Source organism: Bufo bufo, chromosome 4 (genome assembly GCF_905171765.1).
Source record: "Bufo bufo chromosome 4, aBufBuf1.1, whole genome shotgun sequence".
In the NCBI taxonomy this organism is placed as follows: domain Eukaryota; kingdom Metazoa; phylum Chordata; class Amphibia; order Anura; family Bufonidae; genus Bufo; species Bufo bufo.
This window is the reverse complement of record NC_053392.1, coordinates 140,837,904-140,909,992: the sequence shown is the minus strand read 5'-3', so window position 1 is coordinate 140,909,992 and position 72,089 is coordinate 140,837,904.

Genomic DNA, 72,089 nt, shown 5'->3' with positions numbered 1-72,089 from the left:
TTAGAACCTTCAATGCGGCTCTTTGGTGCGGGCTGGTGGGTGGGCGGCCGCACAGCCATATCGCGCCGCTCAAGCTGCTTGCAAAATGTCCGTCATGCGCCTCCTGCCCCGTCTGTCTGCTCCTTCCACTTTATGAATGAAGCAGGCAGGCGCTGCAGGAGGCGCATGACGGAGGGTGAGATGTCACGCTGCGCACAGCAGCAGAAGGGCGGGCAGCGGCGCTGTAGTTCGGCTGCCCACTGCCGGCCATGTGAGGAGTGGTGGAGTGGTGAAGAGGCCGCCGCGCAGAAATGTCCTGCAGCAGAAAGGTAGGAGCTGCCCCCAGCGTGTGCACAGCACCGGGCACTGCACCGGCCCCGCCGCAAGTGTCTCTGCCTCCTCCCTTCCCTCACTAATACATTACTTTACTTACTAGAAGGCACTTATGGGGGATATCTGTGGAGGTCACTTATGGGGGATATCTATGGAGGGCACTTATGGGGGATACCTGTGGAGGGCACTTATGGGGGATGCTATATATGGGGGATCTTATGCTATATATGTGTCATCCACAGATATCCCCCATAAGTGCCCTCCACAGATATCCCCCATAAGTGCGTCATCCACAGATATCCCCCAAAAGTGCCCTCCACAGATATCCCCCATAAGTGCGTCATCCACAGATATCCCCCATAAGTGCGTCATCCACAGATATCCCCCATAAGTGCGTCATCCACATTACATCCACATCTGCAGACAAGTTTAATAAAAGTAAAAAATGATAAAGATAAAATGAAATAATAATCAAGATCCAAATAAAAGAAAGTACATATAAAAGTATGTAAAAACACACTCTGGGCTCATGCCCACAAATGTAAGGGTGCCGTGCCTGTGCTGCGGACCGCAATGCATGGACACAGACCATGGGGCTGCTGGATGAGGATCGCGGACCCATTCACTTGAATGGGGTTCGCGATCAGCATCCGACTGCCCGCACCGCAAAAAAGTAGCGCATGCTGAAGTGAATGGGTCCAGGATCCGGGATATGAGTGCTACAGTGTGCCTCTGTGGTGCTTCTGGCTGTGCCTCCGCACCGCAAAAAAGTAGTGCATGCGCTACTTTTTTGCGGTGCGGAGGCACAGCCAGAGGCACCATGGAAGCACTCTGTAGCACTCATATCCCGGATCCTGGACCCATTGAAGTGAATGGGTCCTTGATGCGGGCTGCACACGGCCAGTGCCCGTGTATTGTGGACCCGCCGTATGCGGCCTGCAATATGGCAACGGCGGGCACACGGTCGTTTGCATGAGCCCTAATAGTCCTCACTGGTACTGTTGACGCAATATTTTAGGTTTTAAAAATGCGTCTCTCGAAAGAAATTTCAATCGTGGTTTTGGCGATATTTGGCTCAGTTAACAAAAAAGTATGCCCACCACTGCCTTAGGCAGTTAACTGCACTTTTTTTGGTTTTTTGATTTAACAAACTGCCATATATCTTGGACACCAATTTCTTTCCTGTTTTTAATTTAAAGATATCGACTAGGGGAGGTGGGAGGGTATCGATTTGTGTACCCCCTGCCTAAAGACACTCGTAGGGCTTGTTTCAGTTGTAAATAGAAAAAATTCAGATCCTTATTTCCAAATCCACCTTCATTTTTAAGATCTAACTATATTTCCCTCCCGCCATACCTGCCCCAGTTTAAAAATTCCATGATTCCACCAAATTTTCTGTTCAATTGATATCAGTTCTGTGAGAAGTATATTATCCCATAATAAGGTGTCTGTATGTAACCTAGTCTGAGCCCACAATTGTCTTGCCTCTTTATAAATTTTAGTCCATAGCCCAAAAAGCAATATTTTACTGGTTTGCTGCTGTGACAGAATATCAGCTTCCACTATTTGAAAAATACTGCATTTATCCAGTTTTTTATTAATACCTGCCACCATGTTTTTATATCTTTGTGAGTTGCTCCATATTATCATGTTTCTAATGTGGCCAGAGAGAAAATATAGTTCCATATCCGGAGCTGATAGTCCTCCCTCCTTCTCTCGGGTCTGCAATATTTGTGCTCTTATTCGCGGTTTTTTGCCACGCCATATTAAGTCCGCCAGAAGGGAAGCTATTTTAAAAAAAATCTTTTTTGGGATTATTATCGGCGCATTCCATAATATATAGTTCATAGAGGGTAAAATGCACATTTTCACCAGTGAAATTCGGCCTGCCATTGAAACATGCAATTTTTTCCATACTTCTATTTTCTTCCTAATTTCTTGTATTTTAGGTATTACATTTATCCGAACATAATCTTTGGAGTTAGGCGTTATTTGGATCCCTACATATTTTACTGGTTCATTTACTCTCTTAATTTCCAGTTGACCCGGTACTAACCCATTCAAGGGATCAATCGGAATACACGCCGACTTAGCCCAATTTATATTAAGTCCAGCATATTCGCTGTACTCTTCAAAGATCTCGAAAATCCTGGTAAGTGATCCATGGGAGCCCACAAACAGCATAATATCATCTGCGTACAGAGCAATTTTTTCTTCGTAAGATCCATACCTGAAGCCTTCGATATCTTTATCTTGCCTAATCAAATCTGCCAAAGGTTCCTTAGCTATAGCGAATAGCAGGGGGGAAAGGGGACAACCCTGTCTAACCCCCCTGCTAATGGATATGCCTTCGGAGTGTACTCCATTCAAAATCACCCTCAATGTTATATCAGTGTATAAAAGTTTTATCCAAAAAACAAATATTTCACCAAATCTATTTTCTTCAGGGTTGCCATTAAAAATGGCCACTCTATGGTGTCGAATGCTTTTGAGGCATCTATAGTTAAAATCATTCTCTCCCCCCTGTTTGTGGGCTCCATTTGGATATTCATGAAATACCTCATAATATTTTCAGTTGTGGTTCTACCCAGCATGAATCCGACTACATCAGTTTAACGGCCGATGTGGACGCTCTGAGAAGCGAGGAACCCCTGGACTACTGGGTGTGCAGGCTTGACCTGTGCAGGCCAATGACCCTCTAATATACCTCCAGCCACATAATCACTTGTTCTTTTCTGTCAGTTGAATGCCTAATTTTTGGGGCCTGTACTGGCCTACAGTAAAATTGTTATCCAGTGACCGTCTAATGTACCTCCACCCACACAATCACTTGTTCTTTTCTGTCAGGTGAATGGTGGGTCTGTACTCCACTGGCCTAAAATAAAAATTTTCAAAGGATCCAGCAGGGCACATTTTTGAGAGTTTCCCTGATTAAAATACATAATTTTTGTGGGAATTTTTTCCATTGATCCCCCTCTGGTATGTCACTGTCCATGCTGTGGAACTATTTGTGCACTTCTAGTAAGTATTTGGTGACTGAAAATATGACCTGAAGGTTTCTCAGGTTCGCCTGCCATTAAAGTCAATGGGGTCCGCCATGAATATTTGATCGCGAACGCGCGTTCGCAAATCGTCCCGGCCGATGTTCGTCCATCACTAGTGATGAGTCGTCAGCAGTTGTTCTGATAGAAGAGATCATATGCTAATGTCTCCTTTAGCAACAGTGATTCAGCAACTTCATTGACCCCTGTTATGCTTTTTTGGCATAAATCTTTTTTATTAGGTACAAAATAAGTATACAAGACAATGCAAAAATCCATAATAAAAACAAGATATGATAGATCCATGGTAGATTTGGGAAGGGGAGGAGGGAGAAGAATGCAGTAGATGGCGATCTTCCTATGGTTTGTTATTATGAATTACAGTAGCACAAATACTCATAGGTTGACAAAGTTGTAAATAAACACATAATGCATTGTATATTACATTTTTTATTGTTGCCATGTTGATTATTACCAACATTTCATAAATTTAGTGTGGAATATCAACTCCCAACCTATCATCTCCTTTAAAGTAAGTATTTTATCTACTTTGACAAAAGTCAAAGCTCTATGGCAGGGCTGGCCAACCTGCGGCTCTCCAGCTGTTGTAAAACTACAATTCCCACCATGCCATGCTGTAGACTGATAGCTGTAGGCTGTCTGGGCATGCTGGGAGTTGTAGTTTTGCAACAGCTGGAGAGCCGCAGGTTGGCCAGCCCTGCTCTATGGGCATGAGAGGGAGGGGAATTCCGTGTTGAGTCACTTCAAGGGTGTATGTTTTACTTGAGGTACAGTTAGATTGCTGAAGCCATAAAAGTACTGATTCAGACAATAGGTTAATGAAAGTGCAGCAGAGGGAATTCATTTTGTCCTCCACTTACTGCCAGAACTTTGAATTGGGGTAAGAAGATGTAACTCACTGTGCCAACTTCTGACCCGCAGAACCAGCATAAGTCAATAGATCCTAGACCCATGAGCTTCAAAATGGGGTTGTCCTGTAACACTTGGTCATACTTTTGTATGTGTTTTCTTTAGTATTGCTATATTTAGAGAAGCCTTGTGATTTTGAGTGAATAGCCATTATTTCTGGTTCCAAAAACTCTAAGTCAGTTTTCTAAAAATGGAAGTATGCCTGTGTGCTTTTATATTAATGTTATACTGGTTCAGTATATCTTCTGTCCATTGTTTAACCGCCTCAGCTCCCCGTTAAACACCCTTAATGACCAGACCACTTTTTACAATTCTGCACTACACTACTTTCATGGTTTATTGCTCGGTCATACAACTTACCACCCAAATGAATTTTACCTTCTTTTCTTCTCACTAATAGAGCTTTCATTTGGTGGTATTTCATCGCTGCTGACATTTTTACTTTTTTTATTAATGGAAATCTACCGAAATTTTTGCAAAAAAATGAAATTTTTCCCTTTCAGTTGTAAATTAAAAAAAAAAAAAAAAACATTTCTATATATAAATTTTTCTCAAAATTTATTGTTCTACATGTCTTTGATAAACAAAATATGCAATAAGTGTATATTTATTGGTTTGGGTAAAAGTTATAGCGTTTACAAACTATGGTACAAAAATGTGAATTTCTGCATTTTGAAGCAGCTTTGACTTTCTGAGCACCTGTCATGTTTCCTGAGGTTCTATAATGCCCAGACAGTAGAAACATCCCACAAATGACCCCATTTCGGAAAGTAGACACCCTAAGGTATTCACTGATGGGCATAGTAAGTTCATAGAACTTTTTATTTTTTGTCACAAGTTAGTGGAAAATGATGATTTATTTATTTTTTCTTACAAAGTCTCATATTCCACTAACTTGTGACAAAAAATAAAAACTTCCATGAACTCACTATGACCATCACGAAATACCTTGGGGTGTCTTCTTTCCAAAATGGGGTCACTTGTGGGGTAGTTATACTGCCCTGGCATTTTAGGGGCCCTAATGCATAAGAAGTAGTTTGAAATTCAAATGTGTAAAAAATGTCCTGTGAAATCCTAAAGGTGCTCTTTAGAATTTGGGCCCCTTTGCCCACCTAGGCTGCAAAAAAGTGTCACACATTTTAGGGGCCCTAAAGCGCGAGAAGAAGTCTGGAATATAAATGTCTAAAATTTTTTACTCATTTGGATTCCGTGAGGGGTATGGTGAGTTCATGTGAGATTTTATTTTTTGTCACAAGTTAGTGGAATATGAGACTTTGTAAGAAAAAACAAAAAAAAAAAAAAAACAATTTCTGCTAACTTGTGACAAAAAAATTAAAATCTTCTATGAACTCGCCATACCCCTCAAAAGTGATCTTTTTATAGCGCCGCAGCGATTTTAGTGTTTTTGCAGTGATCAGAAAAATATATATTTCTGTCACTGCGGTGGGGCGGACTGAACGCAAGTGTGCGCGCAAGATCAGGCCTGATCGGGCGAACACTGCATTTTATGTAGAGCCTATAGAACATGTCCTATTCTTGTCCGCAATTGCGGACAAGAAAAGGCATTTTCTATATAGTTCTGGCAATGTGCGGATCCACAAAATGCGGAAAGCACATTGCCGGTGTCCGAGTTTTGCAAAACACATACGGACGTCTGAATAGAGCCTTACAGAGGGGTGATCAATGACAGGGGGGTGATCAGGGAGTCTATATGGGGTGATCACCCCCCTGTAAGGCTGCATTCAGACGTCCGTATGTGTTTTGCGGATCCGTGGATCCGTGGATCCGCGGATCCGCAAAACACATACTGACGTCTGAATGGAGCCGTACAGGGGGGTGATCAATGACAGGGGGGTGATCAGGGAGTCTATATGGGGTGATCACCCCCCTGTAAGGCTCCATTCAGACGTCCATATGTGTTTTGCGGATCCGCGGATCCGTGGATCCGTGGGTCCGCGGATCTGCAAAACACGTACTGACGTCTGAATGGAGCCTTACAGAGGGGTGATCAATGACAGGGGGGTGATCAGGGAGTCTATATGGGGTGATCACCCCCCTGTCACGAGGGTGTCTAGAACCACGCCTGACTCCGTTATACCCGGGGTCAGGAAGTCGCAGCGGTTGGCTGCGCGCTCTATGTAAGATAGGGCTGTTTCCTTATGGTAGCTTTCTGGGTTTGCTTTGCAAACCCTTTTGGCTCACTCAGGGATCTGTAGCTTCTTCTCCTCAGCTGTTCCTTGTCCAGCACTCCCAACCTCCTTATATTCCCCTCTCACACTTCTCTGGTTGCCAGATATAGAGCTTCCTGCCTGGTCATCTATTCTGACCCTCTGGAGCTGTGTTGCTGCGTTCTCTGGTTGTTGGTCCAGAACGCTACCCTCCGGATCCCTGTTGGACATTTTTGGTCTGCTGTGGTCGCCCACCTGTGTATATGTGTTTGTCTGTATTGTCTGTCCTCTCCCTGGTGTTTCCCTCTTAGTGTCAGTGGTGCGGACTAGCGATCCCACCGGCCTGTTCACTATCTAGGGCTCATTTTAGGGAAAGCCAGGGTTTAGGCACGTGATCGCCGCACGGGTGAGGAACCGGTCTAGGGACGTCAGGGCAGTCAGGTGCCAGCCGCAAGGTGAATCAGGGGTCACCACCTTTCCCTCTCCCTTGGGCAGGGCTTTCCCTTTTCCCTCCCTGTGCGTGTCGCCGGTCATTACATTATATCTGGCCCTTATTTTGTGTAGGTAAAAAATTTTTTTTTTTGCCTACTTAGAATCCAGTATGGATCAAGTTGCTGCTCTGTCCAAACAATTTCATGTCCTGTCTTTGGAGGTGGCAGGATTGAAGGCGTCGGTCCTCCAGCAACAGCAGCAATTACAACTGACCGCAAGCCCAGCGGTTGCTACTGGTAACCGGGTTGTTGTGGAACCCAAGGTCCCTCTCCCTGACAGATTTTCTGGGGGAAGGGACAAGTTTTTGACATTCCGTGAGGCCTGTAAATTATATTTTAAACTGCGCCCTTACTCCTCTGGTAATGAAGAACAGCGGGTGGGGGTTGTTATTTCTCTGCTGCAGGGGGACCCGCAGTCCTGGGCGTTCTCTTTACCTACTGATTCCCAGGCTCTTCGGTCAGTGGATGAGTTTTTCGGGGTCTTGGGTCTCATATATGACGACCCTGACCGAGTCGCACTGGCTGAATCAAGATTACGAAGACTCCTACAAGGAGAGCGGCCGATAGAGGAGTATTGCTCTGACTTCCGTAGGTGGGCTACGGATACCCAATGGAACGACCCGGCTCTCAGGAGTCAGTTCTGCTCTGGGTTATCCGAAAGGGTTAAGGATGCGCTTGCATTATATGAGACCCCCTTTTCCCTTGATGCGGTTATGTCCCTTTCTATCCGAATAGATAGACGCCTTAGGGACAGGTTGAAAAAACCGGAGCCATTGGTAACCCCTCCCAAGCAGCAGTTAGTCTGTACGGACTTAGACGAGCCTATGCAGCTAGGAGGAACTACTCGTCAGGTCCGTCCTCCTGAGGCTTGCCGTAGGCGTGGGGTTTTTTTTTTTTTGTGGGCAGAGGGTTCATTTCATTAATGTCTGTCCTTCTTTCCTCAGAAACAAAAGACCGTCGGAAAACTACTAACCTCAGGCTGTGTGGAGGATGTCAGCCGGGAGTATACGTTTCCTCCATACGTACATCGCAATTTGTGTTACCAGCGGTTATTGTTTTTGGTGATAAGACGGAGACTATTTCTTTCTTTCTAGACAGTGGAGCAGGGGTAAATTTGATAGATGCCCATTTTGCCCGCACTATGGGTTTGTCTCTCTGTACGCTACAGAGACCTATTCCCATATTCGCTATTGATTCTGCTCCTCTGTCTCAGAGAAACCTCACCCACATTGTTCATAATTTACACCTTCGGGTAGGGGACCACCATAACGAGATGCTTTCATGTTATGTTCTGGAGGGGCTTCCCACTCCGGTAGTGCTGGGTCTTCCCTAGTTGGTAGCGCACAATCCAGTGGTGGATTGGCAGGCCAGGGAGATATTGGAGTGGAGTGAGCAGTGCAGAGAAAATTGCTTAAATAGCAATTGCTTAGTCGCCTCCATAACTACCCTACCTACATTTATTTCGAGGATGTTTTTTCTGAAAAGGGTTGTCAGAAGTTACCACCTCATCGTCCTTATGATTGCCCGGTTAACCTTATTCCTGGCGCAAAATTACCCAAGACCAGTGTCACGGCCACGGTTATGGCCGTGACTCCTTGGGATCCGCATACTGTTGCCCGCGGTTTTGGGTGTCAGCCCGACACTGCCACCACATGTACATAATACCAGCAAACGTTGCCACGGACAGCCACAGTGATGGGAACATGTCAGTGCACACCAAACATAAACAAAGTGCACACAGACATACAAAAGTGCTACAAACACGCACACAACTCCAAGACAACCGCACACATAGCTGTTGTCCGCGGCAACCGTACCTGAGGCTAACTACATTATGCCTCAAGCTGCGGTTGACACTACAACCCAAAACCGCGGGCAACAGTATGCGGCTCCCAAGGAGTCACGGCCATAACCGTGGCCGTGACAACCAGGTTATATAATCTTTCAGGTCAAGAGAGACAAGCCATGAAAGATTATATCTCCGAGAGCTTGGCTAAGGGACACATCAGACCCTCTTCTTCACCCGTGGCTGCAGGGTTTTTCTTCGTTAAAAAGAAAGATGGGGGCCTGCGTCCTTGCCTATATTTTCGCGAATTAAATCGGATAACCATCCGAGACCCATACCCTCTTCCTCTCATTCCTGACCTGTTTAACCAGATTGCGGGTGCTAGGTGGTTCTCCAAACTTGATCTTAGGGGGGCCTACAATCTGATTCGTATTAAAGAGGGGGATGAGTGGAAGACAGCTTTTAACACCCCTGAGGGGCATTATGAAAATCTTGTTATGCCTTTCGGTCTGACCAATGCTCCTGCCGTCTTTCAACATTTCATTAATGACATTTTTATTCATCTAATCGGCAGGTTTGTGGTAATATACCTAGATGATATTTTAATTTATTCGTCTGATCTGAGAACACATGAGGTGCATGTCAGACAAGTACTGCAGGTCCTACGGACGAATAAAGTATATGCTAAAATTGAAAAATGTGTCTTTGCCGTTCAGGAGATACAATTCCTAGGTTATTTTTTATCTGTTTCAGGTTTCCGTATGGATCCTAGGAAGGTCCAGGCAATTTTAGATTGGGATCTTCCTGAGAACCTCAAAGCACTGCAACGGTTCTTGGGCTTCGCGAATTTCTATAGGAAATTCATAAAAAATTATTCACTTATTGTAAAACCCCTTACTGACATGACTAAGAAGGGGACTGATTTTTCTAAATAGTCTGACGCCGCTAAAGTTGCTTTTTCCTCTCTAAAAGAGAGGTTTACCTCGGCACCTGTAATAATCCAACCTGATATCTCCCAGCCTTTTATTGTTGAAGTCGATGCGTCAGAGGTGGGAGTGGGGGCGGTGCTGTCTCAGGGTCCGTCTCCTGGCAAATGGCGTCCTTGTGCTTTCTTTTCTAAAAAACTATCTGCATCAGAAAAGAACTACGATATTGGCAATAGGGAACTATTAGCTATTAAACTAGCGTTTGAAGAATGGCGTCACTTTTTAGAGGGGGCAGTCCACCCCGTCACTGTGATTACGGACCACAAAAATCTTCTGTACCTCGAATCAGCTAAGCGTCTCACCCCTAGACAAGCTAGGTGGTCGCTATTTTTTACCAGGTTTAATTTTGTGATTACCTATCGTCCTGGGGCAAAGAATACCAAGGCTGATGCACTATCTCGTTGTTTCCCTGGAGGGGGTAATGTGAGTGATCCGGTGCCCATTCTTCAAAGAGGAGTGGTTGTTTCTGCGGTAAACTCTGTTCTGGAGGGGAAGGTGTTAGAGGCCCAGGGGGACGCCCCGGTCTCTTGCCCCTCAGAGAAATTGTTTGTACCGTTGAACCTGCGTTTCGAATTATTAAAGGAACATCATAATTCGGCACTTGCTGGGCACCCGGGTAGTAAAGCAACCTTGGAGCTATTGTCTCGTCGTTTTTGGTGGCCAAGGTTGCGTCAGGATGTATTGGATTTTGTGTCTTCTTGTTCTACCTATGCGCGCGCAAAAGTTTCACATACACGTTCTGCAGGGTCTCTATTACCACTCGTCATTCCCAATAGACCATGGTAACACTGACTTACCTTTGTCTGCGGGTAAAACAGTTATTTTGGTAGTAGTGGACAGGTTTAGCAAAATGGTACACTTCATTGCGTTACCCGCACTACCTAATGCTAAGACTCTTGCTCAGGTATTCGTCAGTGAAATCGTGAAGCTTCACGGGGTCCCCTCTGATGTTGTTTCGGATCGGGGTACCCAGTTTATTTCTAAATTTTGGAAAGCTTTTTGTTCCCGTTTGGGGGTACACTTGTCCTTTTCCTCAGCTTTCCATCCTCAGTCGAATGGACAGACTGAGCGTACCAACCAAAACCTTGAGACATATCTAAGATGTTTTGTGTCTGAAAACCAAGAGTTGGGGTCATCATATTTACCGTTAGCTGAGTTTGCCATAAATAATCGTCGTCAGGAATCCACTGGCAAGTCACAATTTCTTGGTGCATATGGTTTTCATCCCCAATTCTGTACTTTCAAAGAAGGGGGGTCTTCTGGGGTTCCCGAAGAAGAACGGTTTTCGTCATCTCTTTCATCGGTATGGCAGAAGGTGCAAGCTAACTAAAAATATGGGAGGTAAATACAAATGCATGGATGATAAGAGACGGTCGCCAGGTCCGGACCTAGGAGTGAATGACTATGTGTGGTTGTCTACTAGGAATATTAAATTGAAGGTTCCCTCTTGGAAACTGGGTCCTAGGTTTATTGGTCCTTCCAAAATTGTAGCCATCGTCAACCCCGTGGCTTTTTGCCTGGAGTTACCTCAGACTTTTAAAATCCATAATGTCTTTCATAAGTCGTTACTCAAGAAATATGTTCCATCTCTAGAACCGTCACCGCTGCCACCCCCTCCTGTTGTTGTGGATGGTAATCTAGAATTTCAGATATCCAAAATTGTTAATTCTCGTTGGGTCCGCCGCTCTCTTCAATATCTGGTGCATTGGAGAGGTTACGGTCCCGAGGAAAGAATGTGGGTTCCTGCGTCTGATGTAAACGCTGACAGGCTAGTTCGGGTTTTTCATGCCTCTCATCCTGAGAGACCTGGTCCTGAGTGTCCGGAGGCCCCTCGTAGAGAGGGGGGTACTGTCATGAGGGTGTCTAGAACCACGCCTGACTCCGTTATACCCGGGGTCAGGAAGTCGCAGCGGTTGGCTGCGCGCTCTATGTAAGATAGGGCTGTTTCCTTATGGTAGCTTTCTGGGTTTGCTTTGCAAACCCTTTTGGCTCACTCAGGGATCTGTAGCTTCTTCTCCTCAGCTGTTCCTTGTCCAGCACTCCCAACCTCCTTATATTCCCCTCTCACACTTCTCTGGTTGCCAGATATAGAGCTTCCTGCCTGGACATCTATTCTGACCCTCTGGAGCTGTGTTGCTGCGTTCTCTGGTTGTTAGTCCAGAACGCTACCCTCCGGATCCCTGTTGGACATTTTTGGTCTGCTGTGGTCGCCCACCTGGGTGTATGTGTTTGTCTGTATTGTCTGTCCTCTCCCTGGTGTTTCCCTCTTAGTGTCAGTGGTGCGGACTAGCGATCCCACTGGCCCGTTCACTATCTAGGGCTCATTTTAGTGAAAGCCAGGGTTTAGGCACATGATCGCCGCACGGATGAGGAACCCGTCTAGGGACGTCAGGGCAGTCAGGTGCCAGCCGCAAGGTGAGTCAGGGGTCACCACCTTTCCCTCTCCCTTGGGCAGGGCTTTCCCTTTTCCCTCCCTATGCGTGTCGCCGGTCATTACACCCCCTGTAAGGCTCCATTCAGACGTCCGTATGTGTTTTGCGGATCCGTGGGCCCGCGGATCCGCAAAACACATACTGACGTCTGAATGGAGCCTTACAGGGGGGTGATCAATGACAGGGGGGTGATCAGGGAGTCTATATGGGGTGATCACACCCCTTTAAGGCTTCATTAAGACGTCCGCATGTGTTTTGCGGATCCGCGGATCCGTGGGTCCGCAAAACACATACTGACATCTGAATGGAGCCTTACAGGGGGGTGATCAATGACAGGGGGGTGATCAGGGAGTCTAATATGGGGTGATAACCCCCCTGTCATTGATCACCCCCCTGTAAGACTCCATTCAGACGTCCGTATGTGTTTTGCGGATCCATGGATCCGCGGATCCGTGGATCCACGGATCTGCAAAACACATACTGACGTCTGAATGGAGCCTTACAGGGGGGTGATCAATGACAGGGGGGTGATCAGGGAGTCTATATGGGGTGATCACCCCCCTTTAAGGCTTCATTAAGACGTCCGCATGTGTTTTGCGGATCCGTGGGTCCGCAAAACACATACTGACATCTGAATGGAGCCTTACAGGGGGGTGATCAATGACAGGGGGGTGATCAGGGAGTCTAATATGGGGTGATCACCCCCCTGTCATTGATCACCCCCCTGTAAGACTCCATTCAGACGTCCGTATGTGTTTTGCGGATCCATGGATCCGCGGATCCGCAAAACACATACTGACGTCTGAATGGAGCCTTACAGGGGGGTGATCAATGACAGGGGGTTGATCAGGGAGTCTATATGCGGTGCTCAGGGGTTAATAAGGGGTTAATAAGTGACAGGGGGGGTGTAGTGTAGTGTAGTGTGGTGCTTGGTTCTACTTACAGAGCTGCCTGTGTCCTCTGGTGGTCGATCCAAGCAAAAGGGACCACCAGAGGACCAGGTAGCAGGTATATTAGACGCTGTTACCAAAACAGCGTCTAATATACCTTTAAGGGGTTAAAAAAAATTGCATCTACAGCCTGCCAGCGAACGATCGCCGCTGGCAGGCTGCAGATCCACTCGTTTACCTTCGGTTCCTGTGAACACGTGCTCCTGTGTGCGCGCGTTCACAGGAAATCTGGCCTCTCGCGAGATGACGCGCCGGCGCGTCCAGGAGGAATGAATCGACCGCCTCCGGAACGCAATCCTGCGTTAGGCGGTCCAGAGGCGGTTAAGAGATCCCAACCTGGCTTCCGCTCATAGGAATCAATTTTGTATACATCTAGATGGTCTTCTTTTCCCTGGTTTAGGAATGTACAGTATGTTTAATTTTAACCTCTTCAGGACACATGACGTACCGGTACGGCATGTTGTCCTTGTACTTCAGGACACATGACGTACCGGTACGTCATGTATAGTTCCGATCACCGTTGCCCGGCGGGCGGTGATCGGAACCCGGTGCCTGCTAAAATTCAGACCTGCGGTTTGCTGCGTTTCCGGGTTATTCGAGTCTCTGGGGACCCGATAACCTGGAACAGGATGGTGATCGGTGGTGTGATAATACACCACCAATCACCATCCTTAGATCCTGAGAGATGATGGTGACATCACCTCTCAGGATCAGTTCTGATTGGTGGGTGGGCGGCGGGAGTTTCAAATCCTAGCAGCGCTCCTCTCCTCCTCCTTTTCTGTCCGGGAGCCGAGGAGAGAGGAGCGCTACCGCTGCATGTGTCGGATCTCAGCCAGCACCCCCCCATCTATCCAGGCATCACCCCATCTGTGCCCAGCACCCGATCTGTGCCCCAGCACCCCCCATCTGTTCAATCAGGTACATAGGGAAAGGCTAGGGAAAGGTTGGATTAGGCAGGGATAATAAAGGGAAAGTTAGTGGAAGTAAAAAAAAAAAAAAGTTTGTGAAAATCGAGTGTCTGGGGTCCACAGCACAGCTGTGTGACCCTAGACCCCCCAGTGGTGCTGCAGTCTGCCCCCCTCCCCCCCTCAACTTTTTTTTGGGCGCAAGCAGGTTTTTTTTGTGTGCGTACCCTGACTGTGGCCGGCATTCTTAGCGTCCGGCCACTGTTAGCGCATTGCACACCCCACCGCTGATCAACTTCGGAGAGTTGATCAGCGATTTAGAATTTTTTATTTTATTTTTTCAAATTTTTTCCCCTTCTTTTAGGCTACTTTCACACCTGCGTTCAGGTGTCTGCTCGTGAGCTCCGTTTGAAGGGGCTCACAAGCGGCACCGAACGCAGCCGTCCAGCCCTGATGCATTCTCAGTGGAGGCGGATCCGCTGAAAATGCATCAGTCTGCCAGCGTTCAGCCTCCGCTCCGCTCAGTGAGTGGACACCTGAACTCTGCTTGCGGATCCATCCAGACTTATAATGGAAGTCAATGGGGACGGATCTGCTTGAAGATGACACCATATGGCTCAATCTTCAAGCGGATCCATCCCCCATTGACTTTCAATGTAAAGTCTGGACGGATCCGCTCAGGCTACTTTCACACTTAGAAATTTTTCTAAGTTATAATGCAGACGTATCCGTTCTGAACGGATGCGAACGTCTGCATTATAGGAGCGGATCCGTCTGATGAAACATCAGACGGATCCGCTCTGAACGCTAGTGTGAAAGTAGCCTTTTTTTTTCTGTTAGTTTTAGGGATAAGTACGCAAACAACCGTGCCCCCACACACACGCACGCACACACACACACGCACACACACACGCAGACACACACTCCCCTATGGCCCGTTGGATGTTCTCGGCCGAGGAGGCATACGCCCAGCTTGCCTCCGAGGACAAGGATGACCCCACTTTCCTTTTGTCATCTGCATCCTTCTCATCATCTAGCGATGATGATGAGCCCCCAAGGCGGCGGAGAAAGTGGACCGCTATGTTAGGGACCCTGTGGCCCACCCTAGTACGAGCAGCTCTGGGGCTCGTACTAGTTTTCCGGCCCACCAGTTAAATCCACCGGAGCCCCCTGCCGGTGATTTTGTCTGGTATACTCCAGAGCGATTTGAGCCCGTGATTCCTGATTTTGTAGGCCAACCAGGAATCCAGAATTCCACAGTGGGCTTCACTGAATATGACTTTTTTTGTCATCTTTTCAGTGACCAACTGGTAAATCTAATGGTGGAGCAGATGAACCTGTATGCCCAACACCCGGTCTACTTTTTGGCTAGGCTCGGTGGCTGGACGTTGGTCAGTGCAGCCGAAATTAGGACATTTTGGGGCCTTGTGCTGCATATGGGCCTAGTCAAGAAAACTAGTGTCAGGCATTACTGGAGTGGGAACGTCCTCTACCAGACCCCACTTTACAGTATGGCCATGACATGCTCCTTGTTTGAGACCATCTGGAAATGCCTGCATTATTCAGGTGATTCTGCCTATGACCGCCTGTACAAAATCAGGCCGGTCATCGATCACTTTGGGGCCAAATTTGTACAGGCCTATGTACCTGGAAGGGAGGTCGCTGATGAGTCTCTCATTGCGTTCAAGGGGAGACTCATTTTCCGCCAGTATGTTCCCTTTAAGCGGGCGAGGTATGGCGTGAAGCTGTACAAACTTCAGGGTACACTTACAAGTTTCGTGTGTACGAGGGGCGAGATTCCCGTATTCAACCCCCAGAATGTCCCCCCACTCTGGGTGTTAGCGGTAAACTTGTGTGGGACCTTATGCACCCACTGCTAGATTTGGGTTACCACCTGTACGTGGATAACTTTTATACTAGTATCCCCTTGTTCCAGTCCCTCGCCGCCAGATCCACGTCCGCTTGTGGGACCGTGCAGAAAAATCAACATGGCCTCCCTGCCCACCCCCTCCAGGTACCTATCCCAGGGGTAAGACCCGTGCCCTTACCACTGGAAACCTGTTGCTGGTCAGATATAAGGACAAAAGGGATGTCCTTGTACTATCCACAATTCATGGTAACGGCATCACCCCTGTCCCTGTGCGAGGTACCGCGGCAACGGTCTTTAAGCCCGATTATATCGTCGACTACAATGGGAGGAGTTGATCTCTCTGATCAAGTCCTCAAGCCATATAACGCCATGCGCAAAACTCGGGCATGGTACAAAAAAGTTGCGGTCTACTTGGTGCAGGTTGCCTTGTACAACTCTTTTGTGCTGTCCCCGAGCGCTGGCAACGCAGGGACATTCCTTCAGTTCTATGAGGCAGTCCTCAAGGCCCTGATCTTTTCGGACCGGGAAAGAGCAGGCCGGAGTACCTCGGGAACTGGAGGTGCCCGGATCGTCCCTGGCCAACATTTTCCAGGTGTGGTCCCCCATACTGGAAAGAAGGGACAGATCCAAAAAAGGTGCAGAGTGTGTCACAGGAGGGGGATACGGAAGGACACCACTACTCAATGTGACACATGCCCCGATCATCCTGGCCTCTGCATTATTGGTTGCTTCAGAGAGTACCACACTTCCATGGAGTACTAAATTTATATCCCAATTTAGTCACTGACAATCAGAAAAAAAACTGGTTCTCAGACTTGAGACACTAAAACTAAAAAAAAAGTTTTTCAAAAATATTATTCAGTAAAACTAAAATAAATAAAAAAAGTAGACTTATTAGGTATCTCCGCGTCCATAAGAATCTGCTCTATAAAAATACCCCCCTAACCCCTCAGATGAACACGGTAAAAAAAAGAAAAAGAAAAACGGTGCAAAAAAGAAAAATTTTACATCACAAAAATTGTAATAGCAAGCTATCAAAAAGTCATATGCCCCCCAAAATAGTGCCAATAAAACCGTCCTCTCATCCTGCAAAAAATGAGCCCCTACATAAGATAATCGGCAAAAAAAATGACTCAGACTATGGAGATACTAAAATGTTTTTTTTTTTCTTTATAAAAAGATAATATAGTGTAAAACATTAATAAATAAATAAAAAGTAGACATATTAGGTATCGCCGCGTCCGTATGAATCTGCTCTATAAAAATACCCCCCAACCCCTCAGATGAACACGGTAAAAAATAAAAAATAAAAACGGTGCCAAAAAAGCAATTTTTGGGCAAATATTCCATGTTAATCCATTTTTTTACAATAACAAAGCAAGGGTTAACAGCCAAACAAAACTTTATATTTATTACCCTCATACTGCAGTTTACAGAAACACCCCATATGTGGTCGTAAACTGCTGTATGACCAAACGGCAGGGCGCAGAAGGAAAGGAACGCCGTATGGTTTCTGGAAGGCAGATTTTGATGGCCTTTTTTTTTTGGCACCATGTCCCATTTGAAGCATCCCTTATGGACCCCTAGAGTAAAAACTCCATAAAAGCGACCCCCATCTGAGAAACTACACCCCTCAAGGTATTCAAATCTGATTTTACAAACGTCGTTGGCAAATGGAGATTCAATTTCAGAATTTCTATTTCTAGTAACCTTGCCTCACAAAAATGTAATATAGATAAACCAAAAATCATATGTACCCTAAAAATAGTCCCAACAAAACTGCCACCTTATCCCGTAGTTTCTAAAATGGGGTCACTTTTATGGAGTTTCTACTCTAGGGGTGCATCAGGGGGGCTTCAAATGGGACATGGTGTAAATAATCCAGTCCAGCAAAATCTGCCTTCCAAAAACCATACGGCGCACCTTTCCCTCTACGCCCTACTGTATGCCCGTACAGTAGTTTACAGCCACATATGGGGTGTTTCTGTAAAGTACAGATTCAGGGCAATAAATACAGCATTTTGTTTGGCTGTTAACCCTTGCTTTGTTACTGTAAAAAATGGATTAAAATGAAATTTAAGAATTAAAATTTTTTGGCAAATTTTGCATCTCCATTTGCCAATAACTCTTGTGCAATACCTAAAGGGTTAACAAAGTTTGTAAAATCAGTTTTGAATACCTTAAGGGGTGTTGTTTCTTAGATGGGGTCAATTTTATGAGGTTTCTACTCTAGGGGTGCATCAGGGGGGCTTCAAATGGGACATGGTGTAAATTAACCAGTCCAGCAAAATCTGCCTTCCAAAAACCATATGGCGTGTCTTTCCCTCTACGCCCTACTGTGTGCCCGTACAGTAGTTTACGGCCACATATGGGGTGTTTCTGCAAACTACAGAATTGGGGCAATAAATCTAGCATTTTGTTTGGCTGTTAACCCTTGCTTTGTTACTAGAAAAAATGTATTAAAATTGAAAATTTGCCCAAAAATTTAAATTCGCAAATTTCATCCCCATTTGCCAATAACTCTTGTGCAACACCTAAAGGGTTAACAAAGTTCGTAGAATCAGTTTTGAATACCTTGAGGGGTGTAGTTTCTTAGATGGGGTAATTTTTTTGGAGTTTCTACTCTAGGGGTGCATCAGGGGGATTCAAATGGGAATTGGTGTAAATAAACCAGTCCAGCAAAATCTGCCTTCCAAAAACCACACGTCGCACCTTTCCCTCTATGCCCTACTCTGTGCCCGTACAGTAGTTTACGGCCATATAAGGGGTGTTTCTACAAACTACAGAATCGGGGCAATAAATATTGAGTTTTGTTTGGCTGTCAACCCTTGCTTTGTTACTGGAAAAAAATGATTAAAATTGAAAATTTGCCCAAAAATCTAAATTCTGAAATTTTATCTCCATTTGCCATTAACGCTTGCGAAACACCTAAAGGGTTAGCGATGTTTGTAAAATCAGTTTTTGAATAGCTTGAGGGGTGTAGTTTCTAGAATTGGATGGTTTCTTTTATGTAAGCCTCACAAAGTGACTTCAGACCTGAACTGGTCCCAAAAAACTGGGTTTTTGAAAATTTCTGAAAAATTTAAGGATTTGCTTCTAAACTTCTAAGCCTTGTAACATCCCCAAAATATAAGATATCATTCCAAAAATGATCCAAACATGAAGTAGACATATGGGGAATGTAAAGTAATAACTATCTTTGGAGGTATTACTATTCATTATACAGGGTGGGCCATTTATATGATGACCCCAAAGATAAAAGTCTAAGGGGGTCAGATCGGGAGACCTTGGGGGCCATTCAACTGGCCCACGACGTCCAATCCACTTTCCAGGAAACTGTACATCTAGGAATGCTCGGACCTGACACCCATAATGTGGTGGTGCACCATCTTGCTGGAAAAACTCAGGGAACGTGCCAGCTTCAGCGCATAAAGAGGGAAACACATCATCATGTAGCAATTTCGCATATCCAGTGACCCCCTTAGACTTTTATCTTTGGGGTCATCTGAAGGCAATTGTCTATGCTGTGAAGATACGAGATGTGCAGCACCTGAAACTACGGATACTGGAAGCCTGTGCTAGCATTTCTCCTGCGGTGTTGCTATCAGTGTGTGAAGAGTGGGAGAAGAGGGTTGCATTGACAATTTTCAATTTTTTACTATTTTTTGGTAAATTTGGTATTTTTTTTATAAATATTTTTTTTTTTTTTTACCAGTGTCATGAAGTGCAATATGTGACGAAAAAACTATCTCAGAATGGCCTGGATAAGTCAAAGCATTTTAAAGTTATCACTACTTAAAGTGACACTGGTCAGATTAGCAAAAAATGTCCTAAAGGGGTTAATTGCACTACCTATCTACTTGGCATGCAAGTTACTCATCATTTTAGCAGACTTATACTTTCTTTCATGCCCCACAAGAAAAAAAAATTGCTATTCATAAGACATAGCTTGTAAACTTGTTATGCTTCATATGGATGTCCCACAATAGATATTTTTTAAATGCAGTGGTATATAGATGAGTCTACATCACTAGCCTATTGATTCAAGTCATTCTTTTGCTGGGGGAGCCAATGATAGGTATAGATGTACCATAAAAATCAAGCCACCTCTTTATTTTCTGATTTTAGTTACCGTAACTAACCTTTGCTATAGCCTATACATTTTCTGCTTGGACTAGAAGAGAAGTTTTGGAATATATTAGGACAAAATTATTAGTTGTGTCTGAATTAATCATTACCATTTTATCCTCATCTTACATCGACCATCGTGCTTGATCAATTCACTCCTATGATGTTTAACTGTACATTTCATTTCATTATAGTTGATGTGACATCTACCTTTAATAAATATTAAATGTGTACCTTTAATATATCACATCCCATTAATTTACTTGAATTTCAAATTGTAACCTTGTGCTATTAACATCTTGAATTTTGGACAAGCTGTAAAAACAGGCTAAATCTTGTCCTCGGTTTTTAGTATGCACGACTGGTTTCCTTTACTGTATCTCAGACAACTATATGAAAACACTGGCGTGCAAGATACGAGGACCCATACATCACAGCTGTAGTTTGCAGTGGGAAGAAATTTAAGCAGAAAATGCCAATTTATATTTGTAAAAAAAAACTTTGTCAATGTGGCTCTTTGTGGTCCAACTGTCTCCATGACAAAAGGTTTAGTTCCACTGCTCCAATGGGACCTAGAGGGACCTTAGCCTGCTTTTTTGAGACAGACTGTTCTGTATTCCAAGAAACTGCTTCCATAAATTTATGGTGGCATAGGGCAACATAAAGAGCTCCAAGAAAATGTCTTCTTCTCAAAGGCGCTAATGAATGAAGATAAGTGAGCTTGACTGAATAGGTAGTAAATCTTTTCTGTCAGGATTGAAACATTTTAATTAGGGCTTCCAAAATCTAAAAAATTAGTGCAAATCTGGGTGACCTTTTCCAGCTTTCTTTGTGCTAGAATTACATTATGTGAGGCATTTAACAAAGTGGAAAGATTTAGAGCGATCGGGTTCTATGAGGAAGGAACCACAAGCTTAATATCTATATGAGTCAGTATATGGTTTTATGGTTTAATACTGATTTGGCCAAACTGTACGTCAGCTTTCTGTTTCTTTCTTTGTACATCAGCTTTATGTTTTCGGCTACTTCTTTGTGAATTAAGCTGTTGCAATTTCAGTTCTTTCCATCTGTAAAATCTTTATTCCATTTAAACTAATCCCTTTAAAATTGTTGAAATCAGTGTAATAGAAAAATTGGGTCTTTGTATATAGCTAGTCCAGGTAGTCTTGATCCATACTGCATATGAAAAGGAAGAAAGTCTATTAAACATAAGACCTGGTGAAATGAATCTTACCCTTGTGTTAACTGACAGTGATATACCTTACCATACCATACTACATACCATACCATATTACAATTTTCTATTTATTCTATGAGCTCCCTTATGTCTTTAGTTTTTGGAGATACTTCATGCAAGGGATCCAACAGCGACATGTGACTCCTAAAGTATTACATCATAATGTACTGTCATGGATTTGGGGGGGTACTATCTCTCCTTGTAGTGAGTGCCTTAATTGGCGTGAGGAAGCTTATAGGACATACATGCCCCCCTGGAATTCTGGGGAGAAAGGGATGCTAATGAGCTGTTAACAAGCCCTGCCTCTAATGCCACCAGATGTAAGGCAGCTATTCTATAAGGGTCCATTTACACGTCCGTTGTTTCTTTCCTGATCTGTTCCGTTTTTTGCGGAACAGATCTGGACCAGATCTGGACCCATTCATTTTCAATGGGTCCTGAAAAAAATCGGACAGCTCAATGTCATATTTTTTTTCAGGACCCATTGAAAATGAATGGGTCCAGATCTGGTCCAGATCTGTTCCGCAAAAAACTGAACAGATCAGGAAAGAAACAACGGACGTGTGAATGGACCCTTAGTCAGTGTTCAACCCTTTAAATAGGCCTTGAGACATGACTCTAATATTAAATAAGCCAGCACCTCATCTGCAGACAGCTGTTTCAGGGTGATTGTCCCCAGTGCAAAGCAGAGAGTACTGGCTTACCTGGGTAAGGGGCCTAAATCAGGATTTGGGGGATGCTATCTCTCTTTGGGGAGAGTGTCTTAGTCGGCATGAGGAGACTTATAGGCCTCACATACTCCTCTGGAATTCTGGGAAAAAAAGGCATGCAAATGAGCTCTAATGCCACCAAATGTTAGGAAAACAGTACTCACATGGAGCCACTATTTTTGGGAGACCTTTTGTTTTGTGCATATTCTTTATTAAATGAAAGGCATCTGCGGACTAATCGGCCACTTGGTTCTTCACCGCAGCATTGCCGTAACCCGCCCGCAGCACGGCCACTCTGTGTGGCCATACCCTAAGGCAGAGTGGCCTGGGTATACCAGATTTATAGTGATTCGTTATAATAGTTATTGTGATAAATTAATTTGGAACAAATCTAATTTCTTGGCGAACTTCGGCAAAGTTTCCGAATAAAATTTTTCAAAACCTTGCTGATCTCTAGTAATTTGGTTCAGGTCCACAATCTGTATATTTTCTTGTTAAATAGGGGTTGACTATGAATAATGCAGCTTGTGTGCATTTCGTTGTAGAAATAGTTACTGTATCTTGTTGACTTAATTAGTTTCTTATTACATGGGACATTTTTGGACAATAAGTATTATTATGTTAAGATTAGCAAATTCTGCTACTGAGATAAAACAAATCCATAGCCAGAATTGTGCTCTGATACAAATTATAGCAATGCTGGTCACATCTGTGTGCTTCATTCCCTTGCAATTTGTATTTTCTATATTTCTAGTGGAGAGGTCAGACTGAAGTCAATATCTGTATTTCATTTTGTAATCTTTTTATGTGTAGGAATAAAAATTCACTGGAGGAATGTATAATTTTTGCCTGTTTGTAAATCCAGTCTAAGACTGAGCTTTGAGTATCCATTACCGTGTTGGGCACCAGTTCACATAAAAAGTACTGCACAACTGGAAAGAGTTTAGAGAAGGGCAGTAACATTAATTAAGGTATTGGACGGTTTTAGTTATAAGGATAATCTCCGAAATTTGTGCTTCTTTTCAAATTCATTGTCAGTTCAAAGAACTCCTGGCAACCTTTGACTGTATAAAAGTCAGAATATCCTTTGGAGAATATGCTTAGTTTTTACTAGTAAAGGTGGATTTTAAAGTAATAGAAAAATTGTGATCACATTTGCGTAGAAATATTGACAATAAAAATAGCATAAATCTAATTTAGCTAGCAGAACAAAAGTAGAAGACAGTGATGGCAGCAATATTCTGTGAGATACCGGTAGACCAGAGTATCAGGACAAGTAGATCTCCTCATAGGTTCATGTGTCAGCGCACATGTCACTAAACTTTCTTAGTGAAATTTTCATAGTTGACTCATACAGGGATATGGTACAAAAACCCCAGTGGCCTATATACGCTTTAATAAAAGGCAGAGGAGGAGATCAGAGGTTAAAGAGGTTGTCTCAGGTAATTAAAAATTTGGGATAACCCCTACAAACATAATGTACATCATATACTCACCCTTTACTCCTGCTCCATTCCCTGCGGCACTGTCTGGCATTCCCACTACTGCAGCGGTGATGTACCTGGATAAGGCACGTGACTACTGCAGCCATTCACTGTCCTTAGCCTGTGTGTTCATTATGCCTTTCTGCGTTCTTGAGACAGGTCCCCTACCATAGCTGAGGGGAGGAGTGGTTTGATGGGTTCAACTCTGAATATGATCACAGGAGTTGGTTGAACTCTGTGGGAAATTACTGCCTCATGAGAGTGTTCATCGTACCTTTAAAGGCTATGTACACTTTCAGGGGCAATTTTTTTTTATGATTGCATTTACCCATATGATTTTTTTCAATTGGTCTTTATTAAAAATATTTAACCGTTCTGTCATAAAGGGGTAACTGTTTTTCTAGCTGTGTGAATCGTACTTTTTACTTTCACTTTTTGCCAGTCATCTAATAACCCTTATTTCTAAATTACTAAAAAGTCATAAACACTTATTTAAAGGGGTTGCATCCTTTGCTGGCTTGACTCATTTTTCCATCACATTATACACTGCTCGTATCCAGGGGTTACGACCACCGCTGCAGCACAGATACAAGGTATACGGCAAGGCCTGGGCCCCAGATGTTTTATCCCAGGCCCCAAATGAAAAAAAGAAGAATGACTACTGACCAGGATGCACTGCAAGAGCTGAAGGACCTGTGATGACATCACATTCAGGTGATCAGTTTGGGAGGGGGCGGAGCTCAGCTATGAAGAGGAGAACTAGTTGAGAAGACCCAGATTGTAATGACTTCTATGACACGGGGCGAGGTATGTGAAGGGAGAGATTCAGTGTGAGCCAGGGGAATGTTGGAACTTGTAGTTCTCCTCTCTTACACCACCCCCCTGCTTGGTTGAGGGATTGATGTTATCTACATGGGACTGTATGTTAGGGCTGTAAGGAGTGAAGTTATTTACATGGGACTGTATGTTGGAGGGGCTGAAGGGAGGGGGTGATGTTACTTACATGGGACTGTATATTGGAGGGGCTGAAGTGAGGGGAGTGATATTATTTACATTGGACTGTATGTTAGGGCTAAAGGGAGGATAGTGATGTTATTTACATGGGACTGTATATTGGAGGGCCTGAAGGGAGGGGGTGATGTTATTTAGGCTACACGCACACAAACGTGAAAAGATAGCCGTGTTACAGCAGTTTAAGTAGCGTCCATCCCACTGCCATTTTTATAACCAATTGTAGTTTATGTGGCTGTTCACATGGCTGTTTTTTGTTTTATTTTTTTTTACCCACCAGTGAATAGCGGCGGTCACAACACAGGACGTGTACTATATTTGGCGTTGAAATCAATGGGAACATTTTTAACAGCGGTTTAGACAGGAGTTCGCCTGTGTAACGGCCGATAAAAACAGGTATAGTGGTGAGAAATGACGTTTCAGGAGTTAAAATATTTATAAAAATACTCGCCTCATCCAATGGGTGGGGATACTGACTCCTCATTGGATGCAGCAGGACCTGCGCTCCCTGCCTGATGACATCACATGATCACGTCAGGTCCTGCTGCATCCAGTGAGGAGATAGTGTCTCCACACCTGAAAGTGGATGAGGTATGAAAAGATGCAGGGAGCCACATTATTAATGCTGGGGGCCACTATGGAGGGCATTATTAATGCTGGGGACCACTATGAGGGACATTATTAATGATGGGGGACACTATGAGTAATATTGTTAATGCTGGGGGCCACTAAGGGGGACATTATTAATGCTGGGGTCCACTATGGGGGGCATTATTAATGCTGGGGTCCACTATGGAGGACATTATTAATGCTGGGGGCCACTATGGGGAACATTATTACTGCTCGGGGCCATTATTTATGCTGGGGGCCACTATGGAGAACATTATTATTGCTGGGGGCAATTATGGAGGCCAATATTGGGGCATTATTTACAATTGGGGCCATAATAGGGGTTTGGGATAAGCCAATGAAATTCATCTGTTTTTAATAGTCAGATGGTGAGAAAATGGTGATTATAAACTACCTATTTTATTTTATTTTTTACTTTTGTGTGCATGTAACCCTACATGGGACTTATGATGGAGGCGGTTTGGCAGAGAGTGATGTTTCTTACATGGGACTGTATGTTGGAGGAGGAAGAAGAGATGTTGTGATGTTATTTACATGGGACTGTACGGTGGAGGAAGGGAAATTATGTTATATACATGGGCCTGTATGTTGGAATGGCTGGGCCTGTATGATTTCTGAGGGCACTACAGGGAGGATTATAACTATAGGGGGCACTGCAGGGGCATAATAAATACAGGGGACATTATAGGGGTCCTGATTGTTACAGGGGGCTGTATAGGAGTGCTTATACATCGGCCTTATTACTACTGAGGGGTCTGTAGAGAGCTTTATTATCACTGGGGGAACAATAGGGGGTCTTATTTCTACTGGGGGGTCTGTAGAGAGCTTTATTACCACTGGTGGAACAATAGGGGGTCTTAATTCTACTGGGGGTCTGTAGAGAGCTTTATTACCACTGGGGGAACAATAGGGGGTCTTATTTCTACTAGGGGGGTCTGTAGAGAGCTTTATTACCACTGGAGGAAAAATAGGGGGTCTTATTTTTACTGGGGGTCTGTTGAGAGCTTTATCACCACTAGGGGCACAATAGGGGGGACTTATTTCTACTGGGGGCTCTGTGAGGCCATTATTAACACTGAGGGCTCTTCTACTAATGGAGACACTCTTGTGGAGCATTATCACTGTTGAGGGCACTGTGGGGGGCAGTATTATTAATGAGGGCATTCTATTACTATTGGTGGGACTTTGAGGAGCACTATTACTATGGGGGGCACTAATATTTAATCAGGATAGTATTTGGGGTATGTGGGGCACAGCGAGTAGCAGGATAACACTGTGGGACTCTAGGTTGGGGGATGATAAAAAAGTGAGGAAGCTAAGATGTCTGTGTGTCACCCTCTGCAGAGATGAGGCATGGGTGAGAGAAATGTCTGGACCGAATGGAGAAGATGATGAGAAGATCTACTTTAAAGGAGACGTCACCTGGAGGCACTGGATGTGAGAATTATGTGCTGTTGGATAGTCCTGTATGTTTGATAGTGTCTATGCAGCAAGTAAATCAAGTAAAAAGTCTTTAGTGCTAGTGGGGGTGGGGTGGGGGGGGCATTTACTGGGGACACATGCATTGGGGCTTGGGCCCCGAATCTTTTGAGACCCTAGCAATGCCCCTGGTGGATGGGATGAAAGCTGCTGCACATGTGTGCCTATGTGTGTTCCCATGGTCCTGGCCACCAGAGAGGCTGGTGCTTTTTCCAATAGTGTATAAGCACCACTGGATTGCAGGGTGGTTGTAACCATAGAAACGAGCAGTGTATAATGTGATGGAAAAATGAGTGAAGCCAGCAAAGAGGCAATATGGACAATCACAATACATTAGTACTGTAAATGCCTTGAATTCACGTTCTCTACAAGATAAATGCCATTTGCTGAAGTGAGGCAACCCCTTTAAGCAATATTCTTACCAGTAAGATAAGAATTGAGCTATAATGAGTATTTACAAGGTCAGAGATAAGGAGCTGTCAGCTGAGCTGCCTGACAGAAGAGATCCTGCTACTAGAGAAACTCAAGGCTGCACAAAGACAATGGTTCAACATTTTAATAAAGACCCGTTGAAAAAAAAAGATTTTTAACTCAAAATAAGTACAATGCAATAATTAAATAATGCCCCCAAAGGAATTCATAGCCTTTAAATATGTGCTATGTCTGTTCATAATTATATACAGTGGGGGAAATAATTATTTGACCCCTCACTGATTTTGTAAGTTTGTCCAATGACAAAGAAATGAAAAGTCTCAGAACAGTATCATTTCAATGGTAGGTTTATTGTAACAGTGGCAGATAGCACATCAAAAGGAAAATCGAAAAAATAACTTTAAATAAAAGATAGCAACTGATTTGCATTTCATTGAGTGAAATAAGTATTTGAACCCTCTAACAAAAAAAGATTTAATACTTGGTGGAAAAACCCTTGTTTGCAAGCACAGAGGTCAAACGTTTCTTGTAATTGATGACCAAGTTTGCGCACATTTTAGGAGGAATGTTGGTCCACTCCTCTTTGCAGATCATCTCTAAATCCCTAAGGTTTCGAGGCTGTCTCTGTGCAACTCTGAGCTTGAGCTCCCTCCATAGGTTTTCGATTGGATTAAGGTCCGGAGACTGACTAGGCCACTCCATGACCTTAATGTGCTTCTTCTTGAGCCACTCCTTTGTTGCCTTTGCTGTATGTTTTGGGTCATTGTCGTGCTGGAACACCCATCCACGACCCATTTTCAGTTTCCTGGCAGAGGGAAGGAGGTTGTCGCTCAGGATTTCACGATACATGGCTCCGTCCATTTTCCCGTTTATGCGAATAAGTTGTCCTGTGCCCTTAGCAGAAAAACACCCCCAAAGCAAAATGTTTCCACCCCCATGCTTGACGGTGGGGACGGTGTTTTGGGGGTCATAGGCAGCATTTTTCTTCCTCCAAACACAGCGAGTTGAGTTAATGCCAAAGAGCTCTATTTTGGTCTCATCAGACCACAGCACCTTCTCCCAGTCACTCTCTGAATCATTCAGGTGTTCATTGGCAAACTTCAGACGGGCCTGCACATGTGCCTTCCTGAGCAGGGGGACCTTGCGAGCCCTGCAGGATTTTAATCCATTGCGGTGTAATGTGTTTCCAATGGTTTTCTTGGTGACTGTGGTCCCTGCTAATTTGAGGTCATTAACTAACTCCTCCCGTGTAGTTCTAGGATGCTTTTTCACCTTTCTCAGAACCATTGACACCCCACGAGGTGAGATCTTGCGTGGAGCCCCAGAGCGAGGTCGATTGATGGTCATTTTGTGCTCCTTCCATTTTCGAACAATCGCACCAACAGTTGTCACCTTCTCTCCCAGCTTCTTGCTAATGGTTTTGTAGCCCATTCCAGCCTTGTGCAGGTCTACAATTTTGTCTCTGACATCCTTGGACAGCTCTTTGGTCTTTCCCATGTTGGAGAGTTTGGAGTCTGCTTGATTGATTGATTCTGTGGACAGGTGTCTTTTATACAGGTGACTAGTTAAGACAGGTGTCCTTAATGAGGGTGACTAATTGAGTAGAAGTGTCTAACCACTCTGTGGGAGCCAGAACTCTTAATGGTTGGTAGGGGTTCAAATACTTATTTCACTCAATGAAATGCAAATCAGTTGCTATCTTTTATTTAAAGTTATTTTTTCGATTTTCCTTTTGATGTGCTATCTGCCACTGTTACAATAAACCTACCATTGAAATGATACTGTTCTGAGACTTTTCATTTCTTTGTCATTGGACAAACTTACAAAATCAGTGAGGGGTCAAATAATTATTTCCCCCACTGTATATAATATACCTGGTCACAAGATTTATACATGTGTAATATAGCTAAACTTACCTGTATACTGTGTATGTGTTAAAGCCTGGTTCTACATTTTATATGTGTACTATACCAAGTCCTAACTTTATATGCTTATAATATTATCATACAACTTTATTTTTGAAAATATACCTGCTTATACTCTTATACTGTATATGTGTAATATATCTGGATTTACCTTTATATGTGGGTAAAAGTACTACTCATGCTCTTATGTATGTGTACAGTAGTAGGCTTGGTTGTGTCTTTATACAGTATATGTGAAATATACCTGGTCGTACCCTGTTTATGGTTCTACATTTTACATATGTTATTTAACTAGTTTTATATTTATATATTTCTAATATACTTGATTATACCTTTACATATATGTAATATAACTGTTCATTGTGTATTATGTATTTATTAAATTTTTAATTTATTTTTAGTATTAATGTACTGTATATATTTTTTTAGATGTTTGCATGCATAGTATGGCTTCTTGCAGCTTTATATATGTGTAACATGCCTGGCCGTACTTTTATGTACAGTTGCAAGAAAAAGTATGTGAACCCTTTGGAATGATATGGATTTCTGCACAAATTGGTCATAAAATGTGATCTGATCTTCATCTAAGTCACAACAATAGACAATCAGAGTCTGCTTAAACTAATAACACACAAAGAATTAAATGTTACCATGTTTTTATTGAACACACCACGTAAACATTCACAGTGCAGGTGGAAAAAGTATGTGAACCCTTGGATTTAATAACTGGTTGAACTTCCTTTGGCAGCAATAACTTCAACCAAACGTTTCCTGTAGTTGCAGATCAGACGTGCACAACGGAAGACGTGCATCCATCTTGGATGGATTTTTTGCGACTGTCATGTCGCAGTCGCAGCATGTTGCATGTCGCAGTGCGACACCATAGCCTATCATTATAAAAATTGTTGAGACAAAATGTCGCGCAAAACATGTCGTCGTGTAGCCCTAGCATTAAAGGGGCAGGGTGCTGTGAAGGTCACTGTTAAAGGGGCGGGCACTGTTGAGGTCACTGTTAAAGAGGCGGGCTCTGTGGAGGTCACTGTTAAAGGAGCGGGCGCAGAGGAGGTCACTATTAAAGGGGCAGGGAGCTGTGGAAGTCATTGTTAAATGGGCGGGCACTTTGGGGGTCACTGTTAAAGGGGCGGGCGCTGTGGAGATCACTGTTAAAGAGGTGGGCACTGCAGAGGTCACTGTTAAAGGCGCAGAGCGCTGGGTTGATTACTGTTAAAAGGGTGGGCACTGTGGAGGTCCCTGTTAAAGGGATGGGCACAGTGGAGGTAACTGTTAAAGGGGCAGGCACTGTGGAAGTCACTGTTAAAGAGGCGTTCACTGTGGATGTTACTGTTAAGGGGGAAGGCCGCTGTGGAGGTCACTGTTAACGGGGCAGGGGCCACTATTAAAAGGGCAACTGCTGTGAAGGTCACTGTTAAGGCAGCGCGGTACTGTGAGGTCACTGTTAAGGCAGCGGGGTACTGTGGAGGTCACTGTTAAGGGGGCGGGCCACTGAGGAGGTCACTGTCAAGGGAGTAGGGTGCTGTGAAATTCACTGTTAAAGGGGCCAGCTGCTGTGAAGGTCAAAGTTAAGGGGATGGGCTGCTGTGGATGTCCAATTTTAGTGTATACCTCCACATACTGTATGTGTAACATACAGTACCTGGTTATAGATTTAAGTATTTTTATGCCTAGCAGTACCTGTATGTGCACAAATGTGCAAAAGTTTTAGGCAAGTATGGAATAAATGCTGCAAAATAAGTGTTAATAGTATTATTTTTTTTTTAGCAATTAAATAAATGTAAAGTGAATGAAGAAAAGAGAAATTTAAATCAAATAAATCTGACCGCCCTTTGACTTTGACAGCACTGGTTCTTCTAGGTACACTTGCACACAGTTTTTGAAGGCACTCAGCAGTGAGATTGTTCCAAACATCTTGGAGAGCTAACCACAGATCTTCAGTGGATGTAGGCTTGCTTGAATCCTTATGTATTTTCATGTAATTCCAGACAGACTTGATTATGTTGGGATCAGGGCTCTGTGGGAGCTATATCATCAGTTCCAGGACTCCTTGTTCTTCTATACATTGAAGATATTTCTTAATTACATTGGTTACATGTTTGTGGTCGTTGTCCTTATTTATAGAAAAAAATTGACCCTTATTGGCCCAGAATTTATTTTGGATATGAACACACATCAATGGCTAATAGCTATACCAATTCTGTTTCAGGCCCAAATTATTTCTATTTCCTTTAAAATAAAAAATAACCTTTATTATATATTTTTAAAATAAACAAAGAGTGAATTTATGTCTCTCGTATGGCGTATTTTATATTCATCTGTGTTATTTTGGTTATATTAAAAGCCCAAGAAAACTATTAGTGTTTTGTTTTTCTCAAATCTTTTCCATATAATGGTGGTACTGATAGATGCGACTGCTGCGACCCCTATAGTTACGCCAGTGGTATGATGGATAAGTATCTGCCTGTATTTATCAGCATCGAGGACACCATTTATCCTGACCAGGTTAAGGACTGTAGACAGAGTAGTCGGCTGAGGAAACTTAGTTTTAGCAGATGAAAAACATACTGTATCATGCTTACTTCACTTCAAAATCAGAAAATGTCTAGCAGTGCCATCAGCTCAAGACTGACAGAAACCAGTGGGGCCCAGGTACACCCTACTGTAGTATAAATATGGACAGAAATGGACTTCATAGACAAACTGTGACCAAAAAAACATACCTTCCATATGGAAAAAGGGACAGTTGACTCAACTATGCTCAAAAACATAGGAGTGGGACTATGCATTTGGATCAAAACATATAAGTGCCTAATGTACAGTTTACAAATGATGCTGAGAACCAATAGATCTATGCATGACATGCAAATGTGTAATCCATATATTTTTCTCCACAAACTGTTACATTTTACATATATGCAGCTTCCATTGAAATCCTGCTTGAGGAAATATGATTGAGGAATTAAAAGGACATATTACAAGTTTCCTGTAACTTCCTCGCTTCACAGTATATATCTTACACATATCCAGCATACATAGGGGCCTATAGGTATCTAGAGTTTCTACACTTTTCTTAATATGCTTGAAAAGGGTGCCGACATGGCAGTAAGGGGTAGGGTCTATCATGAAAGGGGTGGGGCCTATTATGCACCATTAAGCACCAAAATTGAGCCAACTCATAGTCTGAGAAAAGTTTTTATCCCTGCACCAGATTAACCATTCATCCTGAACAACTAATATATCTGGTGAAGGTCTACACAGCCTGTGTAAGCTTACACCATCTTTAGGATTAGTTAATTTAAGTCACTGTCTTTAACCCACAGTATTGCACTTATTACTCAGTACCATGCTGGTTTCTCATAGTGACTTAAGTTTTCGGACTGTCTACAGTTCCATGCATGGGGGAGCAATAACATCATTGCATTATGTCAGCCTTCTTGAAAAGACAGAAGCTGGTTTTTCAAATCCTGTTTGGGTAGGTGATGGAGACTTATAATATCTTCATGAGATTTGAGAACCGGGGACATGCATTCCCTATGATCTGGTCCTAAATAATACATTTTTTGGAATCTGTGTGATAGTGATCCTAAATAGTTCTATCCTACATATTTGCCCTGGTTAGAAAAACTCTTGGTTTTGGTTATAAATGCATGCAAAACATTACACTAAACCTTTACGGTGTGAACAAGGCAAAGAGTCAACACACAACCTCATAAACATCCCATGGATCTACAGTACAGACCAAAAGTTTGGACACACCTTCTCATTCAAAGAATTTTCTTTATTTTCATGACTATGAAAATTGTAGATTCACACTGAAGGCATAAAACTATGGCATCCACACATGTGGAATTATATACATAACAAACAAGTGTGAAACAACTGAAAATATGTCATATTCTAGGTTCTTCAAAGTAGCCACCTTTTGCTTTGATTACTGCTTTGCACACTCTTGGCATTCTCTTGATGAGCTTCAAGAGGTAGTCCCCTGAAATGGTTTTCACTTCACAGGTGTGCCCTGTCAGGTTTAATAAGTGGGATTTCTTGCCTTATAAATGGGGTTGGGACCATCAGTTGCGTTGAGGAGAAGTCAGGTGGATACACAGCTGATAGTCCTACTGAATAGACTGTTAGAATTTGTATTATGGCAAGAAAAAAGCAGCTAAGTAAAGAAAAACGAGTGGCCATCATTACTTTAAGAAATGAAGGTCAGTCAGTCAGCCAAAAAATTGGGAAAACGTTGAAAGTAAGGGCTATTTGACCATGAAGGAGAGTGATGGGATGCTGCGCCAGATGACCTGGCCTCCACAGTCACCGGACCTGAACCCAATCGAGATGGTGTGGGGTGAGCTGGACCGCAGAGTGAAGGCAAAAGGGCCAACAAGTGCTAAGCATCTCTGGGAACTCCTTCAAGACTGTTGGAAGACCATTTTAGGGGACTACCTCTTGAAGCTCATGAAGAGAATGCCAAGAGTGTGCAAAGCAGTGTGCAAAGCAGTAATCAAAGCAAAAGGTGGCTACTTTGAAGAACCTAGAATATGACATATTTTCAGTTGTTTCACACTTGTTTGTTATGTATATAATTCCACATGTGTTAATTCATAGTTTTGATGCCTTCATAGTCATGAAAATAAAGAAAACTCTTTGAATGAGAAGGTGTGTCCAAACTTTTGGTCTGTACTGTATATTCAGGGTACTTTTTTGCTCTCTGTAATATGAAACAGAACATGGACATTGTATACAGGGATTTAAAAAGTAAACACCTTTGCACTTTAGATTTTTCTTCACTGCTCTGATAAACCTCAATTAGGTGGTTTTATGAAATATGCAAGCTGGTCACCAACAATCTACGGTAAAAATCATCACACAAGGTGAAAGTTTACTTTAATAAATGACTGGATTAAAATGTGGAAGATTCATAAAGAAATGTCAGAGGTGTGGCTGTATAATAAAATAAAGCAAACCTGAATGTGATACTCTGAATAGCAGCTGAACATATTGTAAACAGCCTTTCTATGAAGTGACAAAGGTGTTAGGATTTTGGGGCCGAGAAGGGAAATTGTATTCTGGTAGCAAATCAGAAGTTAATCTCCAGCTGGGGTAGTCATCTGTTGCCAATTTTAGACCACCAGGGATGCACAGGTCCCTGGTCTCTGCTTTTTTTTTTTACCATTCATACATTTTATTTCCTGTTTTAGTTTTCATGGGTGCTCAATGGCCTTGATGCACAATGCATTGTATGTCAGATATAGATTGTATGAAAGCCTGTTTGTGATCTTATATTGCTTAAAATATGTTTTCTGGGAAATAAGGAATTGTATTTAAATAAAGAGAGTAAATACTTAAAGGTTTTAATTCTCAAAGGGAATTTTAAGAATGATAGACAAGAAAACTTGGGAATTTAAAATGATGACTACATTCCAGTCATTAAATGATGGACTAAATCTCACCCCTGGTTTTATGACCCACCATTTAGACAAAATTCACACCTCCTTTAGTTCGATCTACATTCTATCCACTGACCATGTCCATTTGTTGCTCGGCATTATCTTAATTATCATATACTGTATATATATATATATATATATATATATAAATTTCTGAATATATCTTTATAGTGGTGTGAGCTCCATTTTTCTAATACAGCCTGAACAGCTAGAGAGTTAAATGAAGCACTCTTTACTACCTTTGGCTGCCAGTAGAGGGAGCTTAGGAGCTTACTGAATACTGTTGTATAAACAGCATGCAGTAATTTCCCTGTAGTAGAGGTTGCAGACAGCCAGTAGTTAAATGGGATCTGTCAGCTCTCCTGACATGTGTTTTAGTAAATACTAGTGTTGAGCAAAATTAAGCATTCGAAGTGGAATTCGGTCTGAAGTTTAGGAAAACGTTGATTCTAAATAAAAATTTCCTCGCAATTTGTGGTAATGAATCAGTTTAACTAAAATGGCAGCTGCACATGTTAGAAAGTGAACATTGGTGTAAATAGAACTGCATGGGCCCTACAGCAAATTTTTGAATGGGCCCCCCCAGCGACCTTGACTCCCATCCAACCGACACTCCTGTGGCTAGTCAACATCAAGTTTTCAGACGAGGCTGCTCTGTCCATTTCCTACAGTGTCACTGTATATAATGTCATTGTATAATACTGTTGAGGAGGCCCTGACAATAAAATCTTATAGTCCTTCTCCTGGGTGGGCCCCTTCTGAGTTTTGGGCTCCAAAGCAGCCGCTTCTTCTGCTTCCCCTATAGCTACAGCCCTAAAAGTGAAATTAAGTGTAGTGGATACAAGCCCGGGAACGCCGTAATGCCGCACAACCAGCCAATCCGCAGGTAGCCATCCCCTGTGATGTCACAGCCCTATAAAACCCTCATCCTGCTTAGTCTCTGCCATTGTCTTGTGAGCTGAGGATAGGGAGAGATGTGGCAAGCGCTAATTCACTAGGGACAGTGTTGCTGCAAACAGTTTTAAAGAACAATATTGGAGAGTGCAAGGAGAGTGTATCGCTGTATGCATCACTGTGTAGTGCACCGACATTCATAGTTAATCCGTTCTGTTAGCGATACAGTTACTGTGCCTGAGTATTAAAGGCAGGTGTAAAATATTGCCGTTTGCATCACTGTCAAGTACACTGACATTCATAGTTAATCCTGCTCCTCAACCAACATTTCGGTGTACTTTTATGCCAGAAAACTGCCATAGAATATGATTAATGTGGTGGGGCCTTAGGAGAAACAGGGTTGAAACATTTGCAATCACGCAGTTTGCAACTTTTTCACAACACAAACGTGGAGTATCCTAATTATAAATCTGCCTCTATGTCTATAAATTGGTTTTAGAGCTCTGTATCAGAAAATAATGAGGATACACAGAGAACTAAATTAGCACACAATTGTGTACTTTAAAAAAGTGTGTTAAAATGTGAGTATTCACTGGGGGGGGGGGACAGTTTCACATGTATCATTAAATACAATGTGTTTTAAAACATTTGACTGTAAAACCAACAAAATATCATGACGAAATCAGCATGTGTTATTTCAGCTTAATGCAGTGTACTAAATAAAAGATTATCTTTACAGATATTACAGGTGACTCTTTATGTTTCATGGATACAGCATTGCCTACTGATATTGAAATCATCCTGACATTTATATTCATTATTGTCTATTCTCAGACACGTCTAAGCACTGCAGTACACTCGTCTGGAAACGACTGCATTTTTTATCTTTACTTTCCGATTCATGTATAAATGCCAGCGTTAAACTGAAAAATCACTAACATAGGCAGAGAAGAGAGTGCAATTTATTAATTGCCCATGGAAAGCTAAGTGACTAGCCCTAAGGACACTGGACATAGCTCTTGGGAGGTATTGGTTCATCTTCTAGAGATACAGCTGGTGTAACAAATCTTCCAGGCAGGGGCTGACTTTACCAAGACATAAACCAAGCAAATGCTTGAAATCCCAGGGGACCCCTGCTGACCACAAGCAGCTGGGCAGATATACTGTAGGTGCCCGAGGGGAGGGGACCCTTCCCAGTTGTGGGCCAACGGAGGATGGAAATAAGTGGTGTGACCGGGGTCCCAGACATAACTTTGCTTGGGGCCCTAGAAATGTCAAATCCAGGAAATGCTTTCTAGGAAAATGTTTGCAAATTAATCTCTAGTGTCATTTACGGGCAGTTACTAGAGATAAGCGAGTTACTCAAAAATTTGATTTGGTCGGTTTGCCGAATCTTCCAAAAAGATATGATTCGATCCGATTTTATTTGTGGCGAATCGCTTTAAAAACAGCTATTTCCTGGCTGCAGAGAGCCTGTAAAGTGGATTAGAACACTGTGTCTTGCAGTAACACGAATAGGGAGTCTTCTGTGGTACAATACTGTGAGTCAATATGACATGCAGATGACAGGCGTCGCTCTTAGGATCACTGCACACTTCACTTATTTGGTCAATTACTGGGCCAAAACTGACCTACTATAGCGTGAAAGACGGCACACCTTTTACACCGTTGTCAGCTGATTCCACATAGAAATCTAAAGAACCTGTTCAATTAAATGCTTATATAAGTAGAGTCCCCCCCCCCGACAGAGTGGAGAGGGTGTCAGCAGTAAGTTTGTGTTGACGTCACTGATTATTAGAGATGAGCGAATTTTTAAAAAAAATTTATTCAGTTGGTTCGACAAATTTTTCGAAAAAAATTGGTTTGATTCTAATTTATTTGCGGCGAATTGCATTAAAAACAGCTATTTCTTGGCTGCAGAGAGCCTTTATAGTGGTGTAGAATACGCAGTAACACGCATAGGGAGTCTGCTGTGGTAGTGAAATAATACTGTGAGTCAGTATGACATGCAGATGACAGACGTCACTCTTAGAATCACTGCAAACTTCACTTATTTGGGCAGTCATGGGGCCAAAACTGACCGAATAACTCAAGTGTGAACTCAGCCTTACAGGTCGATGTTAGCGCTAAGAAGAAGCGCACTGCTTTTAAAACCTTGTCAGCTGATTCCACATAGATGTCTATAGAACCTGTTCTATTAAACGCTTATACAAGTAGAGCCCCCCGACATAGTGGAGAAGGTGTCAGCAGTAAGTTTGTGTTGACATCACTGATTGCCCTTCCACTGATCCTTCAGAACAATAACCACCAAAAAACGGATCCTGTCTGTTGAGCATCTGCCTTCACTTGGTCAGCATTTGGTCAGTAATCAATCAGTATTGCTAAAGCCAAAAAAAACAGCAGTGGATGACCGAGCCAACCATTCAAGAACCGCTGGGTTGCTAGTCAAGATATGACCGTTAGATGACATCGGGAGCTCAAGCCTCTCGCTGCGACTCCTGCTGCCACGCCCCCTTACTCTGCTGCGACCTGTGCCTGCGCCAGAAACATTTAGGCCTTTGCCACTCCCCTGTACAGGGCCTGGCACTTCTCTGTCTGACATACTGTTAGATCAAATAAATAAAAAGGAAATTAAAACACCCAAAAAAAGTCTGTAATTTCCTCACTCTCACCACACAACGGCTAATAAGTCCTTTTTTTTCTCCACTAATACACGCCAAAAAGGGCTGTAATTTTCTCATTTCACTACACAACAGCAAATACTTTTTTGTGCCACTAATACACTCCACAGAAAGGCTTTAGAACATATAACTGCACCGTTGAACGGCAAATATATTTTTCTTTTGCCACTAATACACGACAAAAAGGGCTTTAGAACATATAACTGCACCGCTGAATGGCAAATATATTTTTTTTTTACTTCACCATACAATGGCTAATAAGCCCTTTTTCCCACTAATACAAGCCAAAAAATGCTTTAGAACATATAACTGCACCGCACAAGGGAAAATAAGACAGAAATATTTGCTTGTAATAAACCCTGTTAATGGCTGTATCAAAAAGCACTTGCACCCCAATAACAAGAACGGTTTGCTGGAATTACAGAGCTGTATAATGGCAATTTGGATCCCCAGTCAGTGCAGCAAGGTGTAATAGAATTGTTCCTATTACCCAGGCTGTAACCATCTCTACTGAAGCCTGTTCTACATGAATGCTGTGGAATGATTCCTCCCTATCCTTTCCCTACACCTTGAATAATCTTTCCCTGAATTAAAAGTCATTTTTTTTTAGCACAATTCAGTCTTTCCTAGCACTGTCCCTAGTGCCTGCTGATGTCTCTCCCTGCACTAAGTACACTGGAAAATGGCAGAATCCAAGATGGCTGAGGCTATTTATAGGGCTGTGACATCACAGGGCTGGCTGGCTGTTGATTTTCTGCATGCATGGCATTATGAGTTATCCCGCTTGACCAGAGTTCCTTGCTTCATGTCCTCACATGTGCAGTAGCCATTTTAGAAAAAATGCGATTGGTTACCATGAAGCGTGAGGAAATTCGGATTCGGTACAAATTGAATTTTTCCTGAAATTCAGTTTGAATTCCATTTCGTCAACTTCGATTCGCTCATCTCTACTGATTATTTTGCCCTTCCTTTGATCCAACAGAACAATAACCCCCCAAAAACGGATACTGTCTGTTGTGCATCCGCCTTGACTCGGTCAGCATTTGGTCAGTAATCCATCCGTATTGCTAAAGCCCAAAAAAAAAACAGGGATGACAGGTGAATGGAATATTTGCATGTCTTCTGTGTTTGGTACCCACTCCTGCTTTTGGCTACCAAATCATAAGCCAATTTTGATGCAAAACAGAGTGGCCCAGTGACATAGTGTTGAGGTGGCATCAGCATGAGGAGACCACAGAGTGGCCCAGTGACATAGTGGTGAGCTGGCAGCAGCATGAGAAGACCACTGAGTGGTGATGTGGCAGCAGCATGAGGAGACCACAGAGTGGCCCAGTGACATAGCGGTGACCCGGTGAGGTGTTAGATGCATGAGTAGACCACAGAGTGGCCCAGTGACATAGTGGGGAGGTGGGAGGCAATAGGAGCACCTGGCAGCAGGTGTGTCATCAGGAGGGTGGCAGCATCAGAATAGTAGCTGAAGCAGGTAACCAGAAGAAACATGTCTGTTGGTGTGGCACCATGGATAATCTAGTCTAATGCATCAGGCACTGGTGTTTGAAAATAATGGCTGATCCATGCCTGATTCATCTTCACAAAGGTCAGTTTCTCCACATTTTGGGTGGACAGGCGAGTTCTCCTTGGGGTAACTAGGTTCCCCGCCGGACTAAACACCCACTCTGATGCCACACTGTTGGCCGTGCAGGAAAGCTTCTCCAGGGCAAACTTGGCCAAGTAGCAGCCGAGTTTGCCGACATGTTCACCTCCTCCGGTGGCCTAACAAAAAATGTCCACACCGCAGAGTATGGCATTTCCCCCCCAACACTCCATGTTGACTGCCTACCTCTCGCTGCCTCTGTGAACCCCTACAACCCTACTTTCTGGGCAGGTAGGCTCCTGCGAAGCGGGTGGTCTACCTCAGGCACGTTTGGCTCCCGACCTCCCACTGCTGCCACCCTGCTGATTCACAGCCACACTACCACCCTGCTGGCTCAGTTGCTGCCTCAATTGCAAGGTGCCACCCTCTTCTCCTGATAACCCGGCTCCAAAGTGCGATCGGCTACATCATCATCATTCGCTACTGTCTGCACTGATGTCCCCCTCAACAGTCTCAGGGACTGGAGATTGACCGCTTGATACACCTGCTCCCACGCAACTCTAATCATCACTACTTTCCTGCCTACCGGAGGAAGCGGTGCATGTCTTCTCCAGATCTTGGCTGGGCAGTAGTTGCTGACTGTCCTCTAGTAGCTCGTCCTCGCTGAAAAGTGGAGCTGAGCTTACGATATATATTACTTCTCGCGCTGAGGGAACTGAAAATGACAGAGGAAGGTTCAGGACAGGAGGGGGCACAGGGCCTGCTCCCGGACCATGCAAACTAAGAGTCGTGTCAGACGAACCCACTGACTCTTGGCTGGGGGTGTCTGATGTCACTTGGGACGAAGTGGATGACCGAGTCAACCATTCAATAACCGCTGGGTTGCTGGTCAAGACACGACCAGTAGCTGAAACTGGGAGCTCAGGCCTCTGAAAGTGACACCTGCTGCCACACCCCCTTTCTCTGGTGCGACCTGTGCCTGCGCCAGAAACATTTAGGCCTCTGCCCCTCTCCTGCGCAGAGCCTGTTACTTCTCTGTCTGACATACTTTTAGGTCAAATAAGTAAATAAAAAGTAAAATTCAAGCACCGCTGGGTTGCTGGTTAAGACACGACCGCTAGATGACAACGGGAGCTCAGGCCTCTCGCTGCGGCTCCTGCTGCCACCCTTCTTTTTCTGCTGCCTGAAAAACATTTTGCTCACTGCCCGTTCCCTTTAAAGGGCCTGTCACCTGTCTGTCTGACATACTGTATAATAAAAGAATTAAATTAAAATTAAAATAATACCCCCCAAAAAAAGCTGTAGTACAATGTTACTTCACCGCTGAACGGCAATTAAGACATGTATTTTTTTGTTCTGATTAATAAACTCTTCCCCCCCCAAAAAATATAACAATCCCAATTCACCGCAGAAGGTCAATTAAGACGTATTCTTTTTCCAATTACTACACCCCAAAAAATTAATTATAACAATCAAAATTCACCGCAGAACGGCTTTTGGTACGTATGTATATTTCCTTTTAATACACCACGTAAATGGCTGTAGTACAATGTAACTTCACAGCTGAACAGCAATTAAGACATATATTTTTTTTTTCTGATTAATAAACTCCCCTCTTCCAAAAAAATAATTACAATTCACCGCAGAACAGCAATTAAGACATATTCTTTTTCCTTTTACTACACCCCCAAAAATAAAATATAACAATCACAATTCACCACAGAACGGCTATTGGGACGTATGTATATTTCCTTTTAATACACCACGTAAATGGCTGTAGTACAATGTAACTTCACAGCTGAACAGCAATTAAGACATATATATTTTTTTATGATTAATAAACCCCCCCCGAAAAAAAAAAAAAAATCACAATTCACAGCGGAACAGATAATAGGAAGTAGGTTTATCTCCTTTTAATACACCACATAAATGTCTGTAGTACAATGTAACTTCACTGCCGAACGCCACTTAGGACATATATTTTTTCTTTTTTTTTTTTCCTATTAATACACCTCCCAAAAAAAGTAAAACAATGTAAAATCAATTCAGGGTGGCTAATAGGATGTACGTATCTATCCTATTAATACACCCTGTAAATGGTTGTTGTACAATGTAACTTCACCACTGAACGGCAAATATAACATATATTTTCCCTTTTTTCCCCCTATTAATGCACCCCCTTCAAAAATAAAACAATGTAAAATAAATGCAGAACGGCTAATAGGACGTACGTATCTTTCCTATTAATACACCCCGTAAATGGCTGTAGTACAATGTAATAGAGATGGCCTTGCGGTTCGCCCGGCGGTCTTTTCGCAGCGAACTTTGCGTGTTCGCGATTCGCCGAACATGCGAACATATGGAGAAATTCGCGCCTGCCATATTATTTTACATTATGAAGAACTTTGACCCATGACACATCCATCAGGTGGTACAGGACAGCCAATTGAGACATTTCAGCACATGGACCTTATAAATAAACCTGATCTGGCTGCCATTTTACATTCAGTGTTTTGCCAGTGTAGGGAGAGGTTGCTGTGTGGATCATAGGGACAGGCTGTTAGGGACACCAAACGTTAGCTAATAAGGCCACAAAAGTCATTTTAAGGACTAGTATAGGTGTGCTATCGATATGTGTGATACATAGAGGGGTGCTATATACTTATAATATACTTTTATAATGAGTCAAAAACACATAGATCTATATAGTGATCACCTGGAAGTCAGGGGCCTATGGGCTAGGGGCTAGGGGCTTACTAGGGCCATTTTTATATAGGGTAAGGTTCCGGATGGGGTCGCTCTTATCAGTATGGGTTGTCTGTGGTTAGGCTATCAGGGCCAGAATAGCACCCCCCTGTAGGGCAATATCAGGGAAAGTTCCTTGCCCACCCTGTCCTTCAATACCACATCATCATCTAGCCCAGGGATAGATGTAATTTTGCTTTTCCTCCGGGATTCATGGATGTGCACTGGAACCCACCGGATTGTGGTAGGACATATGGTTTCTGATTTGGTGCCGCCGAGCACCTGATTTAGTGCCGCCGAGCACTTGTTTTTGCCTACCACATCTATGCTTTTTGCTTAGCTTTAATAATTTAATTTATTTTCATTTTGAGGGATATCTTTTCCATTCACACGTCCGCAAAATGGGTCCGCATCCCCATTCATTTTCAATGGGGCCAGAATTTGCTGTCCGCATCCGCATTTGCGGATCCACATCCCCATTTGCGGATCCGCACTTCCGCATCTGTGCTTCCATTTCCGCAAAAAAATAGAACATGTCCTATTCTTGTCCGCAATTGCAGACAAGATTAGGCATTTTCTATTATAGTGCCGGCGATGTGTGGTCCACAAATTGCAGAATGCACATTGCCGGTGTCCGTGTTTTGCAGATCCGCAAAACACTTACGGACGTGTGAATGGACCATCATAGTAAAATGATTAAAGGTTACGTTTTATCTTTATGTATATTCTAATGGATTGCCTTCCTTGTACAATGTGATAATATACTTTCTATATTAGAAAGTATATTATAGTGCATTTGTATTGTGCGGCAGTTGTGTGCGGTTCTGCTGCGATACTGCAGGTATATAGAGGGACAAGCGTAATTAGGACAAATAATTTCTACTGGTGTGATATACCAGTTGTCCCCCAAAAAAACTGATTGAAGCGGGGTGTTATATACCAATATACTTTCTTTATAGTGCATTTGGGTACTGTATAGTGCATTTACGTGAAAATTATATTGCCGATATTTCGCAATGAAAAAAATAATGAATGGAGATCGCAAATTCGAATAATACATCTGGTATGTCACTGTCCATGTTGTGGGACTATTTGTGCACTTCTAATTATTTCTTGGCTGCAAATAAGAGCTGAAGGTTTTTCAGGTTCGCCTGCCATTAAAACGAATGGGACCCACCACGAATTTGCGATTCTCGAACATTTGATAGCGTTCGCGCGATCACGTTCGCGAACCGTCCCGGCAGATGTTCGTTCATTACTACAATGTAACTTCACCGCTGAACAGCAATTATTGACATATATTTTTTCCTATAGTGCTATATATTCGTTTTTCGAATATTCGTAATTTTTTCCATCTGAACACATGATTCCTCCCTGCTTCTTGCTTGTGTGCCAATGAGCCATTGGTCCACAAGCAACTTTAGCAGGGAAGAATCATGACTTCAGAAGGAAAAAAATGACGAATATTCTAAAAAACAAATATTTAGCACTATATTCTATAGTGCTATATATTCGTTTTTTACCCATGCCTGTATTGATCACGTAATATTTGCATATTATGCGATCATTACCTTGCCGATTTTCGAGTAAAAAAAAAGAATGTAGAATATAACGAATATTAGAATTCGCAAATATTCGACGAACATTCGACAAAATATTCGTGAAATATGGCAAATTCGAATATTGCCCATGCCTCTCATCACTATACATTATACACATCTTGTTTCCATAGTTACGACCACCCTGTAATCCATCAGTGGTGGTCGTGCTTGCGCACTATAGGAAAAAAGCACTAGCCTATGTGAGCTCCCACTGTCCTGGCCACCAGAGAGGACGGAAAATTTTCCTATAATGTGCAAGCACGACCACCATGGATATGAGCAGTGTATAATGTGATGGAAAAATGAATCAATCCAGGAAAGGAAGAAACATAAATACTAACAATACATTAGTAAGTGGCTTGTATTAACTTTCTCTACATGATAAATGCCATTTGCTGAAGTGAGAGAATCCCTTTAACATAAGATTAAACATTATCTATCAATTATATTTTGTAGAGAAATACAGCGATTAGAAAATTAAATGTAATAGACAGCACAAGTACAGTACAAGGCACAAAGAAAGTGGCTTTCTTCATACTCAACATGTTCTTAGTCCCTGACGTGTTACTACTTCTAAATCTGGTGAAATTGTGTGAGGCTGAGATATTATGTCATTCCACTATGCATGTTACACGATTGGCAGTGCTAGATGTTCAGTGCGCATCCACAAAACTGTGTGTTAAGAGAGGACGCTGTGTAGAGATGTTCAGTAAAAATCTGTAAAATCACATATTTCTGAACCTGATTGTATCTGTACTCTTGCCAATGAGGTTATGACAAAGGACCCAGTTTGGATCAGAGTGGTGTTTTTATCGGGATGTATGTCTCTAGATTTTTAACTAGATATATTACAAAGTTGAATTTTAAGATACTGATGCTGGACAAACACCTCTCTGATTTCTGCTGATTGACTTCCAGTACTTACTGCAGTAAATTTTTGGCCTCCAAATTCTTGTGAATTTTTACGACTATCAAGAGGAGTCAGTGGTTCAGAAGGAAATTTTGTTTTCATAATAGCCATCTCTTCATTCTCCATGTTGAATATTTCAGCTTCAGAATCACATATGTCATCTTTTAAATTGCGTGTATACACAGAAGAGTTATTCATTTACAAGTTTCATTTCTTTACACTTATTTGTTTTGGTTAGTTTTCCTATACAAAAAAATGAGTGATCTGGAATGAACATGTTAGTCTTGGCTTGAGGAGACATTGTCTTCAATAGGCTTTGCTTGCTCTGGCAGCCTACCTTGTCCTACATCTGTTTCTCATGTTCATGCTGCAAAAACTTTTGATGAACATGTATCCTGCGAATGCGTGCATGGAGCAGCCCGGGCTGATAACACATACAGCAATGACAAAGACCTGGATGTGACCTTCCCTGTAGAATGACCTGAGTAATGATTTCACTCAATTTAATATTGGTAGAGTGAATGGGTAATAGTCAACAATAGTGTACAGCATAAATATTTAAATAGCGAATTTTAATTCCGAATATCGCCACTTTGAAGATTTCCGAATATTTAGAATATAGCGCTATATATTCGTAAAAGAGAATATTCTTTTTTTTGCCACAGTACACATGATCCCTTCCTGCTTCTAGCTTGTGGGCCAATGAGAAGACTGCAAGAGCTTAGCAACTTCCCTAGCAACCAATAGGAAAGTTGCCTACCACGTACTATATAAGAGAACCTCCCCACAGCCATTTTGTGCTGTTTCATGCAGTTGTGAGAGAGAGAGGAGTGTGACTTCTGATACCTCATATATATAATCCAGATAGTGTTAGATAGTGTAGGTTAGTGAGTGAATAGTGTAGCTGATAGGTTCCAGTGTAGAGTTTTAGGGACATTATACAGGGAGTGCAGAATTATTAGGCAAGTTGTATTTTTGAGGATTAATTTTATTATTGAACAACAACCATGTTCTCAATGAACCCAAAAAACTCATTAATATCAAAGCTGAATATTTTTGGAAGTAGTTTTTAGTTTGTTTTTAGTTTTAGCTATTTTAGGGGTTTTCTGCGTTTCTATGTTTTAGTGTTTTAAGGTTTCGTGTGGGTAATGATTATTTTCAGCGTCTTTTGTCTTGTTTTAGAATTAGTGTTTTAGGGTTCTGTGTGGGTAACATAGAAACATAGAATGTGTCGGCAGATAAGAACCATTTTGCCCATCTAGTCTGCACAATATACTGAATACTATGAATAGCCCTTGGCCCTATCTTATATGAAGGATGGTCTTATGCCTATCCCATGCACGCTTAAACGCCTTCACTGTATTTGCAGCTACCACTTCTGCAGGAAGGCTATTCCATGCATCCACTACTCTCTCAGTAAAGTAATACTTCCGGATATTACTTTTAAATCTTTGCCCCTCTAATTTAAAACGATGTCCTCTTGTAGCAGTTTTTCTTCTTTTAAATATCCTCTCCTCTTTTACCGAGTTGATTCCCTTTATGTATTTAAAAGTTTCTATCATATCCCCTCTGTCTCGTCTTTCTTCCAAGCTATACATGTTAAGGTCCTTTAATCTTTCCTGGTAAGTTTTATCCTGCAATCCATGTACTAGTTTAGTAGCTCTTCTCTGAACTCTCTCCAAAGTATCAATATTCTTCTGGAGATATGGTCTCCAGTACTGCGCACAACACTCCAAATGAGGTCTCACTAGTACTATGTAGAGCGACATGAGTACCTCCCTCTTTCTACTGGTAATGCCTCTCCCTATACACCCAAGCATTCTGCTAGCATTTCCTGCTGCTCTATGACATTGTCTGCCTACCTTTAAGGCTACATGCACACGACCGTATGTGTTTTGCGGTCTGCAAATTGCGGATCAGCAAAAAAAACGGATGACGTTCCGTATGGCATCCGTTTTTTTTGCAGATCCGTTTTTTTTGCGGATCCATTGTAATAATGCCTATCCTTGTCCGCAACCTAGAGAAAAATAGGACATGCACTATTTTTTTTGCGGAGCAACGGAACGGACATACTGATGTGGACAGCACACGATGTGCTGTCCGCATTTTTTGCGGACCCATTGAAATCAATGGGTCCGCATCTCCGCAAAAAAAAACGGAACGGACACTTAAACAAAATATGGTCGTGTGCATGAGGCCTAAGTCTTCTGAAATAATGACCCCTAAATCCCTTTCCTCAGATACTGAGGTTAGGACTGTATCACTTATTTTATATTCTGCATTTGGGTTTTTAAGCCTCCAGGTGCGTTATCTTGCACTTATCAACATTAAATTTTAGTTGCCAGATTTTTGACCATTCCTCTAGTTTTCTTAAATCCTTTTCCATTTGGTGTATCCCTCCAGGAACATCAACCCTGTTACAAATCTTTGTGTCATCAGCAAAAATACACACCTTACAATCGAGGCCTTCTGCAATTTCGCTGATAAAGATATTAAACAATATACAGTCGTGGCCAAAAGTTTTGAGAATGACACAAATATTAGTTTTCACAAAGTTTTGCTGCTAAACTGCTTTTAGATCTTTGTTTCAGTTGTTTCTGTGATGTAGTGAAATATAATTACACGCACTTCATACGTTTCTAAGGCTTTTATCGACAATTACATGACATTTATGCAAAGAGACAGTATAAGGAAAAAAGAGAGGGTTAGTCACTGGGCCTTCAAAACGATGGTCCAGGGTTAACTGCGCAGGGCGCCAAAGGTAGGACAGAATGAGTATCTTTTAATTTCCGTGTACGGTGAAAGTGGTGGGGCAGATAAGGGCAGGCAGCCAAATGGTCTCAACCCACCTAAAGGACTCTCGGTGGGTGATTTGAAGATTGGGAGTGGGGTAGCGTGGAGACGCTAAAAAAGGACCACGGGAGCGGCGCCAAAATCCCTAATATCTAAATTTGTGGGGGTATATAACCCATAAAAGATAGCACTTATTATGTCGCTAATTGAGATAAAAGTATTATGTTGCTAATTGAGATAAAAACATATGGTTAAGACAATTATAAATTGACAAGTATAAAATTGAAATATAAAATCAAAATTTAAGTGACTCACTTCACCCAGGAGGGTAATGTGGGATAAAGCTCAAGACACCCACACTACACCTCCTGCGCCTGGATCGCCAGTAGAGTCTTAGAAATGGACAAAGATCACTCTCGAGTCCTTGTTCTTTCTTTTATTCTTTTTATTCCAAGAGCCAGGGTTGGGGGAAGGAGCAGCTCAACGCGTTTCGGGGCCTCTTAATGGGTCCCCTTCATCAGGAGCATAGACATTCAATATACAGTAAGATGGGGTTTAAATAGCATGTGAAATAGCCAAAAAGACCGCCAAAAACGGCATCAAATTGTGTCACTTCCGGTTTCTGCATGCGTTCCACTGTGGAACGCATCGGAAGTGACGACCTCTACATCTCAAAAGAATTGGTTTGATAGGTAAAATCGATCTAAAGTACAGATACATTCAATATACAATATACAATAAGATGGGGTTTAAATAGTATGTGAAAAAGCCAAAAAGACCGCCAGGAACGGCATCAAATTGTGTCACTTCCGGTTTCTGCATGCGTTCCACTGTGGAACGCATCGGAAGTGACGACCTCTACATCTCAAAAGCATTGGTTCGATAGGTAAAATCGATCTAAAATACAGTGGGCCATTTAAAAAACATATGGGGTTAGTAGGGGTAACCTACACCCTCCTTTAAATGTGAAAGATAGTGTGTGTCCCCCTTTCTTCACTGCGCCACGGTGGAACGCAAACCGGACTTCCGGTATATTCCACCGTGGAGCGCACCGGAAACGGAAGTCCCGGGTGCTACTATGGGTCTGTGCAAAGTCTTATGTAATGTTCGTGGTGGAACGCATACCCGACTTCCGGTGTGTCCCATCGTGGAACGCACCAGAACCGGAACCGCGCCTCCAGACGGGGGTGTGTATGTTATATCGTCAAGGGGTTTGAAAACAAAACAAAAAGAAAAAAAGGGAAAGAAAAACAAAGGGGGGGGGGGTCCTTACGAATAGATTCATACTGAGTCTCGGGATATTAATACATATAGGTTTTTGCACAATGGTGTCAATTAGTGTGGGTGGAGTCATTTTATCCATTGTCATGTGATTGGGGTTTGGGGGAAGGGTTCTAATAAGGGGCGATATTTTAGATAATACAAGGGGGACTGCAGCAGGTATCAATAGTAATCCAACAAGTGATAGTGGAAAGATCATGATTAATTGACAGGGGTGATATTGATGATAAATATATACATTGATCACTGGATCATATCTAGAAACAACTCATATATATATATAACTTGTAAAAAATATGTATCATAAAAAATATATAACTATATAGGAAAAAAATAATATAAATAAATATATAAAAATAAAAAAAATAAAAAAATAAAATTAAAAATAAAATTAAAAATAAAATAAAAATAAAAAAATATATATATATATAAAATAATTTTTTTTTTTTTTTTAAATATCTGTATAGATAGATACATAGATATCATGTTTTAAATGCGTATACGGATAGGGACGTATGGATGATGCTGTGATTGTATCATAGGTGAAAAATACAGGGTTGGGATAGTGGTACTCTTTTAATAGTTAGAATATTCTAGACATTCATTCAAACCGAAAGGGGATAGGGTGTTTAGTGTAAATATCCAGAACATTTCCTTCCGGCATAACTGTTGGTATGATGAGGTGATGGTTTCTAGGGGTGTGACTGTGAGACCAATTATGGATCCCTCATGCCTTTCGGAGAAATGTCGTGATACGCTGTGTGTTAGGACTTTACGTTTAATGTTGGACCTGTGCTCACACATTCTTTCTTTGAGGGTTTGTGTGGTCCTACCGACGTATTTTAAACCGCAGGGACATTTTAGGAGATAGATGACGTTTCTGGTTCCGCAGTTTAAATCTTGTTTTATAGTCCAGGGACCCGAGGGACCCCCTGTTTCGATGGTCTTAGTGCCGTGTGCAATCATTGCGCAGCATTTGCACTTTTTAATGCCACATTTAAAACATCCTTTTTTCATGGGTAGTGGAACGATTGTATTCGTAGGGGCTTTGAGTTTGGGACAGGATGGGGCGATGATATTTTTGATGGTTTGTGCCCTTCTAAAAGTTATGGACGGCAATTGGGGTAGTATATTTTTGAGGATGGGATCTTTCAGCAGGATATTCCAGTGCTTCGTTACTACTTTTCTGATGTTTTGATTGGTCTCTGTTGTATCTGGTGATAAGGTTGTATTGGTATCCTTTCTCGTCCGTAGTTTTTGGGAGTGGTGGTTTCAACGCTTCTTTTTGATCTATTTTTAGGATCCTCTGGGTCGACGCCTTGATTAGACTTTTGGGGTAGCCTTTTTCCAGAAAACGATCTTTAAGAATTCCTAGTTGTGTTTTGGGCGTCTTTTCGTTGGAACAGTTTCTCCGTACTCTTTTCATTTGCCCGTAAGGTATATTTTTCTTCCATTTGGTGTGGTGGCAGCTGGAGTATTCTAAGTAGCTGTTGGCGTCTACTTTTTTAAAATGAGTGCTGGTGGTAATCTTGTTACATAGTAACATAGTAACATAGTACATAAGGCCGAAAAAAGACATTTGTCCAGCCAGTTCGGCCTGTTATCCTGCAAGTTGATCCAGAGGAAGGCCAAAAACCCTGTGAGGTAAAGCCAATTTTCTCCACTTTAGGGGAATAAAAAATTCCTTCCCGACTCCAATCATGCAATCAGAATAACTCCCTGGATCAACGACCCCTCTCTAGTAGCTATAACCTGTAATATTATTAAGCTCCAGAAATACGTCCAGGCCCCTCTTGAATTCCTTTATTGTACTCACCATCACCACCTCCTCATTTTTAGATCTGTAAATCTAAAAATGTTGAGCTCTTGGAGTCGGATTCATATGTAAATTGAAGGCCCCAGTCGTTCTGATTTAACATCGATATGAATGGAGTTAGGTCCTCAGCGTTGCCCCCCCAGATGAAGATAATGTCATCGATATATCGGCGGTAAAAAAAGCACATCCTTATGGGATTGGAGACCTAGAGACTCTTCAAAAAGGCCTGCGAACAAGTTTGCGTAAGAGGGTGCGAATTTCGTACCCATAGCGGTACCCCTTGTTTGTATGTAAAAGGTATCGTTAAAGGTGAAAAAATTGTGTTCTAGAATGAATTGTATTGCGTTTAGAATGAATTCCTTCTGAGGGGAGGACATTTCTTGGTCCCGTTCCAGATAATGTTTGACTGCACGTAATCCTAAATCATGCCGGATGTTACTGTAGAGGGATGCCACGTCAAGTGTGACCCAAAAGTAGTGATCCTTCCAAACTATATTGCTGAGGGTGTTAATCAGGTCTGCGGAATCTCTTAGGTGGGAAGGGAGTTTCTGTACATATTTCTGTAGGAACGTGTCGACATACGCTGAGAGGTTAGATGTAAGTGAGTTTATGCCGGAAATGATTGGTCTACCGGGTGGGTTGGTGAGGGTTTTGTGGATTTTGGGTAGGAAGTAGAAGCGAGCAGTGGTGGGGTGATTGGGCGTGAGGAATGTTTTTTCTTTTTTGTTAAGGGTGTTTTGGTTATAACCAGAATCTATAAGTTCTATCAATGTTTTTTTGAAGATGGCCGTTGGGTCATCTATAAGGACTTTATAGTATGTTTGGTCGGACAGGATTCTAGTGGATTCCTGTATATAGTAGGCGAGGTCCATGATTACGACCCCACCTCCTTTGTCTGCATTTTTTATTACGATGTTTTTGTTTTTCTTAAGATCTGTCAAAGCTCTTTTTTCTCGATTATTGAGATTATTTGGAGTGTCAGAGATTCGGGCTTCTTTCAGGGTTTTTAAGTCGTCTAAAACTATATTAAGAAAGCTCTCTAGATGGGGGCCTCTGCTTTGTAGTGGATAAAAGGAAGATTTGTTCTTTAGACCTGATGGGATGGGGGTATTTGTTTGATCTTCATTTTGGGCAGATGGTACTATTTCTTGAGTGGTGGGCAGGGACCGGACACTGGAAATGATGTTATTAATATTGTTCGTGTCGACTCCTGGTAGTGGGTTTTCTTTTTCTCCTGAGATAATTTCTTTTATGGCAAAATGTCTTTTGAGTGTTAATTTTCGTATCCATTGGTTTATGTCGACAAATAATTCGAAGGGATCGGATGTGTTTGTGGGACAAAAAGAAAGTCCTTTACTGAGCACACTAAATTCATCTGTTTTGAGTTTGTATTTTGATAAGTTGAATATTCCTTTGGTGTCTTGTGGTGTGTCATTTTTTGCGTTTTCTTCTAGTGTGATGGGGACTGAGGTATCGGGTCTGCGGTTGTGTTCGTTGGTGTAATGAGTGATTTGAGTTTTCTCTTTTTTGGAGTGTTTGGTTCTTCCCCCTCTACATCCCCTGAATCGTTTTTTACCCTTTTTCGGGATGGAGGAACGGGACTGAAAAAATTAGTAATCTTGAGGTTTTGGGGATTGAGGGTGGGCGTGAAGGGGATCGGGCCTGTTGGAGTGAAGAAGGGGCTCAGGACTTGTAGGCTGGAGATTATCTGTCTGGCCGGAGGGGTGAGGTTGTTTGTTGTGGGTGAGATTCTCCCTAAAAAAGGGCTTTCGGAGAGATTGGAGGGTAGTGCTAAAAAAACTTCAGATTGTGTGGTAGATACTGAGTGTGTTGAAATGTTGGATCCTGTAAGGATGGGGGATGCATGGGATTTATTCGGGGAGGAAGGGGATTGGTTCGGAGAGGAGATGGATTGTGTTGGACTGGGGCTAGAGCACACTAATTTTGTTTGTTGCTTCGGTGGAGTGGGGCTTTTGTTGTGCGGGACAGTGGGATGAGGGGGACTCCTAACTGCTGTGGAGACTAATGTGGTGTCTCCCCTATTGGGTGGACCAATGTGTTTCAGCCCACAGGGGGGATCTTGTGTCTGTATGGTACCCCAGTGTGTCTTTGGGGGGATTGCTATTCTGGCTGTTGTTTCTTGGGCTCGGACGGGTTTGGGGTAGGGCGTACGGTTTTTTTGGGATCTTAATATCCCCTGTGTGTTGCTGTTGTAAAAAACTCTGTTCTGCGACCTGGATTGTGTTGAAGTGGGTCTGTGTTGGAGGTCCAGATGGGTAGGTCTAGTATACGAAAATTTGGAATTGGTGTGTGCGTTATTAGAAGGGAGGGGAAAAGAGTGTTTTCTTTCCCAGGACCTGGTCTTATTAAGGTCATAGTCTCTGATGTCCCTTAAAAGTTTGTTACATTTTCTAAGTGCCTCGTTATATTCAAAGCGTCTGAGAGGATCCCACAGGGGATTTCTCTCATCGGCCTCGTATTTCGATTTTTTAAGAAACCATGTATTAAGTTTTTGCCCCAGGTGCATACATGTGGCTTTTCTTTTAGCGATTAAAAGCCTCATGAATTGCTGTGAACACTTATCACTTGTACTAAGCCAATTTCTAACAAATTCGGGGTCGTTCGTAAATGATGGTTTTACGGATAGTCTCAGGCCACGGGGGATAATCCCCAAGTATTCATAAATAAAAAGAAAGTACCAGTCAATTTCGTTCTTTACAAAGTTCTTGATGGTGTCCAATACGTCAAAGTCCTCTTCATCGGTATTTTCTTTCCAATTGTCAGATGTTGAGTAGGGTAGTTCTCTAATGGACTGCCAGGTTCCACTGATTGTGTTGGGAGGAGGTAGTCTAAGTTCCGTGGTGGTGGGTAATCTTCTGATTTCCTTCAGGATTCTCGTCATAATACCGTGTATATCCCTATTTAGGTATGCCGAACCTATGTCAGCCACTGCTCCTCTGGTCGGTCGTTGGTCACCCATCGGCCGAACAAATGTAGGTCAGAGACAGGATAAGGAAAAAAGAGAGGGTTAGTCACTGGGCCTTCAAAACGATGGTCCAGGGTTAACTGCGCAGGGCGCCAAAGGTAGGACAGAATGAGTATCTTTTAATTTCCGTGTACGGTGAAAGTGGTGGGGCAGATAAGGGCAGGCAGCCAAATGGTCTCAACCCACCTAAAGGACTCTCGGTGGGTGATTTGAAGATTGGGAGTGGGGTAGCGTGGAGACGCTAAAAAAGGACCACGGGAGCGGCGCCAAAATCCCTAATATCTAAATTTGTGGGGGTATATAACCCATAAAAGATAGCACTTATTATGTCGCTAATTGAGATAAAAGTATTATGTCGCTAATTGAGATAAAAACATATGGTTAAGACAATTATAAATTGACAAGTATAAAATTGAAATATAAAATCAAAATTTAAGTGACTCACTTCACCCAGGAGGGTAATGTGGGATAAAGCTCAAGACACGCACACTACACCTCCTGCGCCTGGATCGCCAGTAGAGTCTTAGAAATGGACAAAGATCACTCTCGAGTCCTTGTTCTTTCTTTTATTCTTTTTATTCCAAGAGCCAGGGTTGGGGGAAGGAGCAGCTCAACGCGTTTCGGGGCCTCTTAATGGGTCCCCTTCATCAGGAGCATAGACATTCAATATACAGTAAGATGGGGTTTAAATAGCATGTGAAATAGCCAAAAAGACCGCCAAAAACGGCATCAAAAAACATTGATAGAACTTATAGATTCTGGTTATAACCAAAACACCCTTAACAAAAAAGAAAAAACATTCCTCACGCCCAATCACCCCACCACTGCTCGCTGCTACTTCCTACCCAAAATCCACAAAACCCTCACCAACCCACCCGGTAGACCAATCATTTCCGGCATAAACTCACTTACATCTAACCTCTCAGCGTATGTCGACACGTTCCTACAGAAATATGTACAGAAACTCCCTTCCCACCTAAGAGATTCCGCAGACCTGATTAACACCCTCAGCAATATAGTTTGGAAGGATCACTACTTTTGGGTCACACTTGACGTGGCATCCCTCTACAGTAACATCCGGCATGATTTAGGATTACGTGCAGTCAAACATTATCTGGAACGGGACCAAGAAATGTCCTCCCCTCAGAAGGAATTCATTCTAAACGCAATACAATTCATTCTAGAACACAATTTTTTCACCTTTAACGATACCTTTTACATACAAACAAGGGGTACCGCTATGGGTACGAAATTCGCACCCTCTTACGCAAACTTGTTCGTAGGCCTTTTTGAAGAGTCTCTAGGTCTCCAATCCCATAAGGATGTGCTTTTTTTACCGCCGATATATCGATGACATTATCTTCATCTGGGGGGGCAACGCTGAGGACCTAACTCCATTCATATCGATGTTAAATCAGAACGACTGGGGCCTTCAATTTACATATGAATCCGACTCCAAGAGCTCAACATTTTTAGATTTACAGATCGAAATCATCAACAACAAGATTACCACCAGCACTCATTTTAAAAAAGTAGACGCCAACAGCTACTTAGAATACTCCAGCTGCCACCACACCAAATGGAAGAAAAATATACCTTACGGGCAAATGAAAAGAGTACGGAGAAACTGTTCCAACGAAAAGACCCTCAAAACACAACTAGGAATTCTTAAAGATCGTTTTCTGGAAAAAGGCTACCCCAAAAGTCTAATCAAGGCGTCGACCCAGAGGATCCTAAAAATAGATCAAAAAGAAGCGTTGAAACCACCACTCCCAAAAACTACGGACGAGAAAGGATACCAATACAACCTTATCACCAGATACAACAGAGACCATCAAAACATCAGAAAAGTAGTAACGAAGCACTGGAATATCCTGCTGAAAGATCCCATCCTCAAAAATATACTACCCCAATTGCCGTCCATAACTTTTAGAAGGGCACAAACCATCAAAAATATCATCGCCCCATCCTGTCCCAAACTCTAAGCCCCTACGAATACAATCGTTCCACTACCCATGAAAAAAGGATGTTTTAAATGTGGCATTAAAAAGTGCAAATGCTGCGCAATGATTGCACACGGCACTAAGACTATCGAAACAGGGGGTCCCTCGGGTCCCTGGAATATAAAACAAGATTTAAACTGCGGAACCAGAAACGTCATCTATCTCCTAAAATGTCCCTGCGGTTTAAAATACGTCGGTAGGACCACACAAACCCTCAGAGAAAGAATGTGTGAGCACAGGTCCAACATTAAACGTAAAGTCCTAACACACAGCGTATCACGACATTTCTCCGAAAGGCATGAGGGATCCATAATCGGTCTCACAGTCACACCCCTAGAAACCATCACCTCATCATACCAACAGTTATGCCGGAAGGAAATGTTCTGGATATTTACACTAAACACCCTATCCCCTTTCGGTTTGAATAAATGTCTAGAATATTCTAACTATTAAAAGAGTACCACTATCCCAACCCTGTATTTTTCACCTATGATACAATCACAGCATCATCCATACGTCCCTATCCGTATACGCATTTAAAACATGATATCTTTGTATCTATCTATACAAATGACGAAAAACGGGCAGCACTCCGGACTTGTGGAAATTCAGTGATGTTTATTCAGTGCAATGCAGCATTTCAGCCCTCACAATGGAGCCTTTGTCAAGCTAATGAACTAGTGCTCTCAACATATTTAAATAGGTGGTTCTCATTATAATTACATAATTGCTCATTAAAACATATTTCACAAATATCAGTACAAAACATGATTATACAGATCATTAAATTACATCGGTGTACATGAATCATCTTTATATCAACATGGTATATATATAGTGGAAAACCAACTTTACCACATGCCCAAATCTGTGTTAAATACACAAATATTTACCAATTGCCTCATAAAGTGCAGCTGTGCTAAATTGTGTTAAAGTACATATCAATTTAGAAAAATTAAAAGAGGGACAAACCCACAACACGAGACTCCACACTGCGATCCGGTATTGGCGTCCCCTGGCGTCCATTGCGCAGGCGCCAGTCTGCATCATTAGATCGCGAGATCCCGTTGCGTCCCGCGCATGCGCATAGAACGCTCAAACTCGTACCTATACGCAGTCGCCGGGACGCACACTAGGCTCGCGAGTCCTCCCCATTTCTCGCGCATGCGCTTTGCGCGGCTGTAAGAAACACGACATCCCAGCAGTATCACACTGCTGCGCATGTACCGAGGGGCGGAGACCAATGCTGTCGTCACTAAGTGACCATGGGGAACGGAGATCAATGTTGTCGTCACTATGTGACCATAGTAACGATATTTGTATGCGGAAATCGGGAACAGTGGCCATCTGGGGACAGGCGATGTACCTGGAAATATGCACTCAGATGAATCCCGTGCACAATCTCCAGCGTCACAAAGAACCTAGACCATATCATAGCCAGGCTCCCGTAACAACATCCCCGTCTCCCATGGTCATATTGGGGACGGTGTGGAGGAGAATGTCTATCACAGGTACACGCAGCCATCTCTGGGTGCATGCACCTGTGGGAAACAGGAGACAGGGCACTCTCGTGTCCCATGTCACCTGCTCCTACATCCATCAACCACACCTAACCTCCTCTGTCCCATCAACATCACCGCAAAATTTCTGACATAAATGTCATGCAATTCATTGGTCTCAGATCCTAAGTCATGAAAAAGAGAAAATATATAAATGGAGAGATATGTGCAGAAAGTGAAAAATACATTCAAAGGACATATACAGTGATCGCAAGGGGATCCCATGTTGGGCGTTGTCCTCTCAATTGAAATCAAATTCTCCATCATGATAATCTATAGAAAAGGAAGACAAAAAAAGGGGAAAATAAATAGAGAGCACAATCCTAACCCACACATTCTCAGATAGAAGACACGTATCCCACCGGCGCCCAGCTAAGTCACCCTAAAATCAACATTGAGTCCGCGGGGTTTTAGGGTTTGCAATTGGAAAATCCAATATAGTTCCCGCTGCTTCAGCATCACTGACCTATCACCCCCCCGTCGTGGCATGGCGATCTGGTCAATGACCCTGAAGCGCAGGTCTTTTTCAGTATGTAATGCTTCCGTGAAATGTTTGGACACCGGTAAATCTAGTCTCTTCTTCCTAATGGTGTACCTATGATGATTCAATCTTGTCTTGACATCCCATGTAGTCTCCCCTACATAAAGGAGATGACAGGGGCAATCCAACAAGTATACTACATAGGAGGAGTCACAGGTCAAGTGATGTTTAATCATATACTTGATCTGTGACTCCTCCTATGTAGTATACTTGTTGGAGTGCCCCTGTCATCTCCTTTATGTAGGGGAGACTACATGGGATGTCAAGACAAGATTGAATCATCATAGGTACACCATTAGGAAGAAGAGACTAGATTTACCGGTGTCCAAACATTTCACGGAAGCATTACATACTGAAAAAGACCTGCGCTTCAGGGTCATTGACCAGATCGCCATGCCACGACGGGGGGGTGATAGGTCAGTGATGCTGAAGCAGCGGGAACTATATTGGATTTTCCAATTGCAAACCCTAAAACCCCGCGGACTCAATGTTGATTTTAGGGTGACTTAGCTGGGCGCCGGTGGGATACGTGTCTTCTATCTGAGAATGTGTGGGTTAGGATTGTGCTCTCTATTTATTTTCCCCTTTTTTTGTCTTCCTTTTCTATAGATTATCATGATGGAGAATTTGATTTCAATTGAGAGGACAACGCCCAACATGGGATCCCCTTGCGATCACTGTATATGTCCTTTGAATGTATTTTTCACTTTCTGCACATATCTCTCCATTTATATATTTTCTCTTTTTCATGACTTAGGATCTGAGACCAATGAATTGCATGACATTTATGTCAGAAATTTTGCGGTGATGTTGATGGGACAGAGGAGGTTAGGTGTGGTTGATGGATGTAGGAGCAGGTGACATGGGACACGAGAGTGCCCTGTCTCCTGTTTCCCACAGGTGCATGCACCCAGAGATGGCTGCGTGTACCTGTGATAGACATTCTCCTCCACACCGTCCCCAATATGACCATGGGAGACGGGGATGTTGTTACGGGAGCCTGGCTATGATATGGTCTAGGTTCTTTGTGACGCTGGAGATTGTGCACGGGATTCATCTGAGTGCATATTTCCAGGTACATCGCCTGTCCCCAGATGGCCACTGTTCCCGATTTCCGCATACAAATATCGTTACTATGGTCACATAGTGACGACAACATTGATCTCCGTTCCCCATGGTCACTTAGTGACGACAGCATTGGTCTCCGCCCCTCGGTACATGCGCAGCAGTGTGATACTGCTGGGATGTCGTGTTTCTTACAGCCGCGCAAAGCGCATGCGCGAGAAATGGGGAGGACTCGCGAGCCTAGTGTGCGTCCCGGCGACTGCGTATAGGTACGAGTTTGAGCGTTCTATGCGCATGCGCGGGACGCAACGGGATCTCGCGATCTAATGATGCAGACTGGCGCCTGCGCAATGGACGCCAGGGGACGCCAATACCGGATCGCAGTGTGGAGTCTCGTGTTGTGGGTTTGTCCCTCTTTTAATTTTTCTAAATTGATATGTACTTTAACACAATTTAGCACAGCTGCACTTTATGAGGCAATTGGTAAATATTTGTGTATTTAACACAGATTTGGGCATGTGGTAAAGTTGGTTTTCCACTATATATATACCATGTTGATATAAAGATGATTCATGTACACCGATGTAATTTAATGATCTGTATAATCATGTTTTGTACTGATATTTGTGAAATATGTTTTAATGAGCAATTATGTAATTATAATGAGAACCACCTATTTAAATATGTTGAGAGCACTAGTTCATTAGCTTGACAAAGGCTCCATTGTGAGGGCTGAAATGCTGCATTGCACTGAATAAACATCACTGAATTTCCACAAGTCCGGAGTGCTGCCCGTTTTTCGTCATTTCTATTGGTGTTGTTCTGTGTCCAGGAACATTGGTGGATTTGCACCCGGCATCTTATAGAGTGCTGCTGATTGTTTTTGCTTTATCTATCTATACAGATATTTTTTATTAAAAAAAAAATATATATAGATTTTATATATATATATATTTTTTTATTTTTATTTTATTTTTAATTTTATTTTTAATTTTATTTTTATATATATATTATTTTTATATATATATATATTATTTTTTTCTTATATAGTTATATATTTTTTATGATACATATTTTTTACAAGTTATATATATATATGAGTTGTTTCTAGATATGATCCAGTGATCAATGTATATATTTATCATCAATATCACCCCTGTCAATTAATCATGATCTTTCCACTATCACTTGTTGGATTACTATTGATACCTGCTGCAGTCCCCCTTGTATTATCTAAAATATCGCCCCTTATTAGAACCCTTCCCCCAAACCCCAATCACATGACAATGGATAAAATGACTCCACCCACACTAATTGACACCATTGTGCAAAAACCTATATGTATTAATATCCCGAGACTCAGTATGAATCTATTCGTAAGGACCCCCCCCCCCCCTTTGTTTTTCTTTCCCTTTTTTTCTTTTTGTTTTGTTTTCAAACCCCTTGACGATATAACATACACACCCCCGTCTGGAGGCGCGGTTCCGGTTCTGGTGCGTTCCACGATGGGACACACCGGAAGTCGGGTATGCGTTCCACCACGAACATTACATAAGACTTTGCACAGACCCATAGTAGCACCCGGGACTTCCGTTTCCGGTGCGCTCCACGGTGGAATATACCGGAAGTCCGGTTTGCGTTCCACCGTGGCGCAGTGAAGAAAGGGGGACACACACTATCTTTCACATTCAAAGGAGGGTGTAGGTTACCCCTACTAACCCCATATGTTTTTTAAATGGCCCCACTGTATTTTAGATCGATTTTACCTATCGAACCAATGCTTTTGAGATGTAGAGGTCATCACTTCCGATGCGTTCCACAGTGGAACGCATGCAGAAACCGGAAGTGACACAATTTGATGCCGTTCCTGGCGGTCTTTTTGGCTTTTTCACATACTATTTAAACCCCATCTTATTGTATATTGTATATTGAATGTATCTGTACTTTAGATCGATTTTACCTATCAAACCAATTCTTTTGAGATGTAGAGGTCGTCACTTCCGATGCGTTCTACAGTGGAACACATGCAGAAACCGGAAGTGACACAATTTGATGCCGTTTTTGGCGGTCTTTTTGGCTATTTCACATGCTATTTAAACCCCATCTTACTGTATTGAATGTCTATGCTCCTGAAGAAGGGGACCCATTAAGAGGCCCCGAAACGCGTTGAGCTGCTCCTTCCCCCAACCCTGGCTCTTGGAATAAAAAGAATAAAAGAAAGAACAAGGACTCGAGAGTGATCTTTGTCCATTTCTAAGACTCTACTGGCGATCCAGGCGCAGGAGGTGTAGTGTGGGTGTCTTGAGCTTTATCCCACATTACCCTCCTGGGTGAAGTGAGTCACTTAAATTTTGATTTTATATTTCAATTTTATACTTGTCAATTTATAATTGTCTTAACCATATGTTTTTATCTCAATTAGCGACATAATACTTTTATCTCAATTAGCGACATAATAAGTGCTATCTTTTATGGGTTATATACCCCCACAAATTTAGATATTAGGGATTTTGGCGCCGCTCCCGTGGTCCTTTTTTAGCGTCTCCACGCTACCCCACTCCCAATTTATGCAAAGAGTCAGTATTTGCAGTGTTGGCCCTTCTTTTTCAGGACCTCTGCAATTCGACTGGGCATGCTCTCAATCAACTTCTGGGCCAATTCCTGACTGATAGCAACCCATTCTTTCATAATCACTTCTTGGAGTTTGTCAGAATTAGTGGGCTTTTGTTTGTCCACCCGCCTCTTGAGGATTGACCACAAGTTCTCAATGGGATTAAGATCTGGGGAGTTTCCAGGCCATGGACCCAAAATGTCAAAGTTTTGGTCCCCGAGCCACTTAGTTATCACTTTTGCCTTATGGCACGGTGCTCCATCGTGTTGGAAAATGCATTGTTCTTCACCAAACTGTTGTTGGATTGTTGGAAGAAGTTGCTGTTGGAGGGTGTTTTGGTACCATTCTTTATTCATGGTTCTGTTTTTGGGCAAAATTGTGAGTGAGCCCACTCCCTTGGATGAGAAGCAACCCCACACATGAATGGTTTCAGGATGCTTTACTGTTGGCATGACACAGGACTGATGGTAGCGCTCACCTTTTCTTCTCCGGACAAGCCTTTTTCCAGATGCCCAAACAATCGGAAAGAGGCTTCATCAGAGAATATGACTTTGCCCCAGTCCTCAGCAGTCCATTCACCATACTTTCTGCAGAAGATCAATCTGTCCCTGATGTTTTTTTTGGAGAGAAGTGGCTTCTTTGCTGGCCTTCTTGACACCAGGCCATCTTCCAAAAGTCTTCGCCTCACTGTGCGTGCAGATGCGCTCACACCTGCCTGCTTCCATTCCTGAGCAAGCTCTGCACTGGTGGCACTCCGATCCCGCAGCTGGATCCTCTTTAGGAGACGCTCCTGGGGCTTGCTGGACTTTCCTGGACGCCCTGGAGCTTTCTTAACAAGAATTGAACCTCTTTCCTTGAAGTTCTTGATGATCCTATAAATTGTTGATTGAGGTGCAATCTTAGTAGCCACAATATCCTTGCCTGTGAAGCCATATTTATGCAACGCAATGATGGCTGCACGCGTATCTTTGCAGGTCACCATGGTTAACCATGGAAGAACAATGATTTCAAGCATCACCCTCCTTTTAACATGTCGAGTCTGCCATTTTAACCCAATCAGCCTGACATAATGATCTCCAGCCTTGTGCTCGTCAACATTCTCACCTGAGTTAACAAGACGATTACTGAAATGATCTCAGCAGGTCCTTTAATGACAGCAATGAAATGCAGTGGAAAGTTTTTTTTGGGATTAAGTTAATTTTCATGGCAAAGAAGGACTATTATAAAAACTTAAAGGGCTTCTGTTACCCCACTAAAGTCATTTTTTTTTTTTGGGCTAGTTAAATTACTTATATTGCGATATATGAAAATATAATGGTCTTACTTACTTTGATTCAGCAGTTTCTTCTAAAAACGAAGTTTTATAATATGTAAATTAGGTCTCTACCAGCAAGTAGGGCAGCTACTTGCTGGTAGCAGCTGCAGAAAACCGCCCCGTCGTCGTGTTGATTGACAGGGCCAGCCGGGATCTCCTCCTCCGGCCAGCCCTGTCGGCATTTCAAAAATCGCGCGCCTGTGTTCATTCGGCGCAGGCGCTTTGAGATGAGGAGGCTCGCCTCCTCAGCACTCCCTCAGTGCGCCTGCGCCGATGACGTCTTCTATTTCGGTGATGTCATCGGCGCAGGCGCACTGAGGGAGTTCTGAGGAGGCGAGCCTCCTCATCTCAGAGCGCCTGCGCCGAATGAACACAGGCGCGCAATTTTTGAAATGCCGACAGGGCTGGCCGGAGGAGGAGATCCCGGCTGGCCCTGTCAATCAACACGACGAGGGGGCGGTTTTCTGCAGCTGCTACCAGCAAGTAGCCGCCCTACTTGCTGGTAGAGACCTAATTTACATATTATAAAACTTCGTTTTTAGAAGAAACTGCTGAATCAAAGTAAGTAAGACCATTATATTTTCATATATCGCAATATAAGTAATTTAACTAGCCCAAAAAAAAAAAAATGACTTTAGTGGGGTGACAGAAGCCCTTTAAGCAGCAACTTTTCCAATTTCCAATATTTATCTAATTCTCAAAACTTTTGGCCACGACTGTAGGTCCCAGAACAGATCCCTGAGGTACCCCACTGGTAACAAGATCATGGTCTGAATATACTCCAATGACTACAACCCTCTGTTGTCTGTCCCTCAGCCACTGCCTAATCCATTCAACAATATGGGAGTCCAAGCCCAAAGACTGCAATTTATTGATAAGCCTTCTAAGTGGGACAGTATCAAAGCCTTACTAAAGTCTAGATAAGCGATGTCTACTGCACCTCCATCTATTATTTTAGTCACCCAATCCAAAAAATCAATAAGATTAGTTTGACATGATCTCCCTGAAGTAAACCCATGCTGTTTTTCATCTTTCAATCAATGGGATTTTAGATGTTCCACAATCCTCTCCTTGAGTATGGTTTCCATTAATTTCCCCACTATTGATTTCAAGCTTACTGGCCTATAGTTGCCCGATTCCTCCCTACTACCTTTCATGTGAATGGGCACAACATTTGCTAATTTCCAATCTTCTGGTAGTGATTAGTGTCAGCGTCCTTTGTCTGTGAAAATTTTTTTTTAAAAAATTCTGTGTTTTAGGGTTAGTGTTTTAAGGTTTCGTGTGAGTTGTGATTAGTGTCACCGTCTTTTGTTTTCTGAAAAAAAAAGTATTTTTCTGTGTTTTAGGTTTTCGTGTAGATTTTATTTTACCTTTTATTGACCCATTGTCCCCAACCCAATAAAGTTTGCCCAAATTCCCTCAATATTTTCCTTATATTTTTTTGGTATATAAAAACACATCATGAGTGCACGTGGGCGTGCCGGCAGCCGTGGTAGGGGAGTTGGTTCCAGTGCTGGACTGCTCGTCTACCCATGGAGGGGCGGGCACAGGAGGCAGGGATGTCCGCCTCATCCATGAATTTTTTGGGTGTGGCAGCCGCCACATTTAATCTCAAGACGCCGAGGCAGTGGTGTCATTCGTGAAAACAAGCTAGTGGCATGGAGTTCTCTGCCCCGGCATTGAGCAGCAGCAGCTCTTTGCCTCCTGCAGTACCAGCCCCCAGGCCTCAAGAATCGACCCTGATGCTGTTTGACAGCGACAGTGAGAGGGACATCTTGGGGGTGAGCGTGAGCTAGAGCTTGGTTGGAGGAAGAGGAGGGGGTACCGCCCGACTGGTGCGGGTGGTTTCAGCCGCAGAACCTCCGCACCTAGTCAGACTCAGGTGTCAGCGAGGGGACAGCGGAGCCAGGTCTGGGGCTCCATGTCTGCTGTTCCCCTCAGTCAACCACTGTCTGACATTACAGGGGATGAAGAGAAGGGTGACTTAGAATGGGTGCCACCTCCCTTGTCAGGTGACAGCAGCACTGATGAGGAAGGTAGGCACCCGAGGCAAACGGTGCGCCAGGTCACCAGGGAGCCCAGTGGTAGGGGCTCCACTGGTAATGGCAGCAGGAGGTGGCGGCAGCAGCAGCAGGTTCCACCTCCAACTGTGCACACTGAGCCCGAACAGGCACAAACCAGCATCACCCCATCTGACAGAAAGTCAATGCGTAAGTCGCCTGTTTGTTCTTACTTCACCCTGGCAGCAGACGATGTGACAATTGCCATCTGTGAGCTGTGCCATGCCAGGGTGATAAGAGGGAGGTCTGTTGCTAAGCTGGCTTAGCTGGGTACCACTGCCCTTACCCAGCACCTGAGAGTCAACCACTGGTGGGAATGTAAACAGAAGCGGGGTGGTCGTAGCAGCGCCAACAGCAGTGCGCAGGGGACAGCAGCTCCTGCCACTGTCCTGCAGCCACCCCACCCCCTTCCAACAATGCATTCCCACTCCCCCACTCCCTCTCCTAGAGGTACTGGTACTGGCAGCAAGACCCCTGCCTCCTCTGCACCCTCTTCTATTGCCTCCACTGCCGTCCGGTGCTAGCCGTCGGTTGTGATGCATTTGAATGCACTGCGCCCTTCGCCCCCGGGGACCGATGCATGCGTTCACTCAATGGGCTTCTGGCAAGGGTTTTTGCCCAACATCTGCTGCCCTTCAATATTGTGGACTGCAGGCCCAACCCAGATGGAGTGTCCTCAGCTACCATTTCTTTGCCAAGATCGGCGTCCCTGCCCTACACCAGCACATTTTGCAGAATGTATCCCTGTCACTGGATCACACTGTCAGCGACAGGGTGCATCTGACAATAGATGCCTGGACCAGCAGAGATCGACAGAGACGATACACCAGTTTTACAGCCCATTGGGTGTCCCTCTGAGGAGCCGGGAAGGGATCATCAGTTGTGGCAGCATCTTAGTTTGTGGTGCTGCCCCAGGGTGTCCGGGGGAAAACTGCTGCTCTCCCTCAAGCCACTGTCTCCACCACTGCTGAGCCCCCCAGCAAGTGTCCCCGTTGCTACGCAAGTGTTGGGCACGTCCGCTGCCAGGCCGTGCTCCAGCTTGCGAGATTAGGGGAATGGAGATACACTGGACCTGATGTTCTGGCCGCCCTCCAGGCTCAGGTCCACAAGTGGCCGACACCCTGAAGGCTACAGGCAGGTATGGTTGTCTGTGACAACGGCAGCAACCTGCTCACCGCCCTCAATGATGGCAGTCTAACACACATGCCCTGCATGGCACATGTCCTCAATCTTGTGGTACAAAAGTTCCTATGCACATACCCAAAGTTGAGCGACATTGTGCAAAGGGTACAAAGGATTGCCAGCCACTTCCGACGCTTCCCAACCGCCACCGTGTCCCTGTCAAAACTGCAGCAGGACAACGGCCTGCCACCTCACAGGCTGATTGTTGACAGCATGACGCGGTGGAACTCCAACCCTCCACATGCTGGAGAAGTTGTGGGAGCAGCGACGGGCGGTGAAAGAATACCTGCTGGACCAAGGCACTTCCGGGCCATCACACCCATTCCCCTACATCAACAATGTGGAGTGGGGGCAGATACATTATTTCTTCCACGTGTTGGCCCCATTCGAGCAGGCAACCAAAGCATTCAGCAGGGAGCATGTCGGCCTCAATGTTGTGCTCTCCATAGTGTTTCTGCTGGACAGGACACTAGATCACCTGCTCGATGTTGGGGAGAGTGCCTTGGTGGAGCAAGAAGAGGCAACAATGCTCCACCAAGACCAGGCCGAGGACGAGGAGGAATAATTTGTTGAGGAGTTTGCCAACGTCCAGGAGTCTGGGCCTGGTCAGGAGGGAGAGCCGGTGCTTGGGGCACCGTTAGTCCGGGGTTGGGACGGCTCCCACAGGGAGCAGCAGCAGCAGCATCAGCAGGAGGACTAATATGTCATGGTCGTAAGCAGCCAAGAAGAGTTACAGCGGGTTGTCCTCTTCCCCATAGCTGCCCACACACTGCAATGCTTCAGAATGGACCTCCGGATCAAGAAAATTAAGGAGAGGGATGATTTTTGGTATATATATGTACAGTACAGACCAAAAGTTTAGACACACCTTCTCATTCAAAGAGTTTTCTTTTTTTTCATGACTATGAAGGAATCAAAACTATGAATTAACACATGTGGAATTATATACATAACAAACAAGTGTGAAACAACTGAAAATATGTCATATTCTAGGTTCTTCAAAGTAGCCACCTTTTGCTTTGATTACTGCTTTGCACACTCTTGGCATTCTCTTGATGAGCTTCGAGGTAGTCCCCTGAAATGGTCTTCAACAGTCTTGAAGGAGTTCCCAGAGATGCTTAGCACTTGTTGGCCCTTTTGCCTTCACTCTGCGGTCCAGCTCACCCCAAACCATCTCGATTGGGTTCAGGTCCGGTGACTGTGGAGGCCAGGTCATCTGGCGCAGCACCCCATCACTCTCCTTCATGGTCAAATAGCCCCTACTTTCAAAGTTTTCCCAATTTTTCGGCTGACTGACTGACCTTCATTTCTTGAAGTAATGATGGCCACTCGTTTTTCTTTACTTAGCTGCTTTTTTCTTGCCATAATACAAATTCTAACAGTCTATTCAGTAGGACTATCAGCTGTGTATCCACCTGACTTCTCCTCAATGTCACTGATGGTCCCAACCCCATTTATAAGGCAAGAAATCCCACTTATTATTATTATTATTATGGTGAAAACCATTTCAGGGGACTACCTCTTGAAGCTCATGAAGAGAATGCCAAGAGTGTGCAAAGCAGTAATCAAAGCAAAAGGTGGCTACTTTGAAGAACCTAGAATATGACATATTTTCAGTTGTTTCACACTTGTTTGTTATGTATATAATTCCACATGTGTTAATTCATAGTTTTGATGCCTTCATAGTCATGAAAATAAAGAAAACTCTTTGAATGAGAAGGTGTGTCCAAACTTTTGATCTGTACTGTATATATATGTATATATGTATATATATGTATATATGCCCTGACATATATGCATATATATATATATGGGGCCTTTTTCTAGGCCCGTCCAGGTAGGATGTGTATGCATACATAGAGATGTATGTGTGCCCCCTTGGCAGCATACATCTCTATGTATATAGGGTATATTATAGGGGCGGGTTTTAGGGGTATGGGTACATATATATATATATATCTATAGATGTGTCCCAGACATCTGTGGATATATATGTACCCCTATGATGTGTCAGTATTTAGGTGGGCTTATTCCTGCCCCCTATGTGTATGCTATGTCCATTCATATATGTTTATAGATGTGGAAAAAGCAAATGTGATCGCACACTACATCCAGCACTCTGCCCTGCCTCCATGCTGGATGAGTGCTGGATGTAGTGTGCGATCACATTTGCATTTTCCGTTTGTATATGTATTTCGCCATAGTGATATGCACCTACATACGGGTTGTGCGGACTCAACCCCCCACATGTTTATAGATGTGCCTCAAGCATCTATAAACATATATGGTCGTAATCCCGCTCAAAAAGACGCCTGCTGGGGGGGGTGGAGGAGACCGACAGTTGGACAATTATGTCCAACGTCGGCCTCTACAAAGGACAGAGGATCAATAAAATCCTCTGCCCTTTGTCACCATCTCCGGCCGCTCCGGAGATGGTGCACCTAACAGAGACATGGGAACAAAGAGTTCCCATGCCCCTGTGAGTGGCTGACCTCCGGCGCTGTAATTACAGCGCCTGAGATAGGCGTCCCCTTCACATGATGTCCCAGATGTGCTCAATTGGATTCAGGTCTGGGGAACGGGCGGGCCAGTCCATAGCATCAATGCCTTCGTCTTGCAGGAACTGCTGACACACTCCAGCCACATAAGGTCTAGCATTGTCTTGCATTAGGAGGAACCCAGGGCCAACCACACCAACATATGGTCTCACAAGGGGTCTGAGGATCTTATCTCGGTACCTAATGGCAGTCAGGCTACCTCTGGCGAGCACATGGAGGGCAGTGCGGCCCTCCAAAGAAATGCCACCCCACACCATTACTTACCCAATGCCAAACCGGTCATGCTGGAGGATGTTGCAGGCAGCAGAACGTTCTCCACGGCATCTCCAGACTCTGTCACGTCTGTCACATGTGCTCAGTGTGAACCTGCTTTCATCTGGAGGAGACCGACAGTTGGACAATTATGTCCAACGTCGGCCTCTACAAAGGACAGAGGATCAATAAAATCCTCTGCCCTTTGTCACCATCTCCGGCCGCTCCGGAGATGGTGCACCTAACAGAGACATGGGAACAAAGAGTTCCCATGCCCCTGTGAGTGGCTGACCTCCGGCGCTGTAATTACAGCGCCTGAGATAGGCGTCCGCTTCACAGGCGGGAGGATCAAATGATCCCCCCCCTGGAAGCGCGCTTCGAGATCCTCGGGCCGGCGCGGTGACGTCATATCACCACGCCGGCCCACGTGTTGAGGCCGGCGATGCGCATGCGCACGGCGGCAATAGTAGGACTGCGAGCGGGTGCCGCCAAGTTTAAATAGACCGGCGGCGCTCCGCTCAGCAGTCAGGTAATTCACCCTGCACGAAGAGGCATCCCCTGGATCAACGAGCCCCCCTGGACAACGAGCATATCACCGCTGAGTATCTGCATTTAACCCTTTTTTATCCTCCCTATACCACCAACGATCCCAGTACACCTCCAGCAGACCAAAATTCCCCTGTGTTCCCCTATAGCCCCTGCTTTCCCTGGTTTACCCTTAACCCTTGGCAACCCTTACCTTCCCCTGCATCTCATTTACCCTTACCCCTGCACCCTTGGTAACCCTTACCTTCCCCTGCCCTGAGCCTAATCCCCCTGTGTTCCCCCAGGATCCCCGCTACCCTGGTGTTACCCCCTTCCCGGCTGCCCTGTTTACCCCAGCTGCCGCAGTGTCTGTATTTACCCCTTGTAATTCCCCGTAGGGATAGTATATTGCCAGGATTGGGTGGGCTCCGGATAAAGTGTATGTATGAGATTGTAGATAAATTCTGGGGAGGAATTGGGACTGTGAGTGTAGTTAGTACCGTATTAGTGTATTGTTATAGTATGTGTACTTATTGCTGTGTGCTGTTATAACTATATATATCTATTCCCTTGATATAGATATATGTGGTTATAAACATATGTTCCTTTGTAGAAGTAAGGCACCACAGCAATAGTTTGTAGTGTATTGTTGGTACTGTATGATTAGTCTATTACGTATGTTATATTCTGTAAGGATTAATAAATACTGTGTTATTTATACTTATTGTGTAACGTGTGGTTACTAGCGGTAGTCAGTAAGGCGCACGCAGCTAGTTTAGTGATTAACGTAAGGCAATCAGTAGCGATTTGTTGATAAGTAAGGCATAAATAGGCAGAGTTATCATAAGACGACTCACGCCTAGTTATGAATATTAATTATTGATATTAACATAAATATCAATAATTAATATCCCCTTTAACAGCCACCCTTTTAGACCCTCGCTGCAAGGGGAAACTGGAGCAGTTCATCCCAGCCAGCCGGAGGGATGCCCGTATGAATAACCTGTGGGCCTGTCTGATCCTCCGGCTGGAGCAGGCAAACCCACAGCTTCACGCTCTAGTTCTCCACACCCATCTCATCCAGCAGGTGGCTGGCCCAAGCAGCTCCAGCCGAGTAGGTGATCTTATGGGTGAGATGAGGTTGTTCTACCAGTCTGCGCGATCCAGTAGCAGCAGCAGTCACCACCAGCGGCTGGCCCGCATGTTGGCAGACTATATGGATTCCATCGGTGCTTCCGACAGCAAGAGCACCGATGACCCCAAGGAGTACTGAGTTGCCAGGCTGAACACCTGCCTTGAGCTCGCTCAGTATGCACTGGAAGTACTGTCTTGCCCTCCCTCCAGCGTATTGTCTTAGCGGACATTTAGCGCGGCAGGTGGGGTGGTCACCAACAAGCGGACCCGTCTGTCCAATTACTCCGTGGACAGACTGACATTTATCAAAAAACGAGTCCTGGATCGGCAGCGACTTCTTGGCCCCTGCCGTCAGTTTCGGGCGCTGAAGAGTCCCTTGTCAATCCCACTCCTTGGCTCTCCCTCCCAAACTTTGTTGTTTTTTAACTTATATATATTTTACTTGATGAATTTATTTATTTATATATTTATTTATGGATGAATTTTTTAAATATATTTATTTATAACTTTATTTATATATTTCCGTAATAATGCATTTATTTATGTATTTATTGATGAATTTATTTATGTATTTATTTATTTATGGATGCATTTTTTATATATTTATTTATTTATTGATGACTTTATTTATATATTTCTCTATTGTTGAATATCTTTATGTATTTTTTTGGCGAACATGTAGCGTGGCCGAGCTCTGTTCGGTACGCGGTACAGGAGCTTTTGTTTCCTGTACTTGGCCGGACTGACAGGAAGTGCTCACTTAGTGTGCACTTCCTGTCAGTCCAGCCGGGTACAGGAAACAAATGCTCCTGTACCGCAGACCGAACAGAGCTCGGCCACGCTACACTAGAGGGGGGGGGGGGAATGAGAGTGACAAGGGAGGGGGGGAGTAAATGAGAGTGACAAGGGAGGGGGGGGAGTAAATGAGAGTGACAAGGGGGGGAGTAAATGAGAGTGACAAGGGGGGGAGTAAATGAGAGTGACAAGGGGGGGAGTAAATGAGAGTGACAAGGGAGGGGGAGAGTAAATGAGAGTGACAAGGGAGGGGGGAGTAAATGAGAGTGACAAGGGAGGGGGGGAGTAAATGAGAGTGACAAGGGGGGGAGTAAATGAGAGTGACAAGTGACGTACAGTAATCCGGTCCTCTACAATGCAGATGTCTGTAGGGGGAGAAAATTTCAGGGCTTCCAGGGAAAGATGGGGTAGATAGATAAATAGATAGATTATAGCATGATGGACAACATGTATATATATATATATATATATATATATATATACAGTACAGACCAAAAGTTTGGACACACCTTCTCATTCAAAGAGTTTTCTTTATTTTCATGACTATGAAGGCATCAAAACTATGAATTAACACATGTGGAATTATATACATAACAAACAAGTGTGAAACAACTGAAAATATGTCATATTCTAGGTTCTTCAAAGTAGCCACCTTTTGCTTTGATTACTGCTTTGCACACTCTTGGCATTCTCTTGATGCGCTTCAAGAGGTAGTCCCCTGAAATGGTCTTCCAACAGTGTTGAAGGAGTTCCCAGAGATGCTTAGCACTTGTTGACCCTTTTGCCTTCACTCTGCGGTCCAGCTCACCCCAAACCATCTCG